Source organism: Palaemon carinicauda, chromosome 31 (assembly GCF_036898095.1).
Source record: "Palaemon carinicauda isolate YSFRI2023 chromosome 31, ASM3689809v2, whole genome shotgun sequence".
In the NCBI taxonomy this organism is placed as follows: Eukaryota; Metazoa; Arthropoda; class Malacostraca; order Decapoda; family Palaemonidae; genus Palaemon; species Palaemon carinicauda.
This window is the reverse complement of record NC_090755.1, coordinates 60,444,670-60,505,617: the sequence shown is the minus strand read 5'-3', so window position 1 is coordinate 60,505,617 and position 60,948 is coordinate 60,444,670. Positions and strand designations below refer to the sequence as shown.

At 43.6% G+C, this 60,948-nt stretch overlaps 1 protein-coding gene across 2 annotated transcripts; it reads right to left on the bottom strand.

The window, feature by feature from the left end:
- Positions 1-1,765: 1,765 nt before the first annotated feature.
- LOC137624425 (eukaryotic translation initiation factor 2 subunit 2-like) lies at positions 1,766-47,210 on the bottom strand. Of its 2 annotated transcripts, XM_068355172.1 has the most exons (9): positions 47,059-47,210; positions 30,415-30,559; positions 21,677-21,949; positions 4,934-4,963; positions 4,355-4,494; positions 3,500-3,629; positions 3,112-3,175; positions 2,804-2,942; positions 1,766-2,135 (listed from the first exon to the last, which is right to left on the bottom strand). In XM_068355172.1, the coding sequence occupies exons 1-9, from the start codon at positions 47,074-47,076 to the stop codon at positions 2,085-2,087; spliced, it is 990 nt and encodes a 329-aa protein (XP_068211273.1). In that variant the 5' UTR covers positions 47,077-47,210; the 3' UTR covers positions 1,766-2,084. The 2 variants fall into 2 exon arrangements, with proteins under 2 accessions (XP_068211273.1, XP_068211274.1); XM_068355173.1 differs by lacking the exon at positions 4,934-4,963.
- Positions 47,211-60,948: the final 13,738 nt, after the last annotated feature.

Genomic DNA, 60,948 nt, shown 5'->3' with positions numbered 1-60,948 from the left:
CCACCCCAAGGTGGCATGCATAGCTTCTCGGTACTCTTCCTTTACGAAGACACCGACTTGTTGCAATTAAGGAGTCTCTCCTTCCTGACTTGTCTGAGATGCACAATCCTTCCCCAGTCAACCATGGTGAAGCAGACTTCCAACAGCATGAACTGAACAGAGGGGGGGTAGCTGTCACGCACCCCATTGCAAGAATGGTGTTCTTGTCTTCATGGGTGGGCACCATCTTCTTTAGCTCGTGATGTGTGTCTCGGTATCTATGCGATGATCACGCTCTGTACAGTGCCTGCAGGAGGAACTAAGGCATCATTAGTCACGATGCTGCTCCTTGTGTAGGAGGGGCCTCAACTCCCATCCCATCGCTAGATCTGGTCTCTTGCTCATCCTCCACACATCAATACTTCCTACTGGGAGAGAGAGAAGTGAAGGGAGCACAAGTCTACTTCAAAGAGGAGAAAATCCTGCATGCGTAAGAGTAGTGACGTGTGCTCTTGTTGCCTTGGTATTCCGGTTAGTCTTTTTCTCAGGCGAGTGGGGGGGGGGGGGGTATTTAGTGGTGCAACTTTTGTTACCTGAAGGTGTGGGGGATTTGAGTCATCCTACATTGTGGTGGTCCAGCTACAGCGATACAGATCCTGGATTTCTTCCTTCTGGTCATGATGTCCTTGGGAAAACCCCATCAATATCAACCAAGAAGCTGAGGTTGTAACTGTTGTTCTCTCTATGCAGTGGCGAACGACGAAGTACAAATGTACTCGAAATAGTCTTCACGGGATAAACACCCTTATCCTTTCTGCCTTCTTAAGGAGTCCTGTACTGATATCCTTATTCCTGGAAGTGGGCTCTTCCCCTTGTGAAAATAAAAGCTCTGAGGTCCAGGTAACTTATTAGTAAGAAAGCCTTCAAGACTGTAGGATAACCAGACCAGCTCAGGGGACTAGGAGACACACCTGTGCTCTCCACCAGAGCTGATTAGGGAGAAATGCATTTGGATCCCGAGACTGGTGAAGAAGGTATGGGTTCAGCGGCCTCAGCTGCAGTCTCGGAAGGCAAACTATCTTTTTTACTTCTTTTCTCTCCTGCTGCAGCACTCCTACATTCTGGGTAAGTTGAAGAGAAGCAATTCTGTTGGTCTCTGCAAGGAGTGTAGGTCTACTGGGGGTCAAACTCGTGGTGCAACATTGGTCAGGGACAGGGCACTTCTGCATTTTGCGGGACTGCTCTAGAATGAAAATGAAAAGTAAGAACAGTAACAATGCAAAAATCAGCTTGGCTCGTGGAAAGTGACTCAACCGATAGACCTCAGCTTGAACTAGAATAGATATGAGCCATGCAGAATAATGATGTAATCTCCCCTTCTCCCTCACACTCCCTTACAGAATGCATTGTTTTTCTCCCTAGTCACAACAGGGTAGCTGGACTTTTTCCATTTAAAAGGACAAGGGCTTGAATTTGTATCGGGACAAATGAGGTACAAACCACTTGAAAATGGCGTCAATACCACGTCTGGTCTATGGGCCAGCGATTTTGTGCTAGGCAACAAAACATGCATATACGGCACAAAAATTTAGCTCACAAGCCAAACTATGCTCCTGAACCAATTTGCATTGATATGCTCTCGGCCAAAGATATTTGTAAACTAAGATATTTTGTACCTGGAAGGACATGAAAGGATATCAAGGTAACTGATTGGAATCCCAAAAGAGATCTCCTAACTTCAGCAAGTTCCCCTAAAACTCATACACATGCAAGTAAAGGTCTAACAGTGATTATAAGTAAGATTTTTTTATTATAATTTTAGTACATTTTAATGAAAAACTGCAATTTTTTGAAGCAACAACAGAATATTGTCATATATTTATTTGAAATATGAAAACTTCTAAAGCCCTATCAAAGATGTAATGAAACTGAATAAAAAGTTTACATAAACAGTAACAAAGGGACCTAAACGATGATGTGTTTTTGTTAAAGTTTATCAAACGCTTCCATCCATAATATTTCAACAATTTCTGCTAAAAACCACTTCCACGCACATAAAGATCTAGCAAAAAAATTTATATAATATACTAAAACTATACAAATTCCTAATTCTTGCTTGCTCTGATAGCTTGCCTCTGTTGTTTGTTGGCAACAGCCTGCAAAGAAAAAAAAAGGGATTAATAAAAATATACAGGAAAAAATATTCAATGATAATTGGTAAAGAATAAAAAATATATATGATGAATGAAATCCTTTATATAAATATTTGATCAAACTTACTAGATCACACGAATATCAATAGCACCAAACTAACTTTGGCTAACAAAATTAATCGATATAAAATGAAATAGCATTAACTAACAAAATTAACAATTAGTAATACTCCCAGCTAAGGACCTGTAATCCTCCTCCTTTAAACGTTAAAAGTAATACTATATTAAGTAATATACATGCAAAATATGAATATAACATCTCAAGTGGTTAATAATTAAAAAAAAAAAAGTAAAAAGTATATCATAGCAATTATTGCATACAAGAAATACCTAATTTAAATGCGAAAATTCCAGCCATCAGACAAATCACCGAATCAAAATTACTGCTAATGTGTGAATTACGCCCAACAATTGTCTCAAACTTATTTGTAAAAGTAGCAATCATTACACTGACCAGCTACACAGAAAATTAAGCGTTTCGTTCCCTGATCTAATGCTTCAAGAGAAAATTTAAATTAGTAAAACAAAAATATAATTGAACCAGACTAAAATTACACTACAGCATTGAACTAAATAATTAGGCAAAAACCTATAAAAAAAGTATACCATACCTGGAAACCAGACTTGATTGGGGCAACAGAACATCTCGAATTACACTGCTCGCACTGGAGGAAATAAAGACGAGCATCCTTTTGTAAAATAGTGTCAGGAGACCGGCATGTATGGCAGGTGACATACTCTTTAATGTATCTGAAAAGGAAATTGAACTTTTAAATGACATCAGAAGATACATATGCAATGAACCTGTATCCTGTCATTCCAGTAATATACTACATTTATTATAATGGGAATACAATATACGACAGATAAACACTGAATGCTTGAATACCAAACTTAAACTAATCATATAAAGACTAACCTTCTTAAAACATTTTCTATTTGTTTTTGCTGGAACCTGCCCTTGATAATTAACTGATTATTACCTGGAAAAAGAACAAAAGGATGTTTTTTATAAATCTTTAAATATTTCAACAAGAACAATACACTTCTTAATAGACTACAAGGATAAGGTGAAGGGAATTATCGATACTAGGGATAAAACCAAGGGCCATATAATTTTAGTATTGCTAATACTTCTTTACATACAAGCCTTTTAATTTCTGTTGAGGAAAGAAGCACAAGACAAACAATCCCGATAATCAAAATAAATCTCATGACATTTTAAATACTATACTGAGAAAATGTAAACAATACTAACAATCCCATTATTTAAAATATTTTATGACACGTCAAATCCCAGATCTTACCATCAATACTTCCAGAAGTACCCAATTCTGCCAAAAGAAACTGAAGTACGTGTTTAGGCAATCTGTGAAGAAGACGGCAAATTTCTGAAAAGTTGGCGAAGGCTGTCTTTTTGGAACCAATCCTTACAACCTGTAATAGGGAATAAAAGAACATGGGTAAAGTGCTATCCTTGTTTACTTATCATCTCTTAAAATTTGTCTGTAAAATATTGCCACACCATGGGTTTCCCTTTTATCTTTTTTTTTTTTAGTTAAAAAAAAGACATGAGTAATTAAGCCTTGATAACAGATATAACTAAAAAAAGCACTCAAGAGTGTATACCTCCCCATAGCAGCTTAATTTCTCGAAACCAGCTTGCCTTTCCCAGAATAATTTAGACCCTACACGTATTTGAAGTCTGAGTGACAACCGTGTGCGAACTTGGGGTTGAAGTTAGGGTTAATTCAGTCAAGCCAAAAACCCCCTTGATTTTTTACCAGGCTTTCAAAATTGAATAACATTCACATCTCAACATAACAATCCCTGAAAGTTTCACTACTCAAGTAAAATTGTAATGTGCGAACTTGGGGTTGAAGTTAGGGTTAATTCCGTCGAGCAAAAAACTCCCTTGACTTTTGACCAGAGACTTTCAAAAATGAATCACTTCCACCTCTCAACATAACAATCCCTGAAAGTTTCACTACTCAATGAGTAAAATTGTGGTCAGGAAGTTGTTCACAAACAAAAAGACAGGGACAGGGACGAAAACATAACCTCCCAACTTTGTTGGCGCAGATAAATATTCAAACAAATTAGCTATCAGCACTGCACAGTTTATGGAAATGAGATTAACTATTTTTTAAAAATTAACTCACCTGTGGGGGTTTCATGACGAACTTTTTCTTCTCACCGGTGGCCATTTCAGGATTCTTTTCACGTAGTTGGTTGAATGCTCGTTCTAGCAACTCATCATAAGTGTAATCTCTTTCTGTGCCCGTCCAGCCATCGCCTGATTCTGTAGATTATTAAACTAGTAAAGTTCACATAACTTTTGACAAATGTCATAGCCTACCACAATGCCATTTTTGTAAAATACTGACCATTCTACATAGAAGCTTAATAAACCTACTTTATGTGTAGGAATCCCGAATTTACATAATTTTTACGTGAAATATGAAACCCTCTTCCTAAATGATTAACTTTATCACTTAAAAAATTTGAATAGCTAGTTTTTATATTGTACGTCAGTGAATTGGATCTTTTACATATACTGTATGTACACACCTAAAAACAAACACTACCAGCATAACTTACAAATTACAGTACCAGAAATGGGTACAGTATAAAACATGGTTTATTTAGAAAATCAATAATCAATCTGACATATAATCTTTCATATTATAAAATGGCTGTAGGCATTTGTAAGTATAAATAAATTATTATTCATAACTCACCTCTGACTTCTTCACATACAACAGCCTCCTCTGAGAGCATGAATAAAACAAGTTTATGTATAAATTTTTTTTTTAATACAGCTTCTCAAAGGTGAAAATACACTTACAAGTTCCCCTCACCTAAAGCTAAATATATTTATTTAAAACCACAAGTAGTATCTGTTTTGTAAATCTATACAATTTTTAGTTTAATATGACAAATTCGAAGATAATTTGTATTTTTCCTAACCATACAAACCTTAGCTATTTACAAAGGGTATTACTTTTAGCGTAGCTGAAATGGCGAGCCATTAGAATTTAACGAGGGTGTATTACCCCCGCGCTAGTTAGCGGGGGGGTAGGGGAGTGGTAGCTAGCTACCCCTCCTCCCCCTCACACACAGGTGAATACTCACTTTCACTTAGAGGTAGGACTTGTCTTGGGGGACAGGGCTGGCGGGCAAATATGTGTAAATAGCTAAGGTTTGTATGGTTAGGAAAAATACAAATTATCTTCGAATTTGTCATTTGTTCCGTAACCGAAATACAAACCACGCTATTTACAAAGGGTGACTTATCCCTTAGGAAGGGTGGAAAGTCCCCAGCCATACTGGCTTTGGCTTTACCCGGGGACTCAGAATCCGAGTGAGTCGCACTCGAGAAAAGGAGTCCCTGCACCTCACAAGTTCCTTGCACCGCAAGGAACCATGTGGCCTACGTAAGCTTGTGTGTGAAGGAAGAAGTGTGACCCGTCTTAGGCAGTTGACCTGGAGTTCCAGAAGGAACTCTGGGTTAAGACGTTCCCAATACCACCTCGTCAGGGTATGGGGGACGCGACAGTATTGACTCAATACTCGGAACACAAGAAAGCATGGTTTACCTGCAGAGGTTCGAGGTCAGCTATGCAGAGACCAGGATGCTGCTTCCCCGTAGAGGGGATGATGAAGAAAGAAGTAAGGGCCAGACATACTTCTTTCGTTCATGCAGACTAAAACCTGATAACAATGCCCTCAACCTTCTGCTACCTGTCCAAAAAGGAGCCTGAGGTTAGACCAGCTGTTGTGTAGCCACCACAGAGCGATAGAAAACGTATCGAGACTCCTGTGGGTCACGCCCTGCAGGAAGCGGGCTGCGAAGGTCATCAGACGCTTCCAGACTCCAGCTTGTAGCACCTGCGTCACAGAGTAGTATTACTCGAAGGCGAGGGACGTTGCGATGTATCCAACATCGTGCTGTAGGGCGACGTGACGGGGGAGGGTCTGAAGACAGGTCGAGATGAATGTCCTTGAGTCCGGGCTGAAGAGGTATACTGGTGACTCTCCCCCCATGTCCTCCTTGTGTTCCCAAATCGGCTGCAACTGAGGCCAAACTGCAGCTGTTCCCAGCGCTAACCTCTCGATTCCTGTACTGGCAAGAAAGAGAAGGTCTTGGGACATCAGACACAGAATGGAGACTCAAAATCTTGAATGAATCGGACCGAAGGGTCGGGACCCTCAGATTCTGAGTCTAGCCAACAACTCAGGAGCGAGCCTGAATGTTGCCTTCCCCTCTTCCTTAGAAAGGGGGGGAGTAGTAAGAGACCAAGAAGATTGCTCACACACTGGCCGTGGCCAGAGTGAGCAGAAGACCCAGGGCGGAATACAATCCGAGGCCTGTCGTAAAAGGGTCTTGAGAAGATCTCTTAAAGGACTAAAAGTCCGAGCCATGCTCCAAGTTGGAGGTCTTCCTCCGACTAGGGCAGGGACGATCGTAGCTTCGCATGAGCGAGGATAGATCCAGCGGGCAGGAAAAAGTTATTCCTTTAAGCCTGAAGGTCAGGGAAAGGCTGAGCGACAGGCTTCATTGCCAAGAGCGGAAAGGAGTTTCCTCCCGCCGAAAGGCAATAAGACCGTTATTGCTGGAGAAGAGGCCTCACGGGAAGAAGTATATCTCCCACGGCACCAACCACCTTAGACTCTTCACTTTGCCTGGGAGACCCCTGTGGATGACTATCGCAGATGACGCGACCTCCGTACCGCGACTGTAGCGGGTTGTCTCTTCTAGAGGAGGAAGCGTAGTGTCTCCAGGCATGAAGCCGAAGCGACGCCCCGGTTCGGGAGAGATGTCGCAGTGTGGTTGCTTGAGTAGTCTGCGCCGTGGGAGAAGCTCTCCCGGGAGTTCCGTCAGGGGAAGCAGAGGGTCCAGAAACCGTTCTGCACATAGTCCCAGTGGAGCTCTCCCATTGAAAGGTTGACAGACAACCTGGTTTTGTTGAGACCCATTGTCCGCAGACAAAAAGGAGGGAAGACGCAGGCGTCGAAGTTGTCCCACCATCACCGGAATGCATCTTGCCAGTCTCGGGGTCTGAGACTGGGGGGAAAACTAGCGGAAGCTTGAGGTTCCAAGCTGTCGCGATCAGGTCCCCCAGACCAGCACTTGCTGGTTACCCAAGGTCAAAGACCCCTAGGTACACTCTCTCTATGAGGCTCTGCTCGGATAGTCTGAGAGAAACATTCCCCTGCCTGGAATGAGAGAGCCGATGGTGGAATTGAGAGAATCTCAATCATCCCGATATCTCTACTGCAAGATGTGAAGGTGTGAAAATGCGTCCCCTGCTGGTTAGCATGAAGTCGACACGCAACGGGGCGACTTGGCAGGAGCGGTAGGATCTGAAGAGGGGCCAGACTAAGGCCCTTAAGCCTGCCTGAATGATGGAGAGGTATCCTTCAGGTCTTGACCATAGGCCTGGACCGGAACATGCCCCCCCCCCTTTCCTTTGACGAGTCCGAGAACCGCATCAAGAATGTGGGGAAAGGACGAGAATATCCACTACCATCAAGAGGCTCCATAGGTCAACACCCATTGCAGGTTTAATAGTTCCGCTGGTCCCATAGGGCCAGGGAGTCCGGTTAAACATTGCCTGAAGCCACCGGAACTTGGATCGCCCCACATGGAACTTATCCTGAGGCGACCGTTCGGACTATAAACGGGTCAATGAGGAAAGAAGAACTAGGAAACGTTCCAAGGTAGGGCTGAAAACTCTGCTTGACTGAGAACAGGTACTGCGACTCTCCTCAGTCTTGCCACGGTGAACCGAAAGGAAGGCTCGGAGGATGTGGTAACAGAATCTGGCGTCCCCAGGTGGTCACCCATCCAAGTACCGACGTTGCTTAACCTCGCTGGACGGACGAGAAGCGGGGTTTCCAACGTGGTAAGGCGGTTGACTCAATATCATGGCCAGATACTCCAGATGTTGAGGCAGAGGAAGAGAAGGCTCCAAGCAAAATACCATGAGCCCACACTCATGGTCAGCATTCGGAAGCTTTTCCCGGCGCTGAATCAGGTCGAAACCCGAGCCTACCGGAGTTGACCAGCCCTCCAAACAGCAGAGGAGGCGGAAGTCTGCACCTGAGCGGCCAAGAGGAAGGCAGGGAGAGTTCTCTGGGGAAACAAACCTGCTATGCCACGGCGGGATAGCCACACTGCATCATAAGCAGGAATACTTGCAGTTTAGGCTGAATTCGACGAGCACCCTGGAAGATGGATGGAATGGAAACTGAAAGTACCCGTCCTTCCGATCCGGGGTTAAAGGAGTCCTGTCGCCTCGTTACCAGTCTGATCGATTCTGCTGGTCTACGCTGGCCGAAGTTTGTTCGACAAACTTGATCAGGGCTGAGAGGTCGACTATGGACGTCCCCTCTCAGATCCTTCCTTACAAGAAAGGATCGACTGAGGGGGCCGGGGGTGAAGCCGTCGATGATCCTAAGGAAGACCTTCGCCTAAGGTATGGATCATTCTGCCCAACCGGGCAACTCTGCTGATGCTATGGCATAGAGGTTCAGAGACACTGAATTCGCTGACAGAGACGGCAGGCGCGATATCCTTGGCTACTCACAGAGATTGTGCGGGAATGGGCATCGGGAAGCTGTCATTCGGATGAGTAACCTTAAGCATCCTCCCAGCGAAAAAACCTGCAATCCTAGAGTTCGTGAACTCCTTTTAGGACTATGCCCCCCCGGGGGAGTCTCCCGTGCCATCTGTTCCTGACAGGAGGAAACTGCAATTGGACACCTTGTCCCAGTTGTCGTAGCCGATAGCTTAGGCCGACGTGGTTGAAAGAAAAGGGAGCTGGAGCCCTGCAGAGTCTGGAAGAAAGCGCCTTGGAGGAGTGAAACCGGAAGTCGATTTACTCCGCACAGCAGATGTTTAAGTCTCTGTCCTTGGGCAAAGACAAAACTCTTCTCAAGGATGGAAGGGTGTCTGAGGTCGTTGACCTCCACAGATGAGACACCCGAAGGAAGCCTTCAGTCAGTGCGTCCAGATGGTACAACATCGAGCTTGTCCGCAAGTAGATACTTAACGACGAAAGGCCAAGGTGCCTGAGCTCGAGAGGAGGAAAGTACCCTTGATCTTCCTGTAGCTTCCTTGAACCAAACCTCGGGCCGTAACCGAGGAGGGAAAGAACCTGGTAAGCTCCCAGAGGAAGAGGTAAGCAGTCACCCCTTGTCCGATGGAGAAATCTTCAACGGAAAGCCCCCCCGCCAAAAATCCTTCCAGGGCGGGAGAAGGAGAGAGTACTCGTGCAGGAGAGGGGACCCTCGAGACCGACCTCTTGGGAACCAACTTCGCCCTGGGGGAAGTCACCACGAAGTCCACTCCTCTCTTTCTCTTCAGCGTAGGAGAGACAGCCGCTGGTTTGTTACCCTGGCCGGTGAGTGCTGGTTTCATAAACCTCATTAACGCCCGTGCCAGCGGATCAAACCATGTCTGCTGCTCCAAGGACACAGAGTCCGAAATCCTCGCTAAGGTGAAAGGGATCGGGCGATCCTTTGGAGAGGACACGACGGTTCCTGCCTGAAAAGAAGGTGGGAAAAATGCTGTACTGACCTGTCTTCGTCCTGCACTACCAACCTGTGCTTGGATGGAGGTGATCCCGAGTGCCGCCTAGGAGCACGCGTCCCTGCTGCTACCACCGGCTGTGGAATTCGCCGCGAACTATGGTCGCGCGAGGGCGAACGGTCGCGCAAAGGCGAATGGTCGCGCGGGCGCACAGGCGAGTGGTCGCGCGGGGCGCGCAGGCGAGCGGTCGTGAGGGCGCGCAGGCGAGCGGTCGCGAGGGCGCGCAGACGAGCGATCGCGCGGGCGCGCAGGCGAGCGATCGCGCGGGCGCGCAGGCGAGCGATCGCGCGGGCGCGCAGGCGAATGGGCGTGACGGCGAGGGATCGTGCTGCCGCGTAGGTGAAGAAGATCGCTGGCGGTAAGCGATGGCGAGCAGCATGTGTAGGTGAATGATCGCGTGATAGGGTGCGATGGTGATCAGCATCCGCAAGAGGGCGATCGTTCAGGGTTGTGCGATGAGGAGCAGCATGCGAAGCGGGCAATCGTTCAGGGTTGTGCGATGGCGAGCAGCATGCGCAGGTGAATGATCGCGTGAAAGGGTGCGATGGTGATCAGCATCCGCAAGAGGGCGATCGTTCAGGTTTGTGCGATGAGGAGCAGCATGCGAAGCGGGCAATCGTTCAGGGTTGTGCGATGGCGAGCAGCATGCGCAGGTGAATGATCGCGTGAAAGGGTGCGATGGTGATCAGCATCCGCAAGAGGGCGATCGTTCAGGGTTGTGCGATGAGGAGCAGCATGCGAAGCGGGCAATCGTTCAGGGTTGTGCGATGGCGAGCAGCATGCGCAGGTGAATGATCGCGTGAAAGGGTGCGATGGTGATCAGCATCCGCAAGAGGGCGATCGTTCAGGGTTGTGCGATGAGGAGCAGCATGCGAAGCGGGCAATCGTTCAGGGTTGTGCGATGGCGATCAGCATCCGCAGTTGAGGGTCGCGCGATGGCGATCAGCATCCGCAGTTGAGGGTCGCGCGATGGCGATCAGCATCCGCAGTTGAGGGTCGCGCGATGGCGATCAGCATCCGCAGTTGAGGGTCGCGCGATGGCGATCAGCATCCGCAGTTGAGGGTCGCGCGATGGCGATCAGCATCCGCAGTTGAGGGTCGCGCGATGGCGATCAGCATCCGCAGTTGAGGGTCGCGCGATGGCGATCAGCATCCGCAGTTGAGCTAGTAGCTGGCGAACCATGTTCCTTCAGAAGTGTTGGAGAACGTTGGCGTGCCAGCTGTAACACACGTGGGCGATCCGGAGATCGCTGGCGAGCTGATGATCGCTGACGAGCTGACGATCGCTGACGAGCTGATGATCGCTGACGAGCTGATGATCGCTGACGAGCTGATGATCGCTGACGAGCAGAAGGCTACGCGTGGAAGCCCGCGCAAAGAAGAAGAGTCCTTGACCCCGACCTGAACCTAAGTTCTAGATCGCGAGGGCGAACGTGGGCGCACAGGGCACGTAACAGGAACTGCAGGGAAGATCATCTTGAAAGCGCTGACGAACAGGAGAGCGCTGACGAACAGAAGGGCGCGCAGGGAAACCCTGACACGCAAGGGAAGAACCCCCGTGGGGGCAACCCTTTGCCCCGAAGGGATCGTTGTCCGCCGGGAGACTGATGTCCGTCGGAAGACCGCTGTCCGTCGGGAAGACCGTTGTCCGTCGGGAAGACCGTTGCCCGTCGGAAGACGAGATTAGACTGCTGTCCATCTGCACCAAGACGGAAGATCGAGAAAAAGAAGTTGTAGGCTGCAAACGGAGATTCAAAAAGGCGCCTCAAACACCCTTATAGGGAGATGAGAGGCCCTTACGACGAGGCGGACGGAGGGCCTTACGGCGAGGGAGGCCAACAGCAACAGCAACAGAAGAAACCTCCGAAGAGGAGTCTCTATGAGTGTACTCTCTCGCGAACGAAAGAGAAACACTTCGTGGAAGAGACTGGTCAGCCAGTGACCTAAAAGGGGCAATCCTCCGAAGAGGAGATCCTGCAGTTGCCCAGCCCCTTGAGCGAAACTGCAGGTGCGACCGCTCAGCACCAAGAGCATAGTCGCACGAAAAAAAGGCAAGAGAAGAACCCCCCAAAAGAGGAAAAGCTCAAGCCTGGACAGGAAAAAACTTCCCTCGGAAGGAAAGTTATCCGCCCAAGGAGGCAAGCCTCCTGACTGTTCTAAAATGAACTGGAGAGCTGTCCGTCGACACGGGAGTACTACCAGTAGAAGGAGACACGCCCCTGACGACAATACAAGGGGGAGGCAGCAACAGCCGAATCCCCAGGACTCAACCAGACAGCTCACACCGTTGCTATATTACAGAAACGAACTAGATCGGTAACTGTAAAAAATAAAACAAATAATATTAGTACACATTCATTCCCCCGGGAAGGCTCCGAAGAGGAATCCCGAGGAAAAGGAACAAGAATTACACAATAGGCACGTGCCCTCACAACCACTTACACTCGCGGAAGGAGAGCTGTAACCAAAACAGAATTATAACAATTATAATTATGTAACTATGTAATTATGTAATTTAAAAATGAATGAACACTAAAGAAAAAAACGAAAACCCCGAAAGGAATCGTTCTACAAGCTGAAAAATTAACAACTACAATTAGATTCATAAACTAATTGAGACAAAATGTACGGCGTAGCAACCCCACCCACACGGGAAGGAAGCTACAAGGGCGTAGTAAAACATAGTAAAAGGGTGAACGACCTCAAGAGAGAGAGAGAGAGAAAGACCGAAGTCAAACTCGATCGCAACCCATAAAATTAGGCCGTGGTGGCCTAACTGCCGAGGCCTCCACGTAGATATCGTACACTACACACACATCTGAAAAGGAAACTTACTTATTTCTATACTCAAATATATATACAAACATGAAAACATGTTTACATATATATTGAGTAAAAGAAAAGTAAGCGATTAAGTAAAGACAAAACAGACAATGGCTGCCAAGCGAGGACCAAGACAGAGACGTCTGTCACAGTCCGAGCCAAAAGTGAAAGTGAGTATTCACCTGTGTGTGAGGGGGAGGAGGGGTAGCTAGCTACCACTCCCCTACCCCCCCGCTAACTAGCGCGGGGGTAATACACCCTCGTTAAATTCTAATGGCTCGCCATTTCAGCTACGCTAAAAGTAATACCCTTTGTAAATAGCGTGGTTTGTATTTCGGTTACGGAACAACTACAACTTTAGGTATCATTATAAACGTCAGAAAGTGAATGAAGGTTGCAAAGTGTTGGGGGCAGTTAAGGGAGTAGTAAAAAATAGAGGGTTGGGCATGAATGTAAAGAGAGTTCTATATGAGAAAATGATTGTACCAATTGTGATGTATGGATCGGAGTTGTGGGGAATGAAAGTGATGGAGAGATAGAAATTGAATGTGTTTGAGATGAAGTGTCTAAGGAGTATGGCTGGTGTATCTCGAGTAGATAGGGTTAGGAACGAAATGGTGAGGGTGAGAACGGGTGTAAGAAATGAGTTAGCAGCTAGAGTGGATATGAATGTGTTGAGGTGGTTTGGCCATGTTGAGAGAATGGAAAATGGCTGTCTGCTAAAGAAGGTGATGAATGCAAGAGTTGATGGGAGAAGTACGAGAGGAAGGCCAAGGTTTGGGTGGATGGATGGTGTGAAGGAAGCTCTGGGTGATAGGAGGATAGATGTGAGAGAGGCAAGAGAGCGTGCTAGAAATAGGAATGAATGGCGAGCGATTGTGACGCAGTTACGCCCTGCTGCTTCCTCAGATGCCTTAGATGACCGCGGAGGTAGCAGCAGTAGGGGATTCAGCATTATGAAGCTTCATCTGTGGTGGATAATGTGGGAGGGTGGGCTGTGACACCCAAGCAGTACCAGCTGAACTCGGTTGAGTCCCTTGTTAGGTTGGGAGGAATGTAGAGAGTAGGTCCCCTTTTTGTTTTTGTTTTTTTGTTGATGTCGGCTACCCCCCAAAATTGGGGGAAGTGCCTTGGTATATGTATGTATGTATAAACCACTAAAAAACTTTAAGACTCCTACTTGTCCCAATTGTCCATCTATAAGCACAACCATAATTGCACCCCTAATATAACTGGCTAACAAATGTGTTCCGCTTATTGTAAAATCCAGAAATTTTAGATTATTTGTGTTTTCCCTAACTATGCAATCCTAAGTTCTTTAATTAGGAGGTTAATACAAGAGCAGCTAGAACTCGGCAGATAAAACTTATGACGAGGTGTCAGCAGTAGCAGATAATCACCGGCCAGGGGCGAAGAAGCCCCCTCTCATGCTGGTACACTGAACAGTCACTTTAATTGCATCTAGGACTATACAGTATAGGGTGGTGATAGCAAGACATTAAATGACTCAGGTTTGTATAGTTAGGAAAAACAAGATTACTTCATCTTAGACACCATGCGAACCAGGGTCAATACAACCGTCAGGTCCATGGAACAGGCAACCAAGGAGAAAATCAATTATGGCATACACAGTTTCATGGGTTTGCCTGAACATATCCATCCTCCCCCTCTTAACAAGGAAGGTAGAACGAACACTTCTATTTAAAAAGGATACAAAAGCAGCTAGCTAAAGGTGATGCTTACCTCTTATCTATGCATGTGTGTGTGTGTGTGTGTGTGTAAAAAAAAAAAAAAAAAAAAAAAAAAAAAAAAAAAAAAAAAAAAAAAAGAGGGGGGGGGAGGACTAGACTCTTGACCTTGAATTACATTGTACAGTGAGCCCTCGCTACTTCGCAGTTCGATCATCGCGGATTCACCAATTCGCGGATTTTTTTCATAACGCATGTATATACAAAAATCGCGGATTTTCCGGAAATTTCGAAAATACCGCGATGTGACCGATGGTGCGAGATTGGAGACAGTAAGGAAAATTGAATCATGATTGATTTTCAATATAAATGAAACTTTGAGGAGCAACAAAGATATCATTTGTTAGAGAGAGAGAGAGAGGTAAGGAATGGGAGGTAGTGAAAAGTAGCCCAGAGAGAGAGAGAGAGAGAGAGAGAGAGAGAGAGAGAGAGAGAGAGAGAGAGAGAGAGAGAAGAGAGTGTGTGTTGTTTTAAATGTAACAAACAAACAAATTTTATAGGTTATAACACATTGGTGCTTATGTAATATCAACTGTATACTGTAGACGGTTTGAATAAGTTAAGAAATGGTATAAACGATACTTTGTTAGTGTATTCGTACACTCTCAAGAGCGGCAGATAGACATCAGCTGATCTGATCACAGCCAAAAGTAAAACAAAAAGAAGTCAACAATACTCGATTTTTAAAACGCACCCGAAATTTAAAAACAGAAGTACATGCTTTCTTAATGTGCAATCAACTATTTAAAGAGTAGCAATTTTCTAGAATAAAGTGATGTTTCCCAAAAAATAGTGGTTTGCTGATGAAATTGGATGCCGTATTTTTAGCAATGATTGAAATGGATGTAAACTCGGCTTAACTTTTTCGTTTCGTATTTAATTGACACTAAGAAAACTAATTTTAGTTTCTTCATCTATATGTAAGTATTGTATAACACGAGAGAGAGAGAGAGAGAGAGAGAGAGAGAGAGAGAGAGAGAGAGAGAGAGAGAGAGAGAGAGAGAGAGAGAGAATCAGCTGTTGTATGGAATGCCGTGTTTTTGTTTCGTGAGAATTTCATCGCCACGACTATAACAACAACATACTGTACTGAACTTTACAGTATTATACAGATTACTGTAATATGATAAAGTAAAATATTTGTAATAACCTATTTTATATGAAATCGGGCTATTTTTTTTTTTTAAATTTACATTTACATACGTAAAACAACTCTCTCTCTCTCTCTCTCTCTTTCGTAAATTGTTTTCCTGCTTTGCTACGTATGTATGATTTTTTATAGATACGGTAAATAATATTTGTAATAACATATTTTCTAAAAGCTTTTAATGTAATATCATTATTTATCACTTTCATCATGCGCGTTAAATGCCTTCATTTGTTTACTGAGCGTACTTTATGACGCCGTCGTTTCAGGCAGCGTCACAAAGAAAAACATTTCATTTGGAAGTCCTAAGAAAAATTAAGTAAAACATTGGTAGGTAATAACAAAATCAACACACTGTACTGAATAATCAATATAATCGATGCAAAAACTAACCAATACACAGATGTGTAAATGCGTTTGTTTCTTCATTATGATCAGAGATAAACGTAAATAAAACATTGGTTGCCATTTTTTATCGTGCTTTTTGGCGTGTTTAGGAAACGCATGATATAAAATCGCCTTTAATATTTGTGCCTGTTTTAGTTTAGGGTACTGTAGTACATGCATTAAGTGTTCTGTACATTAAAGGGTAGTTTGTTAACAGTACTACGTACAAGGGAAGGTTTTAAAAGTCTGAATATACATGTTAAATGAATAGGTAAATATGGTGTCACTACTTCGCGGATTTTCACCTATCGCGGCCGGGTCTGGAACCTATCTACCGCGATAAACGAGGGTTCACTGTAACCGCTATCTTAGAAGTGATACTTTTGGTCCTGTAAAGGAGTTAGAGTCACATCACCACTTGCTGAGCAACAATCACAGGCCTGAGTGAAAACATGTCCAATGACCTGTGAGCGCATTCTTGCAAATAATGCATAATGATGGTGCTCTGACACTTACATGCTCCAGCATATAAAACTTGGGCCATCGAGAGTAACACCAACTCCTCTAATTTCATAGGCAATCACTTTAACTTATTCTGATCCTCCAGGGGGATCTAGGGTATAATGCTGTTAACAGTCTTCCATAGCCAAAAGGAGATTGTACTTTTGGTGACTTTTTTACTCTACAAGTGCTTACAAATAGGTCTGCAACCTGGGTTCTTTTAAGGTAAGACCCTTAGAACCCTTACAGGGCACAGAGGTAACCCTTTAGGATCATTGGTTACTTCATTGTGAAGATACTGTAAAGGATGAAAACCAGGAATCCAGGATAGACAGATTTTGAGTCAGCTACAAGTCAGGAACAAAAGATAGAAAGACCTACCTCCAGTGTTCAGAATGAGAGAATAATTATAAAAATTTGTAAGTTGCCTACCTGCTTTGTTGATACCAGGGTAAGCAGTAAATCAGTTTTTAGAGTAAGGTCCCTATTTGAGTTTTGCATCAATAGTTCATAAGGAGCTCTCTTCAAATACGGCAAGATCTTGGTTACATCTCAAGCTGGAGGTCAAATCTTACAGGGAGGACAGGTCTACTCTATACTCCTGACAAGTACAGATATTTCCCATGATGAGGAAATATCCACTCCTCTCAGTACCTGACTAAAAAACAAACAATACCCTATTATCATTAAAACGAAGAAAAGTCTTTCCCTTGTATGCTAAAACATCTGCCACTAGTGGAATAGAGGCTCCAAGAGAAGTATTCCTTCACCATCAAGCACAGAAGATGGTCCGCTTCACTTGATAAATGTCGCTGGTGGATTTCCTGAGGCATGTCTCCTGTTGTCTCGCTTGACAAACCTCTTTTCTTAGAAGAGCTGCTGGATACCCTACCCCTATGAAGTGATAGGAATTCCACAGTTGTGGAACGTCTATAGGTTGGGCTGACGGGGCAGGTTGTGCCGCTTAGAGGAACTCTCTAGGAAGCTCCACTAGTAGATGCTAAAGGTCTGGAACCATTCTGCTTGAGGCTATTTCGGAGCTTTAGTCAACTTTAGGTCCTTGGATGAAGAAACTTTGTTTTTCACCCTACAAAGAAGACAAAAGAGAGGAAAAGCATTGACATCGAGGTCTTCCTATGAATGCTAGTACAGTACACATACTCAAGTGCTGCTGCTGGGTCTGGCACTGGTGAGCAATAACACTGCCAGTTTTCTGTTGAGACTTGTAGTCAACAGGTCTATTGTTGGGAAACACCACAAGGTTGGGAGCTTCGTTGTTGCTTGGGGATGCAGATCATTCTGACCCAAGTATCAGAGCCTTTGTGTCTGCTATGGCATAGTGTATTTTCTCTCGCCAGAAATGAACCAGGGTGAGAAGACTACTGCATTGTGGACTGCCCATTTGAGCACCAATACCACTATTTGGCAGAGTCTGTGATATTGTACTGTCTTTTTCGTTGACATAAGCCACTATGGTTGTACTGTTGTTCATCAAAGCAACCGACTTAAAGATACTGGAAGCGTTGAAGTACTAGGTAAGCTGACTTCAACTGCAGGACATTGATGTGAAGAGACTGTCCTCTTGTGACCATTGCCCTGATGTCAGATAGCCCATTAGATCGGGACCATCCTCTCGTTTACACCTCTGTAAACGGAAGATCAGGATGGGAACACTAATGGAGAACCCCAAAACAAATTCTCCTCATCTAGTTGGTCGAGTTTGGTGTAGCGCTCGATTGGTACCAGGGTCCGGGGAGAGTTGTGGTTTACGACCACTATCTTTTATGCAACACTGTAAAGATAGTAGATGGAGAAGACCATGAAGAACTTGTTTCTCTACTGTCAAGTGATCGAGTTCCATTGTTGTGCTGCTAACTGGGACTGATGGAAGAAAGGCTGAGCTACCTTTTTGAATCAAGGTACCTGTCCTGGGAGGGATAAACATTTTCTGTTACCCTGTTATGTCCCCTGTCCAGGTACAGTATATCATTATTTGCTTTGAAAGCTTGGGTTTCTCCAAATTCATCACAATCCCAAGATCACAACTAAGTGAGAGAAGTCTGCCCCAAAGATGAAAAAGTTGGAACCGAGTCTGCCAGTATCAGCCACTCGTCTAGATGTCAAATCAAACGATTTCGTTGGCATGAGCCCATGCTAACACCAAAGTAAACAGTCGGGTGAACACCAGGATGCTATGGACAGCCACGAGCAAAGAACTTTAAACTGAAAGACTTTACTTTCCTGGATAAAGTGTGGATACAGCAGGTCTTCAACTTACAATCACAAAGTCAACTGAAAATGACAGATACGATGGAAGAAATACAGTAATAAAACAATATCATTTAATACAGTAAGCAAAACATTTGTTATAACCTGATATCTATTTCATATGAAACCAGACTATTTGTTGACTTTTGTAGCTGAAAATCATAGGAATGGAATTTAGGTTAGGCCTAACCTAGAACAAAATTTAACAAAATTGGACTTAACAGTTTCTTGGAACCCAATAAGTTTGTAAGTTGATAACCTGTACTTCTTTGAAGAATGATTTATCAGGATTGGAAGTATATATCTCTGGGATTATTGTTCTTCCTAAGAATGTCTACCCATGCTGAGATATCTATTATGAGTACCCAAACCCGATGCTTTCTCGACCAGAAACAGATGGCTGAAAAAGATTGGATACCCATCCTAGACTACTACTATAGTGCTCTTTAGGACTATAGTCTGCACCTCTGAATGCATACTGAGGTATTCCTTTGTTTCTCAGTAATAGAAGGACCACATCCTAAGAGCTGGAATAAGGAGATGGGGAGAGCTTGTAAATTGGAGGCAGTAACTGAACACTGAATGTACACCAGACACTGCTCTGCTCCCTGAAAGTGCCACCTAATCCACCTCTGTCAGGCATCCGCCATTGGTGGTGGCTGAATGGATGAATTGCTGGCCCGCACTTAAAGACTGCCTCTGCCTCTATGGTTGAGGTTGACCCCTCTGTTGATGAAAAAACCGACTAAAATCGGCAGGGTTCCGCAATGTCGATGGTGCGGCTCTGAAGTCGCTTCTATTCTACTCCGGTCTAGAAGTTGCACCCGAAATTTGTCTACAAGGGAGAGAGGACCGGAAGCAGTTGTTTGTGATCTCCTAAACACCGCCACTCAGTGGAAACATAAATCTTGGTTTGACTTCCCATAACACTTCTGACTAGTAAGCACTACCTGCTCCAAGAACAGCAGTCCTTTGAACTACATATTTTTCCAGTTCAGTACATCTTTCTGGTTTAATTGTCTCGCAAAATTGGAGGCAACCACGTCTCGCTTCTTCAGAATTCAGTTAGCCACCAGGTGGACATAAAAACCCACTGATTTTGCTCCTGACAGAGCGTTGGACTTGAACTGCCAAATCGAGTCCACAAAGTCTTCACTTGAGGATAAATATCCCATTCCCCCATACCAGTATTCTAGCCAGGATGTTACTTGAAGGGTTGATATTGCTGTGGCATCCAAAGCTGTAAACTTAAGGTGCTGAGCTATGAACCTTTCAGCCAACATCAACAAAGGTCAAGGTAGCAACCACCTGGTCATGAGGCAAGAGAGAGGGATGAGAGTCCCGTGTTACACAACAACGCTTGTGCCTCAAAAATGCTGGTGGCTGGCTCTTAGAAGGCTGGCCTACCCTTAGGGAGTCTTCACGAGATGAAACATGCATATCGGCCGTATCGAAAGCTTCCTTGGCTAGCTCAGACCAAGGGAATCAAGTCTTTGCCTCAAACACTGAGGAGCCACAGTGCAATTGGTCTATAGCCAACTTCCTGTCTAAAGGTCACTCATGAATGACAGACGCAAGGGGCAGTGACATTACCCAAGCAAGCAGGACAATGCCCTAGACTGACCATATTACATATGATCAGCACCCAAGCTAGGACCATGGAGGGCCAGGCAATAGCTGCTGATGACTCAGCAGATAAACCTACAGGCTCCCCAACCTTATCACAAGGCACTAAAGAGTCTGAGTGGGACTCTAACCTCTGACTGGAAAACACCAGGCATAGACGTTACCCATCAGGCCACAACAATTGGAGATCTGGGGGCTTCGCAAATCTTAACTTTCCTGATCAAAATCCAGACCGGTAAAAAGGAAGATTCAGACTGCTTCCTCAGGTGAGATGGTGTACAACTGAATGTGAGCAGGTGAAATGACGAGATATCAATTGCGAGTAGATTAGAGGGTAGTGTTTCTGTAGATGTGTGTGATAATGAACATCAGAGGTGAAAAGTGTGTGCAACTGCAAACAGGCGAGATGGTGCCCTCATAAGAGCAAGCAATAGCTAACAGATGAGATGGCGTTCTCGTAATGAGCGTGCCTCTATTTCGGGAAGGAGAACATGTTCCTACCTGATACAGTCTTCTTCATTGACTTGTAAGGAGTTGGACAATCCACGAAGTCTAACTCGAGGGCGGAATATTGACCAGCCACTCAAGTTCAGACCCAATGACAATGTCATAAGACGCTGAAGTTTTATTACCCTTCGAGGGAGTGATTATTTAGGCTAGCCTTTCTCTGGATAAACCCTGTAACCACAGGGAAATCCAAAGTAATAGCACAGCGTCGTCAACTGGAACAGGATTTGAAACTTTGAGACTCCTCCCGAAGGAGAGACTCGCATGTTTTGCTAAGGGAAACGTGAATTCCCCGAATTAAGACTTGTCCTAGAGTTAAAGAGAGAAACTTTTAACAACAAAGCTTGAAGAGAAGTTAATAGGTTGTTATTTGGCAGATGGAATCAAAATCTCTATTCAGTGTACCAGTCTGGGGGTGGGGCATCCATCCCACCTAGCGTTAGTTACTGGCCACTCTCAACACCTCGTAATAAGCATACGAGTTTCAACTGGACTTGAATCAACGTCTTAACAAAAGTTTGTACTCATGTAAGAACAAATACAGTTTAATGTTTCCTGCAATATGCAGTATAAAGGACTACTCACAAGACCCAAGTCACCCCAAGTACAAATTTTATTTGAAACTAATGAGAAATAATATGTCCTTTGCATATCCTGAATATGTAAAATTTTCAGTGAAAAAAAAAAATAATTCCTAGGTATAGCACACTAATTTTAAAAAACAAGCAAGACAAATGGATTCCTCAGGGTACTCTAGACGAAGAAAGTTAGGCCCTTTTGTATATAGGTGTAATTCTACTCTCATTTAATGTAAAGGGGACACACTAGGGAGGAGCTGCATTACATAAACAGATATCACAAAGGTCGGGCAAAAACTTACCCAATTCTCCATCTTTATCATCAATAGCATCCTCCTCTGCAATAAGTGTGTCAAGTTTCTTTTTCTTGGTCCTCTTTTTTTTCGCCTTGCTGAAGTCCATGTCTACATCGAAGTCCTCTACCTCTGCTACCACAGTGGTTGCAGGGTCAATGTTCTCTTCGTCTCCACCAGTGTAAGTTTCTTTACCGTCAGGCAGGGCATCATTTAATTCGTCTAAGTTGAAAGGTTTTGCCTTCTTTTTCTTGGGTTTTTTCTTGCCAAAGAGTTCAATATCTGGAAATCCATAGTACAATTAGAACATTTATTTCTGGATACAGCCAAGTGATACTTCACAGACAATAAAAGACCTAATACATGATAATAAAGACTACAGTAGAGTAAACTCTTAGGTTACAACAGTTTTGATTAACAACAGCTCCTATAATGGAATTATATCAATTCTTTGTTAGATTCATTCAAAATTCTATCATGTTCACCATGTGTTTTAAAATGACAAATTCGAAGATAATTTGTATTTTTCCTAACCATACAAACCTTAGCTATTTACAAAGGGTATTACTTTTAGCGTAGCTGAAATGGCGAGCCATTAGAATTTAACGAGGGTGTATTACCCCCGCGCTAGTTAGCGGGGGGGTAGGGGAGTGGTAGCTAGCTACCCCTCCTCCCCCTCACACACAGGTGAATACTCACTTTCACTTAGAGGTAGGACTTGTCTTGGGGGACAGGGCTGGCGGGCAAATATGTGTAAATAGCTAAGGTTTGTATGGTTAGGAAAAATACAAATTATCTTCGAATTTGTCATTTGTTCCGTAACCGAAATACAAACCACGCTATTTACAAAGGGTGACTTATCCCTTAGGAAGGGTGGAAAGTCCCCAGCCATACTGGCTTTGGCTTTACCCGGGGACTCAGAATCCGAGTGAGTCGCACTCGAGAAAAGGAGTCCCTGCACCTCACAAGTTCCTTGCACCGCAAGGAACCATGTGGCCTACGTAAGCTTGTGTGTGAAGGAAGAAGTGTGACCCGTCTTAGGCAGTTGACCTGGAGTTCCAGAAGGAACTCTGGGTTAAGACGTTCCCAATACCACCTCGTCAGGGTATGGGGGACGCGACAGTATTGACTCAATACTCGGAACACAAGGAAGCATGGTTTACCTGCAGAGGTTCGAGGTCAGCTATGCAGAGACCAGGATGCTGCTTCCCCGTAGAGGGGATGATGAAGAAAGAAGTAAGGGCCAGACATACTTCTTTCGTTCATGCAGACTAAAACCTGATAACAATGCCCTCAACCTTCTGCTACCTGTCCAAAAAGGAGCCTGAGGTTAGACCAGCTGTTGTGTAGCCACCACAGAGCGATAGAAAACGTATCGAGACTCCTGTGGGTCACGCCCTGCAGGAAGCGGGCTGCGAAGGTCATCAGACGCTTCCAGACTCCAGCTTGTAGCACCTGCGTCACAGAGTAGTATTACTCGAAGGCGAGGGACGTTGCGATGTATCCAACATCGTGCTGTAGGGCGACGTGACGGGGGAGGGTCTGAAGACAGGTCGAGATGAATGTCCTTGAGTCCGGCTGAAGAGGTATACTGGTGACTCTCCCCCCATGTCCTCCTTGTGTTCCCAAATCGGCTGCAACTGAGGCCAAACTGCAGCTGTTCCCAGCGCTAACCTCTCGATTCCTGTACTGGCAAGAAAGAGAAGGTCTTGGGACATCAGACACAGAATGGAGACTCAAAATCTTGAATGAATCGGACCGAAGGGTCGGGACCCTCAGATTCTGAGTCTAGCCAACAACTCAGGAGCGAGCCTGAATGTTGCCTTCCCCTCTTCCTTAGAAAGGGGGGGGAGTAGTAAGAGACCAAGAAGATTGCTCACACACTGGCCGTGGCCAGAGTGAGCAGAAGACCCAGGGCGGAATACAATCCGAGGCCTGTCGTAAAAGGGTCTTGAGAAGATCTCTTAAAGGACTAAAAGTCCGAGCCATGCTCCAAGTTGGAGGTCTTCCTCCGACTAGGGCAGGGACGATCGTAGCTTCGCATGAGCGAGGATAGATCCAGCGGGCAGGAAAAAGTTATTCCTTTAAGCCTGAAGGTCAGGGAAAGGCTGAGCGACAGGCTTCATTGCCAAGAGCGGAAAGGAGTTTCCTCCCGCCGAAAGGCAATAAGACCGTTATTGCTGGAGAAGAGGCCTCACGGGAAGAAGTATATCTCCCACGGCACCAACCACCTTAGACTCTTCACTTTGCCTGGGAGACCCCTGTGGATGACTATCGCAGATGACGCGACCTCCGTACCGCGACTGTAGCGGGTTGTCTCTTCTAGAGGAGGAAGCGTAGTGTCTCCAGGCATGAAGCCGAAGCGACGCCCCGGTTCGGGAGAGATGTCGCAGTGTGGTTGCTTGAGTAGTCTGCGCCGTGGGAGAAGCTCTCCCGGGAGTTCCGTCAGGGGAAGCAGAGGGTCCAGAAACCGTTCTGCACATAGTCCCAGTGGAGCTCTCCCATTGAAAGGTTGACAGACAACCTGGTTTTGTTGAGACCCATTGTCCGCAGACAAAAAGGAGGGAAGACGCAGGCGTCGAAGTTGTCCCACCATCACCGGAATGCATCTTGCCAGAGTCTCGGGGTCTGAGACTGGGGGGAAAACTAGCGGAAGCTTGAGGTTCCAAGCTGTCGCGATCAGGTCCCCCAGACCAGCACTTGCTGGTTACCCAAGGTCAAAGACCCCTAGGTACACTCTCTCTATGAGGCTCTGCTCGGATAGTCTGAGAGAAACATTCCCCTGCCTGGAATGAGAGAGCCGATGGTGGAATTGAGAGAATCTCAATCATCCCGATATCTCTACTGCAAGATGTGAAGGTGTGAAAATGCGTCCCCTGCTGGTTAGCATGAAGTCGACACGCAACGGGGCGACTTGGCAGGAGCGGTAGGATCTGAAGAGGGGCCAGACTAAGGCCCTTAAGCCTGCCTGAATGATGGAGAGGTATCCTTCAGGTCTTGACCATAGGCCTGGACCGGAACATGCCCCCCCCCCCCCTTTCCTTTGACGAGTCCGAGAACCGCATCAAGAATGTGGGGAAAGGACGAGAATATCCACTACCATCAAGAGGCTCCATAGGTCAACACCCATTGCAGGTTTAATAGTTCCGCTGGTCCCATAGGGCCAGAGAGTCCGGTTAAACATTGCCTGAAGCCACCGGAACTTGGATCGCCCCACATGGAACTTATCCTGAGGCGACCGTTCGGACTATAAACGGGTCAATGAGGAAAGAAGAACTAGGAAACGTTCCAAGGTAGGGCTGAAAACTCTGCTTGACTGAGAACAGGTACTGCGACTCTCCTCAGTCTTGCCACGGTGAACCGAAAGGAAGGCTCGGAGGATGTGGTAACAGAATCTGGCGTCCCCAGGTGGTCACCCATCCAAGTACCGACGTTGCTTAACCTCGCTGGACGGACGAGAAGCGGGGTTTCCAACGTGGTAAGGCGGTTGACTCAATATCATGGCCAGATACTCCAGATGTTGAGGCAGAGGAAGAGAAGGCTCCAAGCAAAATACCATGAGCCCACACTCATGGTCAGCATTCGGAAGCTTTTCCCGGCGCTGAATCAGGTCGAAACCCGAGCCTACCGGAGTTGACCAGCCCTCCAAACAGCAGAGGAGGCGGAAGTCTGCACCTGAGCGGCCAAGAGGAAGGCAGGGAGAGTTCTCTGGGGAAACAAACCTGCTATGCCACGGCGGGATAGCCACACTGCATCATAAGCAGGAATACTTGCAGTTTAGGCTGAATTCGACGAGCACCCTGGAAGATGGATGGAATGGAAACTGAAAGTACCCGTCCTTCCGATCCAGGGTTAAAGGAGTCCTGTCGCCTCGTTACCAGTCTGATCGATTCTGCTGGTCTACGCTGGCCGAAGTTTGTTCGACAAACTTGATCAGGGCTGAGAGGTCGACTATGGACGTCCCCTCTCAGATCCTTCCTTACAAGAAAGGATCGACTGAGGGGGCCGGGGGTGAAGCCGTCGATGATCCTAAGGAAGACCTTCGCCTAAGGTATGGATCATTCTGCCCAACCGGGCAACTCTGCTGATGCTATGGCATAGAGGTTCAGAGACACTGAATTCGCTGACAGAGACGGCAGGCGCGATATCCTTGGCTACTCACAGAGATTGTGCGGGAATGGGCATCGGGAAGCTGTCATTCGGATGAGTAACCTTAAGCATCCTCCCAGCGAAAAAACCTGCAATCCTAGAGTTCGTGAACTCCTTTTAGGACTATGCCCCCCCGGGGGAGTCTCCCGTGCCATCTGTTCCTGACAGGAGGAAACTGCAATTGGACACCTTGTCCCAGTTGTCGTAGCCGATAACTTAGGCCGACGTGGTTGAAAGAAAAGGGAGCTGGAGCCCTGCAGAGTCTGGAAGAAAGCGCCTTGGAGGAGTGAAACCGGAAGTCGATTTACTCCGCACAGCAGATGTTTAAGTCTCTGTCCTTGGGCAAAGACAAAACTCTTCTCAAGGATGGAAGGGTGTCTGAGGTCGTTGACCTCCACAGATGAGACACCCGAAGGAAGCCTTCAGTCAGTGCGTCCAGATGGTACAACATCGAGCTTGTCCGCAAGTAGATACTTAACGACGAAAGGCCAAGGTGCCTGAGCTCGAGAGGAGGAAAGTACCCTTGATCTTCCTGTAGCTTCCTTGAACCAAACCTCGGGCCGTAACCGAGGAGGGAAAGAACCTGGTAAGCTCCCAGAGGAAGAGGTAAGCAGTCACCCCTTGTCCGATGGAGAAATCTTCAACGGAAAGCCCCCCCGCCAAAAATCCTTCCAGGGCGGGAGAAGGAGAGAGTACTCGTGCAGGAGAGGGGACCCTCGAGACCGACCTCTTGGGAACCAACTTCGCCCTGGGGGAAGTCACCACGAAGTCCACTCCTCTCTTTCTCTTCAGCGTAGGAGAGACAGCCGCTGGTTTGTTACCCTGGCCGGTGAGTGCTGGTTTCATAAACCTCATTAACGCCCGTGCCAGCGGATCAAACCATGTCTGCTGCTCCAAGGACACAGAGTCCGAAATCCTCGCTAAGGTGAAAGGGATCGGGCGATCCTTTGGAGAGGACACGACGGTTCCTGCCTGAAAAGAAGGTGGGAAGAATGCTGTACTGACCTGTCTTCGTCCTGCACTACCAACCTGTGCTTGGATGGAGGTGATCCCGAGTGCCGCCTAGGAGCACGCGTCCCTGCTGCTACCACCGGCTGTGGAATTCGCCGCGAACTATGGTCGCGCGAGGGCGAACGGTCGCGCAAAGGCGAATGGTCGCGCGGGCGCACAGGCGAGTGGTCGCGCGGGCGCGCAGGCGAGCGGTCGTGAGGGCGCGCAGGCGAGCGGTCGCGAGGGCGCGCAGGCGAGCGATCGCGCGGGCGCGCAGGCGAGCGATCGCGCGGGCGCGCAGGCGAGCGATCGCGCAGGCGAGCGATCGCGCGGGCGCGCAGGCGAGCGATCGCGCGGGCGCGCAGGCGAATGGGCGTGACGGCGAGGGATCGTGCTGCCGCGTAGGTGAAGAAGATCGCTGGCGGTAAGCGATGGCGAGCAGCATGTGTAGGTGAATGATCGCGTGATAGAGTGCGATGGTGATCAGCATCCGCAAGAGAGCGATCGTTCAGGGTTGTGCGATGAGGAGCAGCATGCGAAGCGGGCAATCGTTCAGGGTTGTGCGATGGCGAGCAGCATGCGCAGGTGAATGATCGCGTGAAAGGGTGCGATGGTGATCAGCATCCGCAAGAGGGCGATCGTTCAGGGTTGTGCGATGAGGAGCAGCATGCGAAGCGGGCAATCGTTCAGGGTTGTGCGATGGCGAGCAGCATGCGCAGGTGAATGATCGCGTGAAAGGGTGCGATGGTGATCAGCATCCGCAAGAGGGCGATCGTTCAGGGTTGTGCGATGAGGAGCAGCATGCGAAGCGGGCAATCGTTCAGGGTTGTGCGATGGCGAGCAGCATGCGCAGGTGAATGATCGCGTGAAAGGGTGCGATGGTGATCAGCATCCGCAAGAGGGCGATCGTTCAGGGTTGTGCGATGAGGAGCAGCATGCGAAGCGGGCAATCGTTCAGGGTTGTGCGATGGCGATCAGCATCCGCAGTTGAGGGTCGCGCGATGGCGATCAGCATCCGCAGTTGAGGGTCGCGCGATGGCGATCAGCATCCGCAGTTGAGGGTCGCGCGATGGCGATCAGCATCCGCAGTTGAGGGTCGCGCGATGGCGATCAGCATCCGCAGTTGAGGGTCGCGCGATGGCGATCAGCATCCGCAGTTGAGGGTCGCGCGATGGCGATCAGCATCCGCAGTTGAGGGTCGCGCGATGGCGATCAGCATCTGCAGTTGAGGGTCGCGCGATGGCGATCAGCATCCGCAGTTGAGCTAGTAGCTGGCGAACCATGTTCCTTCAGAAGTGTTGGAGAACGTTGGCGTGCCAGCTGTAACACACGTGGGCGATCCGGAGATCGCTGGCGAGCTGATGATCGCTGACGAGCTGACGATCGCTGGCGAGCTGATGATCGCTGACGAGCTGACGATCGCTGGCGAGCTGATGATCGCTGACGAGCTGATGATCGCTGACGAGCTGATGATCGCTGACGAGCAGAAGGCTACGCGTGGAAGCCCGCGCAAAGAAGAAGAGTCCTTGACCCCGACCTGAACCTAAGTTCTAGATCGCGAGGGCGAACGTGGGCGCACAGGGCACGTAACAGGAACTGCAGGGAAGATCATCTTGAAAGCGCTGACGAACAGGAGAGCGCTGACGAACAGAAGGGCGCGCAGGGAAACCCTGACACGCAAGGGAAGAACCCCCGTGGGGGCAACCCTTTGCCCCGAAGGGATCGTTGTCCGCCGGGAGACTGATGTCCGTCGGAAGACCGCTGTCCGTCGGGAAGACCGTTGTCCGTCGGGAAGACCGTTGCCCGTCGGAAGACGAGATTAGACTGCTGTCCATCTGCACCAAGACGGAAGATCGAGAAAAAGAAGTTGTAGGCTGCAAACGGAGATTCAAAAAGGCGCCTCAAGCACCCTTATAGGGAGATGAGAGGCCCTTACGACGAGGCGGACGGAGGGCCTTACGGCGAGGGAGGCCAACAGCAACAGCAACAGAAGAAAACTCCGAAGAGGAGTCTCTATGAGTGTACTCTCTCGCGAACGAAAGAGAAACACTTCGTGGAAGAGACTGGTCAGCCAGTGACCTAAAAGGGGCAATCCTCCGAAGAGGAGATCCTGCAGTTGCCCAGCCCCTTGAGCGAAACTGCAGGTGCGACCGCTCAGCACCAAGAGCATAGTCGCACGAAAAAAAGGCAAGAGAAGAACCCCCCAAAAGAGGAAAAGCTCAAGCCTGGACAGGAAAAAACTTCCCTCGGAAGGAAAGTTATCCGCCCAAGGAGGCAAGCCTCCTGACTGTTCTAAAATGAACTGGAGAGCTGTCCGTCGACACGGGAGTACTACCAGTAGGAGACACGCCCCTGACGACAATACAAGGGGGAGGCAGCAACAGCCGAATCCCCAGGACTCAACCAGACAGCTCACACCGTTGCTATATTACAGAAACGAACTAGATCGGTAACTGTAAAAAATAAAACAAATAATATTAGTACACATTCATTCCCCCGGGAAGGCTCCGAAGAGGAATCCCGAGGAAAAGGAACAAGAATTACACAATAGGCACGTGCCCTCACAACCACTTACACTCGCGGAAGGAGAGCTGTAACCAAAACAGAATTATAACAATTATAATTATGTAACTATGTAATTATGTAATTTAAAAATGAATGAACACTAAAGAAAAAAACGAAAACCCCGAAAGGAATCGTTCTACAAGCTGAAAAATTAACAACTACAATTAGATTCATAAACTAATTGAGACAAAATGTACGGCGTAGCAACCCCACCCACACGGGAAGGAAGCTACAAGGGCGTAGTAAAACATAGTAAAAGGGTGAACGACCTCAAGAGAGAGAGAGAGAGAAAGACCGAAGTCAAACTCGATCGCAACCCATAAAATTAGGCCGTGGTGGCCTAACTGCCGAGGCCTCCACGTAGATATCGTACACTACACACACACATCTGAAAAGGAAACTTACTTATTTCTATACTCAAATATATATACAAACATGAAAACATGTTTACATATATATTGAGTAAAAGAAAAGTAAGCGATTAAGTAAAGACAAAACAGACAATGGCTGCCAAGCGAGGACCAAGACAGAGACGTCTGTCACAGTCCGAGCCAAAAGTGAAAGTGAGTATTCACCTGTGTGTGAGGGGGAGGAGGGGTAGCTAGCTACCACTCCCCTACCCCCCCGCTAACTAGCGCGGGGGTAATACACCCTCGTTAAATTCTAATGGCTCGCCATTTCAGCTACGCTAAAAGTAATACCCTTTGTAAATAGCGTGGTTTGTATTTCGGTTACGGAACAAATGTATTTCTTAGAATACCTATAGATGAGTGAATTAGGAACTTGCATACATTACACTATATAGGTGTTCTGACTTGTGTCAAACAAGAGTTACAATATTCATACGAAAAGATCTCCATAATAACAAGGAACTACTTCATTGTAAACTCAAATTAACAATGAAAAAAAGAAAAAATTAGGATAAAAATTAAAATTAGTCAAAACTCTTTGAGGCAAATAACAGAAACCAAGAATTAAATAGCTAAACATCACTTTCTAAAAAAAAATTACGTTACTACACTATAGTACATCAAGCTACTTACCATCCATCTCTGGGGTAGTTTCCTTTGGCTCCGGAACCTCGACATTTTCAGGTGTGGGAGCAGGTTCAACGGGGGTTCCACCACTATCCCCAAAGTTAAAGCCCGTTTTTTTCTTTTTCTTTTTCTTAAGGTTTGGATCGAAAATCTGGAAAGAAAGATAATAACATCAAATATTATGAAACTTGAATTATTGCCTTAATTTCCAAAAGCAATAAAAAAAATATTTGGGCTTGTAGAACTCCAACAAAACCTTTCATGAAGATACAGTAGGAGAGATTAACAAGAAGCAAGGCACATATACAATTATAACCCAATCAAAAAGGGCTCCTTGAACTACACAAACTAGAAAACTTCATACACATCAATGATAAGAGGAATCAGGTTGGGTTAATTTGATATGAGCACTATAATATGACACGATGTTTAACCTTGCATTCTGTATTGTTCACTGACATATCACATTGTCCATTGCATATACTATACTGCAGCCGTGTGCCTCAATAATGGAATACCCTCTGTTAGGCAAGGTTATGATTACAGTATACAGGTATTTAGTAATACTAAAGCAGAAATAGCACCACCTATGATTCAATGTTGCATCACCCATGATTCAATGTTGCATCACCCATGATTCAATGTTGCATCACCCACGATTCAATGTTGTATAACCCATGATTTAATACTGTACCACTCATGATTCAATGTTGTTATCACCCATGATTAAATACTGTACCGTATTACTCATGGTTCGATGTTGTATCACCAATGATTCAATACTGATTCACTCACAATTCAATGGTGTATCACCTACGATTCAATATTGCCTTACCCACAATTCAATGCTGTATCACCCATGATTCAATGTAGTATCACCCACGATACAATGTTGCATCACCCACGATACAATGTTGCATCACCCACGATACAATGTTGCATCACCCACAATACAATGTTGCATCACCCACAATTAAATATTGCATCACCCACGATTTAATATTGCATCACCCACGATTTAATATCCCATCACCCACGATTTAATATCCCATCACCCACGATTCAATATTGCATCACCTGTGACTACAGCTAGGCTGACACTTCAACGATTCTGTGGCACGCATTGGCACAACTCGAGTCGTGCCAGTGTGCAAACTAGCGTGAAGTGTGCGTAAACCCGTCGTGACTGCGTGCCAAGTCGGGACGAGATTTTTGAAAAGTTCAAAACTTTGGTCACGACAAAATTTTGCGACCGGGTCGTCAACTATGCGCAAACTGTTCGTGAACTCGTCGGGACGATGCGTGCCAGTGCGCACCATGCCACGACTGTCACGACCTGCCACGAATAGTTCACGAATTGGCGTGCGTCGCAGCGTGGCCATGCCTTCCCACTGACAAGGTCACGTGTACTTCATGCACTGATGGCACGAGCAGTTCATGACTACTGCGCGACAGTGGAGCTCGCGTCAGCGTGGGGGTATACAGTATATAAGGTTTCCTGGACACTGCTTGCTATTCTAGAGATCGCCAGCAAAGAGACAATTTATATCAGAGGTATCACCATGCCTAAAAAAAAGCAGACACAAGGAAGGGCAAAGCAGAAGGCCAGAGGCAGAGACCGCTGACAGAGATCATTCCCCTCAGTCATTCTTATCAAGTCTCGATGTTATCACGGAGACACAGCAGGATCAACTCGAAAGCCACCGACAGCCAATCCAAAATTGACCAGGGGTTGGGGAGGCCCCCTTTTTATATGGCGTGCCCAAGTTGGCACGACACCGTCCGAATTACACAAACTCGTCTTGCCAATGCGGGAAGTGCGTAAACTCGTCGTGCCAGTTCGTGTTAATGTGGACACTGGTGGGCATGCAATCAATTCTCAATTAGTATAATTGCCCATTATATCGGAACGATTCATAATTTTTCTATAGATTTACAATATGCAAATATGATTGTGGACTTGTTAACTGAAGACGATGATAATACTACTGCGATAAATTTTTTTTAGAATTCTAATGTAAATAAAAAATGCTAATTCTTCAGTCCAATAATCAGTCAATATATTAAAATTATATCATCAGTGCTGACTGTAACAAGTTTTCCAATACTGTACTCTATCAAATCAGAGAAAGCCGATCCCTATGCCAAAATTTTGTCATCCATCAGACTACTGATATTGTAGCCCCCTATCCCCTATGAGTAAGGAGGAGGACCCAACCCTTTAGATTAGGATGGAAGTCTGGTTAGGTTGCAAAATTCCTATTTTCACTAAGCCAATAATTCCAGTTTCTCACGACACATATGAGATGTGTATTTTTACAATTATCTTTTGGAATGATTTGCACATATTTGTCATTGGTGAATACTTTAATATGACAAATTCGTAGATAATTTGTATTTTTCATAACTATACAAACCTTAGCTATCTATTAGGGGGTTATACTTTTGGCGGAGCTGAAATGACGAGTCATTAAAATTTAGCGAGGGTTAACTACCCACACCGCTAGTTAGCGGGGGTGGGGGGGGAGGGGAGCTTGCTACCAATCCCGTTCACACACCTGTGATTTAGTCACTTTGCTTGGAGGTAGGACTTCAAGGGGGATAGGGATGGCAGGCAAGTTTGTCATTTGTTCCGTAACTGGAATACAAACAACGCTATTTATTAGGGGTGACTCACCCATTAGGAAGGGTGGACATCCCTGCCAATCTGGCTTTTGGCTTTGCCCAGGGGCTCCTTATCTGAGTATGTTAGAACTTAAAAATAAGGAGTCCCTGCTCTCGTTAAAACCTTGCTACACAAGGTCCGCGGCCTACGCAAGCTGTGTGTTGAGACGTGCAGAAGTGTGACTGTCTAAGTAAAGCTATTCAGAGTCTATGTAGGAAAACCCTGATGTAACCAAGACTTGCCCAATACCACCTCGCCAAGGTATGGGGACGCAACAATATTAGCTTAATACTAGGTACACAAGGGAGCATGGTTTACCTGCAGTGGTTTGAGGTCTCCTTATGCAGAAAACCCAGGATGCTGCTTTCCCCACAAGAGGGTAGGATGAAGAAAAGAATAAGAGCCAGTCAAATATTTTCATTCACGCAGACTAAAACCGGGTAACAGTGCCCTCAAACTTCTGCTACTTGTCCAATAAGGAGCTTGAGGTATACAACCAGCTGTTGTGCAGCCACCATCGGACCGATAAGAGATCGTATCGAGTTCCTTTGGGTCACATCTTGCAGGAGAAAGGCTGTGAAAGTCACCTGGAGCATTCACATCCTTTCTTGTAAAACCTGCATCACAGAGTAATCTGCTAAGAAGGACCAGGGGCATAGTTATGCCTCTGACACTGTGAGTCGTCATATGAGATAATGTTTTGGTGATCCTCCTCTAGTCTCTCCCAGTGCTGATGACAAGAGAAGGGACCCGGGTGGGCTGTTGCCGTTTTCTTTAGGTAAAGTCTCATACCTTACCCTGGGTACAGTAACGTATAATCTGGATCTTCCGTTACAGAGTGGAGACTTGTGTAGGATTCGTCACCTCTGGAGACTTATTCAGGGACAAAACTGAACATTGTCTTTCGCCCTTCTCAAAAATGGACAATGTCGAAAGAGACCATGAAGATCCTTGACTCGTATGATTGCTGTCAGTGTGTGTAGCAACATTGTGTTTTTAAATAAGAAAATTTGTTGCCTGGTGAAGTGGAACATAAGGAGGTCCCTTTAGGGATCGGAGAATTTGAACCATGTTCCCAGAGGAAGGTCTCAATTACGACTGGGGAAAGGCAAGTTGTAAGTCTGTATGAGTTAGGAAAAGTCTATCGATGAGAGGGAGTCCCTTTCTTTCAATTTGAAGGTGAAGGATCACGGTTGAGTGATCATCTTTACCTGTCGAAACTGAATAGGGGGTCTTTTCCTCTTGTATATACTGGAGGATTCCGCTATTGCTGGAATCGAGGTATCGAGTGGAGAGGCACACTTTCACATGACACCAATCACACAAGACATTATACTGCCTGGTAGACTGATGCTGAGGAATTCCTCAGATATCTAGACAACCTTTTCGCAAAGAGGTATTGGGTAGTCTCCAGGCGTAGTCATAGCAAAGCTATAGCTTGTGGTAGGTGTCAAAGTGAGTTGTCTGTGATGTGGAGAGGGTTCTCTTGGAGACTATCAGGAGCAGCAAAAGGTTTGGAAACCGTTCTGCAAATCCCATAGCGGAGCTAGAAGAGTCCTTGAGAGGTTGACCGATGTTCTAGCCTTCTTGAGTACCCTTTTCCAGATAAAACAGGGACGAGACGTAAACGTCATTGTTGTACCCGCCGTTGTTGTCAGAGAGCCTTGGGGTCTAGGATTAGGGAGCAACGGCAGCCTGAGATTCAGGAGCATTGCGAACAGATCCCTAGTTGGAGGACCTCGTTAAGTCGGGACTTTGTAGGCTATAAGGCGATCCAAAGTCCATTTGGCATACCTTATCTGAGATGCTGTGCACAGATTGTCGGCGTGAGTCTCTATGTGGTGTGTGTCGTCCATCACATCACTGAGTGGTCTGTTAGGAACCGATGAGGCTGCTGAAGGATCGGAAAGTTGGCCTTCATCTCTTAAGAGATTTAAGTGAAGGTACTTTCGGACTCTGTCCAGAGGGCTGAGGTCATGTGGTGCAGCACTATGGTCCCTCCTCTCTTCTTTTGATGTGTTCTAAGCACAACCTCAAGACCGAGGGGTGGGGAAGGATGAGAAGGTTATGACGCTCTGTAGATTCTCGACTGACACCCATCCCTTGAGGTTTATCCAAACTTCTGGTCCCATGGGGGTCAGAATGTTTGGGGGATTGAGGGTCTGATTCAAGTCCCTTTGGAATGGGAGTCGTTCTCGTTTCAAGAAGGTTTTGTGGAGATTGGTGTCTAGAATCATTCCCAGATACACCAGTCTTCTGGGAGGGAAGTAGGGAAGACTTCCGCAGGTTTACCCTGATCACTGGATCTTGGTAAAAAGACTTCAGAAGTTCCGGTGTTAATGCAAGGTTGCCACTGAGTCTGATAAGGTCAGTCAGTCGTCCTGAGACAGAGGAGACAGAGGCCAATCCTGTGAGACCAGGATGGGTGTAGTGGAAAGACCGAAGCACAGTGCCTTGAACTGGTGTTTCTTGTTTGTCTAGACTGAATCTTCCAACCTTCCTAGATGGATGGTTTAGACCTGGGAGTAAGTGTCCTTTAGGTCCAGTGTGCAAACAAAGACCTGAGGTCTTAGCCCTTGTTTGAAGTCCAACATGGTGTGGACATTGACCCAAAGGGACAGCTCCTTGCGGATCCTTTTGCATGGAAGATTGTCGATGCTGGAGTCTTGACTCGTGTCGTAAAGGATCAGGCTCAATACCCAGTGTAAGAATTCTTCTCTGAGAGAGAATTCCTTTAACTAACAGAAGGAAGGCAACGCTTAGCCTTACCATGCGCCCTGATGGGATTGATGCTATTCCTTAGAATAGACTTAATCTGGCGAATATTAGTCAATGGTTAACTGTTGGGTATCATGGTTACTGTGCAGTTGGAGAGTGCTCGCAAGCCGTTAATGAGGGTTGTCGAATGTTTGCCGATCACTTTAGTGTGATGGCGAACAGCCAGTAGCGAGAAGTATGTTGTTGTATACCGAGAAGTATGTTGTTGTATACCTTCTGATCTAGGAAACTAGTAAGTTCAAGTCCCGAACTGCTGGCGAATTGCCGATGACCAATGAATCGGTGGTCTGTGAGCCGATGGTGAGTTAGAGATCAGTAAGCTGATTATGGTCACCCCTGGTTGGTCAAAGATGAGCAAGCTGAAGATGGGCTGGTCAAAAATCAGCGAGCCGAGTTCAATGATCGAAGAAAGATGAGCTGCCCATCGGTGATCTAGTGATCACACACACAGCACAAACACTGAAAAGGAAACTTATCACATTTCTATACACATATATATACATAAACATTAAGAATGTTTTCATATATATACAAGTATAAGAAAAAGTAAGTTAAAAGACAAAAATTAATGGCAGTCCAGAATAGGTGAGGAGAGAGAGAGGAAACAACTGCTCTCGATCCGAGCCAAAAGTAAAATGACTAAATCACAGGTGTGTGAACAGGAGTGGTAGCAAGCTCCCCTTCCCCCCCACCCCCGCTAACTAGCGGTGTGGGTAGTTAACCTTCACTAAATTTTAATGGCTCGTCATTTCAGCGCCACCAAAAGTATAACCCCTAATAAATAGTGTGGTTTGTATTCCAGTGACAGAACAAATTCGTTTTTGGGGGTGTTTCCTGCACCTAAAAACTGTGTTTACCCTCTAAGATCCTCACACAAATCCTTTACATACAGGGTGGATAAACATAAAAACGAGTGGTCTGCACCAGCAACAATAGCCAAGAGATGTACTGTATAGAACACAAGATAATCAGTTAGATACTTTATGGTTAATGTATTTGACAATAGATTGAAATATGATACAATTTAATGAGTTGTACAAGCATAGGCCTACAGTACTTCACTAAGCTGACTTTGAATGCCATGGAACAGGCCAAAGGCTGCTATTATTATTATTATTATAGGTACTTGCGAAGCTACAACCCTAGTTGGAAAAGCAGCATGCTATAACCATTCTAGTTTCATACGTACAGTAGTATGATACTTTGATTACTAGAGGAACTGGAATTCGCTATAAAAAATGGACGAGTGCTAGCTAGTTTGGCATTTCTCTCTACAAGGCTAACAGGGGCTGGGGCATGACAACTTACATATGTCGATTAAAATGATATTTTAACTATAAAATAAATTTTTGAATATACTTACCCGGTGAATATATAATAGCTGCTACTCAGCGGCTCGACAGAAAACACACTCAAAAACTCGCGAGCGATCGCTATGAAGGTTGCGGGTGTGCCCACCAGCGCCACTATCGGCCAGATACCACTCTTGCATGTAAACAAACCCTTCAATTCTTCTCGTCCCGCTGCGTCTCTATTGGGGAGGAAGGGAGGGCCTTTAATTTATATATTCACCGGGTAAGTATATTCAAAAATTTATTTTATAATTAAAATATCATTTTTAAATATTTAACTTAGCCGGTGAATATATAATAGCTGATTCACACCCAAGGCGGTGGGTAGAGACCAGAGTTAATTAAGTTTACAGCGTATAAGCTAAGAGTTTTTGACAGTTATCAATATAACAAAACCAAAATATATAGGTACCTGGTAAGGAAGTTGACTTAGACGATTACTCTGCCTTATAAGTCTGTCTTCCTCACGAAGCCCAGCGATCCTCTTAGGATGCTTGAAAGACTCCCAGGAGCTGAAGTATTAAGGGCTGCAACCCATACAACAGGACCTCATCAAACCCCTAATCTGGGCGCTCTCAAGAAATGACTTTGACCACCCGCCAAATCAACCAGGATGAGAAAGGCTTCTTAGCCTTCCGTACAACCCAAAAAAAAAACAATATTAAAAACATTTCAAGAGACAGATTAAAAAGGATATTGGAATTAGGGTAATGTAGTGGTAGAACCCTCACCCACTACTGCACTCGCTGCAACGAATGGACCCAGTGTGTAGCAGTCCTCGTAAAGAGTCTGGACATCTTTTAAGTAAAATGATGCGAACACTGACTTGCTTCTCCAAAAAGTCGCGTCCATAATACTTTGCAGAGATTTATTTTGCTTGAAGGCCACGGAGGTTGCTATATCTCTAACTTCGTGCGTCTTAACCTTAAGCAAACATCGGTCTTTCTCATTCAAGTGAGAATGAGCTTCTCGTATTAAAAAAAATCTGATAAAATATGACAAAGCATTCTTTGACATAGGCAATGAAGGTTTCTTAACTGAGCACCATAATGCCTCAGATTTACCTCGTAATGACTTAGTACGAGCTAAATAGAACTTAAGAGCTCTAACAGGACATAATACTCTTTCCAGTTCGTTGCCTACGATCTCTGATAAGCAAGGAATATCAAAAGATTTAGGCCAAGGACGAGAAGGCAGTTCATTTTTGGCCAGGAAACCAAGTTGAAGTGAACAAGTGGCTTTTTTTCTGTAGAAAAGCCGATGTTCTTACTGAAGGCATGAAGTTCACTGACCCTTTTAGCCGAAGCCAAGCACACTAGGAAAAGTGTCTTGAGGGTGAGATCCTTCAGGGAGGCTGAATATAATGGCTCAAACCTGTCTGACATGAGGAACCTTAGGACCACGTCTAAGTTCCATCCAGGAGTTGCCAAACGACGTTCCTTAGAGGTCTCGAAAGACTTAAGGAGATCTTGGAGATCTTTATTGTTGGAAAGATCTAAGCCTCTATGTCGAAAGACCGAAGCCAACATGCTCCTGTAGCCCTTAATCGTGGGAGCTGAAAGGGAGCGAACCTTTCTCAGATGTAAAAGAAAATCTGCGATTTGGGCTACAGAGGTACTGGACGAGGACACAGATGCTGACTTGCACCAGTCTCGAAAGACTTCCCACTTCGACTGGTATACTCTAATGGTAGAAGCTCTCCTAGCTCTTGCAATCGCACTGGCTGCCTCCTTCGAAAAGCCTCGAGCTCTTGAGAGTCTTTCGATAGTCTGAAGGAAGTCAGACGAAGAGCGGGGAGGCTTTGATGGACATTCTTTACGTGGGGCTGACGTAACAGATCTACCCTTAGAGGAAGACTTCTTGGAAAGTCTACCAGCCATTGAAGTACCTCGGTGAACCACTCTCTCGCGGGCCAGAGGGTAGCAACCAACGTCAACCTTGTCCCTTCGTGAGAGGCGAACTTCTGCAGTACCTTGTTGACTATCTTGAATGGTGGGAATGCATATAAGTCCAGAAAAGACCAATCCAGTAGAAACGCGTCTATGTAGATTGCTTCTGTATCTAGGACTGGAGAGCAATAGATTGGTAACCTTTTGGTCAACGAGGAGGCAAAGAGGTCTATGGTGGGTTGACCCCAAGTAGCCCAAAGACTCTTGCCCACGTCCTTGTGGAGGGTCCATTCCGTGGGTATCACCTGACCCCTCCGACTGAGACAGTCTGCCAAGACGTTCAAGTCCCCCTGGATGAATCTCGTCAACAGGGAGATGCCTCGAATTCTTGACCATAAGAGAAGGTCCCTTGCGATCTCGAGCAGCGTGAAGGAGTGTGTGCCTCCTTGCTTGGAGATGTACGCCAAAGCTGTGGTGTTGTCTGAGTTGACCTCTACCACTTAGTTTCGAAGAAGCTTTCGAATATCATCAAGGCCAAGGGGACTGCTAATAGCTCCTTGACGTTGATGTGCATGCTCTTCTGACTTGAGGTCCACAGACCCGAGCATTCCCAACCGTCCAGGGTCGCAACCCCAACCCAAATCCGACGCGTCGGAGAACGCGTGGTTTGGGTTCTTGACTGCTAGGGATAGTCCCTCTCTCAGACTGATATTGCTGTCCCACCATTTAGGGCATGCCTTCACTGGTTCGGAGACTGGGCATGATACCGTCTCTAACGTCTTGTCCTAGTTCTAGTGAGAGGCTAGATGGAACCGGAGAGGCAGAAGGTGTAGTCTCCCTAGTGAGACAAACTGCTCCAGGGATGAGAGTCCCTACGAGACTGTTCCAACTCCTGACTGAACAAACGTTATCTTTTCAGCATTAGTTGGACTTCGAGCAGGGCTTGTTCTAATCGGTGGCAGACGGAAAAGCCCGAAAAAAAAAACTGGACTGCGAATCTCCATCCCCAAATATAGAATAATCTGGGATGGGATCAGTAGGGACTTTTAGGTTGACCAAAAGTCCCAACTCCCTGGCCAGACTCAACGTCCAATGTAGATCCTGCAGACAGCGAAGACTGGACGATGCTCTGAGAAGCCAGTCGTCCAAGTACAGGGAGGCTCGGATCCCCGATAGATGGAGGGATTTTGCCACATTCCTCATGAGCCTTGTAAACACGAGAGGAGCAGGACTGAGGCCAAAGCACAGGGCTCAAAACTGGTACCCCACATTCCTGTAAACAAACCTCAGAAACGATTGGGAATCCGGGTGTATAGGAATGTGGAAGTATGCCTCCTGAAGGTCGAGAGAGACCATCCAGCCGCCTTCCATTAATGCTGTCAAGACAGCCTGGTAGACTTCATCGTGAAGTTTGTCTTGACAATGAACACATTGAGCGCACTTGCCTCTTACGTACTCCTGCAGTGAACATGGCTGCCAGATCATTGGAGCCATCCCTGAGGAACTTGTTCCTGCAGAGAACGTGGCTGTCAGATCATTGGAGCCATCCCTGAAAGCCTTGTTTATGCATGACATAATTGTACAGCAAAACTTCAAACGCTCGAAAAAAGACTCCTAACAGGAGATGGTCTAGCTCTGAAGTCGACCATAAAATCTAGGAGCGTCTCATGGCCAGGCGCCAGGGAGAGTCTATGAGTGTCATATCAGACACTCGCTCTATAAGCCAGCTTAAAAGTAGGGAAAGCAAAGGCTGTCTCCCCCAAACTCCTCCTGGTGATAAACCAGTCGCCTAGCAAACGTAAAGCTCTCTTAGAAGAGCTAGAGAGCACTAGCTTATAAAAACAACGGCTTCGAAGTAGCTAGGCTTAGTGTAAACTCTGACGTTTAGGCGAACGAGGAGCAGCAGTTACAAAAAGATCCGGACAAAGATCCTTAAAAATCAGTATGATTTATTTAAAGCCCATAGAGAGCTAAGCAGCTTTAGGCTCCTCTCCGTCTGACAGAGTCCTCAAGGGAATATCAGTAGCAGGGGGAACAGCAACTTCCTCATCTGAAGGAATCTTGTCCGACAATAGCAGAGTCTCAAGCAAGGGAGAGACCTGCCGTGGTGGCAATGCTTGACAAGCAGAGTCCACACGCACTGGTGCATTAGTAGCGGACCAGGACGCAACGTCATGTAACTGCTTAACAGTCTGTGAACTGTCAACAACAACAGGTGCGGGAGGACGCTGGGCGTCCACTCGAGACTGTTTTGACTGCCTAGTCTGAGCAGTCAAAACAACTCTAGACTGCGGTAGTTGACGCTCAGCGTCAAAACAAGTCAACTCCGCTGGTTGGCGAACGTCCTGAACGTCAACAGGAGCATTAGGAAGCAGCCTAACGTCCAAATGCGGCTGAAAGCCAACACGTGACTGCATCGAGTGAGGCTCTACATATCGTGACTGACGTGACTTAGCTACCCCAACGTCAACAGGACGCACAAAGGTTCGTTTGGGCGGCTGAAGGCCAGGATCTCGATGAGATAAACGGCTAGGATCAACGTGAACCTTATCGGCAGAATAGTCTTCCATAAGAGGGGCAAGCTTATTCTGCATGTCTTGCCGTACAACTCATTTAGGAACAACGGGAATGGTTGCAGTAAGAGACGAGGGTAACGTCTGTGACTGCAAAACCTTGCCTACAAAAAGACTCTCGGAGCCTGTGTTACGTTTTGTTAAGGCGGCGAGCAGTCTTCCGATGACTGCATAGTGTCAGAGCTGTCCTAATAGTTAAAACCAGGACGCTGGACCTGTCCTGAAAGGACTGACTTTTGCTTAAAGGGCCTCGAAACCTTGTTCCACGGTTTCTTATGCGAAAAGCCTTCGGATGACGAGGAGAAAATTGTCTCTCTCGTCTAATGGTAGGGGCGATCTTGGTGAGATACGCCCGATACCATAGAGGGAACGTCTGTTCGCTGATCAAGGCCTCTCGAACCCATAAGTCGTACGACATTACTTCTCCCCTGGGCTTGGGAGCTTGCAAGAGGTCCCGGACTAGGCGAACGACAGGCACGAACAGACGAACCCTCGGTCGCAACACTGATAACACTTTGCGCAATATCAGTTTATCACTACGATTTTCTGTTTTGCACTTATTTCACTGAAATCGAATTTTTTAACAATTCACATTAGGTATGAATAAAACTGATTTCTACCTGAAGCACGCAATTCTACCCTCATCAAAAGGTTATAATTGCGAAATTAGTCGTATAATGTAAGCACATTAAAACAAGCAAAAAAACAGTAAACATATTTTAAGATAAAAAGATCAGAGGCTGGGAAGGAGACTAAACACTAGTTCATTCAAAACTACGTTTTCAATCTCTCACCGTACAGTGCCTTGGGACGAGAATAAAAACTAATATTTGACCAAAGGAAAAAACTGAAAGGTTTTTCAATTAAAAAGTTCCTTTAAAATAGTATTTAAAATATTTAAGCTTTGAAAGAAAAATGAACAAAACGTCAGAATCGATTTACTCTTTCTGCAAAGTGAAACCGTGATACTCTCTCTCTATCGTAACGATAGAGCGCAAACTGCGTAGCATAAATAAACTAAACGTTAGTTCATCTTTGAAACAGTACGAAGACTATTCAAAGAAAAAAACTTTCATAAAATACTTGCTAAAAAAATTTCATTTAATAAGTTTTAAATCATTAGCTCTGTAAAAGTTATTTACGATTGAAAAGGGATCAACGTTGTTTAACTTCGGTTTCCAAGTTAGGACCGCCTACTCTCAGGAAAGGTCGCATATAAACAAATCATTAAAATTTATTTTGATGTTTATTATAAATGGAAAGCTAATCGAAGAGGCCTAATAAAGGCGGTTGAGATTTAAAATATATAGAGGAAAATCTATAATTAATTTATAACGTGATAAGATAATTGCTAAAAGCCTAAAACACACTTCCGTCTAAGGGAAGGGGCGGCCATTTAAAAGTCAAAGAAAGTCCATACTCTCTTGTCATCAAAAATTAAATCTATCCAAAAACGAGTTCAAGATTTAAGTTGAAGATAAAACACCTGCACTGCGAAAGCTCAAACCAAAATGAAGTACTTCACCAAATATGTTGAGAAAACTCCAGGTTCTACAGCGAGTAATGCTACGTCTTGTCGTCAAGGTCGACAGAGAAGAATTGAAGGGTTTGTTTACATGCAAGAGTGGTATCTGGCCGATAGTGGCGCTGGTGGGCACACCCGCAACCTTCATAGCGATCGCTCGCGAGTTTTTGAGTGTGTTTTCTGTCGAGCCGCTGAGTAGCAGCTATTATATATTCACCGGCTAAGTTAAATATTTAAAAAAGAGAAGTCCATTTCTCACTCTATCTCCATTGTTTACATTTTCATTCGCTTTTGTCAGCTCTACTGGTTTTTTTTTGTATGATGTAATCATTACCTGGATTTTATAACCAATTACAAGCTTCCAAATATTTATGCACAAAATTCCTGAATAAAGTTTTACAACAGCAATTTTTTCCACCCTCCCCTTCAGTTTCGGCTTCAGCACCATCACAAAGATGCCTCCATGAGGTAAGTTTACAGTAATCTATTTCTTAATCGAGTGTAATTTAACTTGTTGGCAATTGATTATGATGAAAAAGCTCACTGTTCAGTGTATAGTCCTTCTTACTAAAGTGAAAGTTAAAAAATATCGGCGAAATAATAATCCATGGAGCTTTCAACATGCATCACTTGCCAGAACACAGGAGCAGTGATGTAACGTTAATTTTGTGAGTGCAGCAAGCCATGGCAAAGCAAAAACCATTATAAAGTTTAAAAAAATATATTCCAGAAATAATGACCCACGACGTTTGTAAGTGCAGCTCTATTTACCACTTACCAGAACATGGGAGCATTGATGTAATGTTGGTTTTGAAAGCGTAGCGAGTCACGGCGGAGCAAAAACCCTTAGAAGGATGAGAAGTGAATCATAAACAGTTATGATAATATACTTTAATTTTCAGCTGCTTATATGAACCCTATATTTTTTTTAAACTGGGTATTTTGTTCAATTTGCATTTCTGACCATTATCATTGTTGCAAATCACTTAATTTTGGCATTTCCCAACCAAAATAACCCATTTTCCACTGGGGTTCCTCATTATTGTCCTTATATAAGGAGCTCCAAAAACTCAAATGGGTAATTGGCCCAATAACCAGGGTAGAAATGCTTAAAACACAAGATAGCGAGTAGGAAAAATAATGGTTCATGTATTTGGCTAAAAATTAATTGAATATACCTATACCCACTGCTAGATCATTTTGAACTCCAAAACCAATACTCAGCAGTTAAGAATGACTTGGATAACTACTTTCGAAAAAATTACCTTTTTTTTCGCCTTTTGTTTTGGTTGCCAATGACGCAAGGAAACCCTGAGAAAAGTTCATAAAATTCCCAACAGGTGATTCTCCTGTTCAAACTTTGAATTTACATTTTCTGGATTATCAGCATTGGTAGACATTTGTCATCTCCAATCCGAACTGTTTTACTGCTATACGACCTTCCCTTGGGCAATCTCCTAATTTGACCCAGAGTGGTATCACACAATGCTTCTTTGTTTATATGAGTAGTTAATGTTTCTGTACAGCATATAAAACTATCTATAGCCCTGTAGATAGTACTTTCGGTGCACTTCATATTGTGCAATGGCTGCATTACTTGTCTTTACATCTTTCCTTCGGCCCACAGGTGCAAATCCTTTATATCCTTCTACTGAACTCCATTCCTGCTTCCTTTCTTCCTCTTTCCTCTAATTTCATTAATGCTTCCTGTACAACTTCTTCAAATTTTTATTTCTTAGCGCTTCTGATTTGTTTTCTCATCAGTAGCACCTGAGCTTTGTATTGCTCCAATGGCCAGGACAGAGCTACATATCCCAATTTCATAAGTCTAATCCAACTAGGGTTGTAGATTAGCAAGTAATAATAATAATACTAATAATAAGCAGGGTTACTGTCTTTGAGTAATGTGTATAATGTTGGGTTACCAATTATTTATCCATGAATACTAGCCCACTCGGCTAACGCACGTAGCACAACATATACCATTTACCAGAGCAGAGGAGCAATAAAATAATGTTGAATTGAAAGTGTAGCAAGCCACGGCAGAGGAAAGACCCGTAAGTGAATAATTAGTATTAGTTCATCAACCAACATATTCGTAGATACAATAAAATATGGGTGACGAAGACAGGAAGGATTCTTGTTTTCTAATCAAACAGCAGGTCTGGTAACTCGATGAGCTACACACATACTCATTTTGTATCAATCGGGGTGCAGGTATGATAGCATACACATATATGTATGATGATGGCTGAGCAAGAGTACGGCAGTGTAAGGGGGGTTCCAGGGGGTGTTAGGCCCCCTGTTAGGTAAGTAGGTAAGGACATGGCCTGTAGGTTAGGTTTGGGGGAAGTTTAGGTTAGTTGTTGTCCATTTTTTATGCACGCTGGAGGACCAGGCCGCTGATATACAAAGGGTCCCATCAATCTATATCTATGGAGCATAAGTAAAAGTTTCATTAGTGTCAAAGACGGTGGGATCATGGGGAGCATTAGGTTTCGGCTATTGGAGCCTTTGTATATCAGCAGCCAGTTCCTCATGCATTGATTAAAAATGAACCAAAACTTCACCCCCTAACATAACCTACATACCTAATGGTGGGGAGCCTAATACCCCTTGCAGCCCCCTTACACTGCCGTATTCAAAGTTAGCCATAGTAATACATACAGGTGGCCGCTATCGTACATACACCTCCAGCTTTTCAAGGCCACACTCATGGTAGATGTATGTTAGCACAGCCTGTGTAGTACATTTGGATAAAACCTCTTTAAATCTGATAGTGTAAGGAAGTATGTGCCAAAATAGCAAATATATTTGTTTTATTTTGATTGCTGTGGCTCATGAGTTAAAGAGTTATAAGAAATTAAGAGCATTTTGCACAAAACTACAGTAACACCCTCTAACTTGACCTAAATAGCAGTCCTTTCTTCACCCGAGTTTGCTCTAGCGATCATCTCCCACCAAACTAACTCACATTACAACGATAGGGGTGTATGTACGATAGCAGCCAGCTGTACGTATTATAATGTCTAACTTAGAATACTGCAGTGTAAGGGGATGTAGCTAGTTCCCCCCGTTAGGCAAGTAGGTAAGGACACACCTTGAAGATTAGGTTAGGGGTCGCTAGTCCCTCCGTTAAGTAAGTAGGTAAGGACACAGCTTGAAGGTTAGGAAAGGGGTCGCTAGTCGGGTAAGGACACAGCTTGTAGGTTAGGTTAGTTTACGTCCATTTTTAAAACCCGTGAGGAACTGGCCGCAGGTATACAATGGCTCCCAACAATATATCTTTAATCTCTCTCTCTCTCTCTCTCTCTCTCTCTCTCTCTCTCTATATATATATATATATATATGTAAATACACCCTTCAGGGAAGAAATTGCAGTTTCCGAAACTCGCATGGAACAATTGGTAAGCATAAGCTTGTGCAAACGAAATTCTTATTAATCATAATCAAGAGATGATAGTGTGAGAGTTTTATAAATAGTATTAAATGATAGGCCTAAATAGATATTGCCTAACAAGGTTAGTAATACCAAGTTAGGCTTAGAATGACCTTAACTAAGGCACGTCCTACATACTTGGACAATATGTCTTACTTGCATTTTAATCTATGACCAAAAACTATTGGAGAAATGGTTGTAGTAAACGCATATTTACACATTTCCATCGACACAGGATAGACGATTAAATAAAGGTAAAGTAGGCTTAATAAAGAAAAAAAAATCACCGGGTTATGTTACTAGGTGTCAATGAGGACGGGGGAAACGACATGCCATCCATCTGGGTTCAACTTAATTTGGCGCTCCCTTTACACAACGTCCTAATTTACACACCAAATGAAACTCGAACATTCACATGATTGAACTTACAAATTCCTCTTCCGCCATTGTGGGATCCAGTGTGAATTTCAATAAAAGAAATCCTTGAGATTTCGTCAGCCACCACAACTATAAACAATAAAAGACGGGAAACTATAGACGAAATGCTTGCTGCATAATTCTTCTCTCCGTCGTACTGAGGATAAAAGTTGTCGTACGTGAATAAGAGTGTCCCCTGTGCTATAGTTATTGTTGTTAGTAATCATAAGTATAATTGTTAAAAGATGTTGAGAATAATTAATTAATAATTTTTGTATAATACTAACGATATCAAATTTGCCAAAAATACGTTTAAATTGTATATTATCGACATTATTGTACATCGTGCGTAACAAGCTTGGACGAATAACAGATATTAGGGAAACAATTATGAGGAATGGGATCGGTCTTGAATCTACTTAAATTGTATAATGTTGTATTTCTATTTGCTACAAAATAGAAATACCTATCATTAATTAGCTAAAAAAATAATTGCGATAACCCATAAATTAAATGTCTTCAAACTATCATGTGAGCACCGCAAAACGATGTCTGTTTTCTGAGAGGTCCAATAGATATAAACATAAGAGCATCGTGACAACCAACAAGCTATAAACTTTCCAAAACTCTTCCCACATGGCTCCAAATACTTGGAATATTGTTAAATTCCACCCGATATATATATTAAAGGGTAGGACAATAGACCACTCACATATATATATATATATATATATATATATATATATATATATATATATATATATATATACGCACGACTTTAACCCTTCCCATCCCCTCATATTATTATTATTATTATTATTATTATTATTATTATTATTATTATTATTATTATTATCATTATTATTATTATTATTTGCTAAGCTACAACCCTAGCTGAAAAATCAAGAGGCCATACGCCCAGGGCCTCCAAAAAGGAAAAAAAAAAGCTCAGTGAGAAAAAGAAATACGGAAAATAAAATATTTAAAGAAGGGTTACATTACTTTAAATAACTTACCAGGGTAAGACTATCCCCCTCTTCCTACCGCCCCGAAAGACGGGGAGAGACCGAGTAGTTTAAACATCTGGCAATGCCGCTCGGCGTGACCGAATATATATATATATATATATATATATATATATATATATATATATATATATATATATATATATATATATATATATATATACACGTACACTATATATAATTTTACATTAAATATTCATATTTCAAATGTCAAGGCACAAATTAGTCATTACTTCTAATTCAATTTACTTTATTGATATCTTACTTAAAGGAACTAGATCTAACTATTGATCTTTCCCTGACCGGGATTCGAACACATGCCTAGTTAGGCCAGATTGTGTGAACGTCAATTAACTCAGCATTGGCTGTGGAATCAGCAGAGTTCGCTGGTTCTGGACTCTATGGATAATGCTTGGATAGATTTTTTTTTTCTTTTTACCATAATATCCATAATATTCCTCTAAACATTACAAAAACAATGGTTCTAAGGTGATGTCCAAGATTTTCCCTACATTATTTATTTAAGCACTGACAGACAAATTACTGTAAAGTGACACACGTAGGTCATAAACTCTACTACATATCGGGACCAGGTTGTTGTCAGTATTATATGGATGTCACCCAGGTTTCTTAAGTTGTTTTTCTTTCCTACCTTCATAACTCATTTTTAATTTAATTTCATTTCAGTGGTTTAATTGTCATCTATTCCCTAACACTAGTAAGGACGTGGTTTAAAGTTTCAGCGGTGTCATCAACGTCATATATGAAAAGTAAAATTGTGTATCATCTGCAAATAGTTTTTACTTCCCTTCATATTTCTATAGTATTTTTTAGACCTATAGAGTAGATACGAAATAAGAATAGGCCTAGTAAACTTCCGTTTCAACAGTTAAGTTGATATTTCATTAAATCATCATATTTTTCAACAATCTTACATTTTTTTTAACCATCAAAATAGGTGTCAGACGAACAGACTCATGTAGCAAGGGCTACACTTAGAACCAAAAAACCTTTCCTTTCCCTGTCTGTCTTTTCCTTTCTCTAACTTATTCTAATTCTATCTAATATTGCATGAGGGTTTGCCCCTCTCTTTTATTCTTCTCCTGTACTTCTCTTTCTCCCTCTTGTCTTATTCTTTCCCATCCCGAGTACCTGACTTTGGGCTATAAACTGGATTGTATCCAGGGGTACTTATCCTTTCCCCATATTCCCCACTTCCCTATCCTTATCCGTATCCGTATGGTTTCCTTCTTCTTAAGGCCGGGAGCACACTAGCGACTCTGTGGCGCCACAAAGCCACAGCATCGTGTGGCGGGGATGTGGTCTCCCATAGGTTTCCATTGTTTTCAAAGCCACGCCACGCCTGCCGCGGGGATGAGCGACAGAGAGCCACAGTCGCTTACCATAGTCGCTAGTTTGCGCGGCAAAACTTGAAAACAATGGAAACCTATGGGAGACCACATCCCCGCCACACGATGTTGTGGCTTTGTGGCGCCACAGAGTCGCTAGTGTGCTCCAGGCCTAATGGCTCATATGATGAATGAGTGTTAACAATTCGTACACTAAAGTTTCTGTCAAATAAGTAATCTTTTGGAAGCTCAAAAGTTTGATCTTCAATATCGATGGACCGTACATCATTAAATAGCAGTTCATGAACAACCGTGAATATATATATATATATATATATATATATATATATATATATATATATATATATATATATATATATATATATATATATATATAGAAACAGCACTATGGTCGAGTAATATCAAAATACTATATTTCTTCTTACACATCTTTTTTTATCAGAGCATTCACAACGAAGTATATAAATGTCCCCGTAGAATTTAATTGTCTGTCTGCTGACTGGTTGTCTAGCAATGTTTCAATTCTTTCTTACCTTTTACCCCCAAGCTTTGTTGAACTTTCAAGTACATTTTGCTATATATTTTTTTTTAAATTGCTCTAACAGCCTTAATTTTTGTCATAGAGAGGTCAGGTTGGTCTCATTCTTTTGGAAAATGCCTGAAGTTTCTCATAAAGTTATCAAAAATATACAAAAACATGTAAATAACAGTGTTTTTCAAGGACGTACCAGTACGTCCATGGGGGGTGAAAGGGTTAATGACTAACTATAGTCAATTTCTTTTAGCGATGCATATTTGCACCAACTCGCAGCGGTGCCCTTTTAGCTCGGAAAAGTTTCCTGATCGCTGATTGGTTAGAATTATCTTGTCCAACCAATCAGCGAGCAGGAAACTTTTCCGAGCTAAAAGGGCACCGCTGCGAGTCGGTGCAAATCTGCATTGCTAAAAGAAATGGACTATAGTTAATCTAATATGTACCGAGTACAACAACAATCTGATTTGGAGTATCTGTAAAAGACGCAATTATAATTTCCATTTTGTTTTTAAAGAAATCTAGAAATTAATTAGTCAGTTCTTATTCGCTATACCCATCCAGGAGACTTTTTTTTTTTTTCTTTTTTATCAAATTCTCCATTACAACATTCAGGAGACGATTAAACTTATTCATGGCTTCTGCTGTTTCCTGAATTTTCTTCTAATAGTATTATTTTTCCACTCTTTAATAAATTATATTGGCACTTTACGGCTTTGTATTCCATCCATACACTTTTAGTTTTTTTTTTTTTTACGTCTTCAGAGGTCGTAGGTTGGCCAAGGCTCCAGCCACCCGTTGAGATACTACCGCTAGAGAGTTATGGGGTCCTTTGACTGGCCAGACAGTACTACATTGGATCCTTCTTTCTGGTTACGGTTCATTTTCCCTTTGCCTACACATATAGTAGTCTGGCCTAGTCTTTACAGATTCTCCTCTGTCCTCATACATCTGACAGCACTGAGATTACCAGACAATCCTTCTTTCACCCAAGGGGTTAACTGCTGCATCGCAATTGTTCAGTGGCCAATTTCCTCTTGGTAAGGGTAGAAAAGACTCTTTAGCTATGGTAAGCAGCTCTTCTAGGAGAAGGACACTCCAAAATCAAACCATTGTTCTCTAGTCTTGGGTACTACCATAGCCTCTGTACCATGGTCTTCCACTGTCTTGGGTTAGAGTTCTCTTGCTTGAGGGTACACTCGGGCACACTGTTCTATCTAGTTTCTTTTCCTCTTTTTTTGTTGAAGTATTTATAGTTTATAAAGTAAATATTTATTTTGGTGATGTTACTGTTCATAAAATATTTTATTTTTCCTTTTTCCTTGCCTCACTGGGCTATTTCCCCTGTTGGGGCTCCTGGGCTTATAGCATCCTGCTTTTCTGACTAGGGTTAGAAAATAATAATAATAATAATAATAATAATAATAATAATAATTACCCACTTTTTTGTGGTTCCCCATCGGACGAAGAAGACATCCTCAACAGTTATAGTCTCTTCCATCAATGGGTAAATGCTAGCCTATTTATTTTACTTCACCTTATTATGTGCAGTTATAAGGCAATCAACACATACAGAGCCTAATAATCGTTGGTTGTCATGACCACAGGGAATATTGATAATACCATATATCTTTGTAAGTTCAGTAAATATACAAGGCGAGAAGTTTGATTTATTCTTAAAGCTCACTTTCTTTAGCATTGCGTGTTTCTGTAAAGGTATTCTAAAGGCTATAAGCTTGTGCAAAGGAGAACTAGTATACAGTACATCTCTTCCATATTAACATCTGACACAATACTATTCATTCCAACACTTGAAACTATGTCCAACGTATGCTAAGTCAAAGCTATTGGACAAGCAACGTTATTAACCAATTGATATGATTCCAATAGCTTACTGAAAGTTGAAGCATCACGAATTGATGTGCCATCCATCCAAAGATTGAAATCTCCACAGATAACTGCATATGAAATCCACAAAGACCACCAGTTATGAAGGTCAGGGCAGTCAATGCCACATTGCTTTTAGGGTCAAGCATGGGGCCAGAGACGTAGCAGCGTCATTTCTAGGCCCTAGCCGGGACCTCAGACATTGTAATGTTCCTCGCATGACTGTCTTTTTCTTAGTGAAAGAATGTAATTAGGTTCAATTTGAATGGCCAACACGGCTTTTAAAATAAATATGTGGCTTTGTGGCGCCACAGAGTCGCTAGTGTGCTCCCGGCCTAATGGTTCATATGATGAATGAGAGTTAAAAATTCGTACACTAAAGTTTCTGTCAAATAAGTAATCTTTTGGATGCTCTAAAGTTTGATCTTCAATATCGATGGACCGTAAATCATTAAATAGCAGTTCATGAACTTCATCTATAGTAAATTGGCCTTAGTTACTTTCCTTGTAGACGATGATCAGGGTTTCGTAAATAATTTTTTTTCTGGGGAAGGGTTTCGGCCGTGGATTATTCGCTGTGTTGGTGCAAGGCCCCGTGGTTTCGGTGGGCCATCATACATCTATGGAGTGCCTTGGTAGTGCGTCAGATGTAGGCTAGTCTTCTCTGTGAGATTTACACATCTCAATATTTATGTTTCAACAGAAAAGGAATACAATTCGACCATCATAGAGACCCTTTTTTTGGTACAGCCTAGGAACATTAATGTTGTGTTACCTTTAAATTAAAACTCTTTGATGTGGACTTGACAGGTTCTTCCTTGCCTAAACCAGATAGGTCTGCCCCTCACTGTCATATGGAAAATGCAACAAGTTTGGTTGATGCATTTGACAATAAGCTGAGCAATATGAAACTCGACCTTCCTCATTCCTGTTTTCTTGAGGGTACACTACACTCAATGCAGCGAGAAAGCCGATAGGGGAAGGCATCTGGTTTTAAATAGATTCCCCCACTGATACCATGTCTACAACCCCTCCCCCTTACTCTCTCTCTCTCTCTCTCTCTCTCTCTCTCTCTCTCTCTCTCTCTCTCTCTCTCTCTCTCTCTCTATCTATCTTTGTCCGTCTCTATTTCTATATAAATTAGTGTATTTCCGAAATTCTCTCTCTCTCTACCTTTGCCTTATACCCAGGAAGTACCTGTTTAAAGGTTTAAAGGCCACCCATGAATGACAGAGGCAAGGGACAGTGACATTGCCCTAGAAAGCAAGACAATGCCCTAGAGACTGACCATAAACCATATGATTAGCGCCCAAGCCCCCTCTCCACCCAAGCTAGGACCAGGGAGAGCCAGGTAATGGATGCTGATGACTCAGCAGGTAGACATATAGGCTCCCCCAAACCCCCAATCCTTAGCTCAAAAGGATGGCGAGGTTGCAGTGATCGAAGGAACAAACGAGTTTGAGCGGGACTGGAACCTCTGTCTGGCGATCACCAGGCAGAGACGTTACCAATAAGGACACACCAACCCTAAAATTGAAGATAACTGTCTTAGCTTGACTATGAAGATGGCCATATGACGGGATTTAGGAAAACCTATAAACTGGTGGTTTGTCCCAGTATTCATTGTCGAAAATAAAGCATAAGATCATTGGTAAGAAAAATATTAGTTCATATGTTTAGATAGAAATTAAAGCATCACACATTTACCACTTTTATATCAATAACGTATGTATATTCATTAAGAAGGAACTTTCCGTCATTCCGTGCGTCTTTAGTAAATGTCGTAGTTAAACTGTAGCGATAAAATGATTTACACACACAAACCCATATATATATATATATATATATATATATATATATATATATATATATATATATATATATATATATATATATATATATATATATATATATATATATATACTGTATATACACACATATGTATATATATATATATATATATATATATATATATATATATATATATATATATATATATATATATACATATGTGTGTGTATATACAGTATATATATATATATATATATATATATATATATATATATATATATATATATATATATATATATACACACACATACATAAACAATATAACTAAAATAGTGAACAATTAGAAAAAGATTTTTTCGAAATTAATTATATTCAAACTCGTTAAGTATTGAATGCCTAAATGGTAAATTGATCAATAAAATAAGTAGATAGGAATAGATTCAGCTTCTTGGCTTCTGATTCGTGTCTATTATTATTATTATTATTATTATTATTATTATTATTATTATTATTATTATTATTATTATTATTTATAGCTGAGCTACAACTCTAGCTGAAATAGCAGGATGTTATAAGCCTAAGGGCTCCAACAGGGAAAAATAGCCCAATGAGGATAGAAAACTAAGATTTAAGATTTATAAGCAAGAATTTATCATAATAAGACATTTTCCTTCCATAGCATCCCTACTAAGACATTCCTATGCCTACCCTGAATTCATATGTTAAAAGTTAAAAGTTTACATCATTATATAAATAGTACAGTTGGTTACATGAATTCCTGGCACACCTCGCTCTGCGGCATTGCACCCTGTCACACCCTTACAGCGCTGTGAGTGACCAAACAGATAGTATAGGGAGAGACGACAGAATGGTGGGCGGGACTACACACAGGAACTCGCTACGCAGTAAGAGTGTGGCAAACTGAGGTGTACCAAGAATTTTTGCGTCCAACTGTACATTGTCACTGGAATGTTCGACATCATGAACTATTATCTGGTCTTACCTAGTCCTAGTATGGAAGGTCCTTTAAATATACTTATTTGAAAGACCTTGCTAGCATGGATGAACAGGGGCCTGTATGATATGTATATTTGTTTGGTCTGTAAGAGATTGTGGAACAGCGCAATGACTTATTCCTTGTCACTACCGCTCATAAGCAACGTTTACACCTTTTCGATATCTAAAGTCTAAAGGGATTTGCAACTATAAATGCCTTTATCTAGTCTAGGTTTGTAGAAAACAATAGAGAAAAGGGAGAAAGTAGAAAAAGGTGGGGTTAATGATGAAGGAAAATATAGATATGTTCTCTTGCTTCAGGGTACACTGAGGCACATTATCTTTTTCCGTATTTCCTGTCCTCACTGGGCCAATGGGCTATTCTCCCCGTTGGAGCCTTTGGTCTTTTAGTATTCTGCTTTTCTAACTAGGGTTGTGTCTTAGCTAGTAACAACAGCAACAACAACAACAGCAACAACAACAACAACAATAATAATAATAATAATAATAATAATAATGGAAAAGTTATGATTTATGGAAAAATAAGCACACAGAGACTACAGATTATTATATTAATCTGTGAGGTGGGGTCAGGGATTGGGTCTTTCATATAAAAAGAATAAGAAGTTTTGGAAAGAAGTGAAGAGAGTAAGGAAGGCTGGTTCAAGAATTGAAGAGACAGTGAAAGATGGAAATGGAAGGTTGTTAAAAGGACAGGAGGCAAGGAAAAGGTGGGCGGAGTATTTTGAAAGTTTACTGAATGTTGAGGATAATAGGGAGGCAGATATAATTGCTGTTGCAGGTGTTGAGGTGCCAGTGATGGGAGATGAGAATGAGAGAGAGATTACAAGAGAGGATGTGAGGAGAGCACTAGATGAAACGAGAGTGGGAAAAGCATCTGGTATGGATGGTGTGAGAGCTGAGATGTTGAAGGAAGGGGGTGTGACTGTACTTGAATGGTTGGTGAGATTGTTTAATGTTGGTTCTGTGTTATCAATGGTATCAGTAGATTGGGTTTGTGCATGTATTGTACCACAAGGGTAAGGGAGATGTGCATGAGTGTTGTAATTCAAGGGGTATTAGTTTGTTGAGTGTAGTTGGAAAAGTGAATAGTGGAGTACTGATTAATAGGATTAAGGATAAAACAGAGAATGCAATCTAAGAAGTACAGGGTGGTTTTAGAAGAGGTACGGGTTATATGAATCAGATTTTTACAGTTAGGCAGATATGCGAGAAATATTTTAGCAAAAGGTAAGGATGTGTATGTTGCGTTTATGGATCTGGAGAAAGCGTATGATAGAGTTGATAGGGAAGCAATGTGGAATGTCATGAGGTCATATGGAGTTGGTGGAAGGTTGTTGCAAGCAGTGAAACGTTTCTACAAAGGTAGTAAAGCATGTGTTAGGATAGGAAATGAAGTGAGCGATTGGTTTCCGGTGAGAGTGGGACTGAGACAGGGATGTGTGATTTCAATGTAGTTGTTTAACTTGTATGTTGATGGAGTAGTGAGAGAGGTGAATGCTCGAGTGCTTGGACGAGGATTGAAACTGGTGGACGAGAATGATCATGAATGGGAGGTAAGTCAGTAGTTGTTTGCGGATGATACTGTACTGGTTGCAGACGCGGAAGAGAAGCTTGGCCGATTAGTGACAGAATTTGGAAGGGTGTGTGAGAGAAGGAAGTTGAGAGTTAATCTGCGTAAGAGTAAGGTTATGAGATGTACGAGAAGGGAAGGTGGTGCGAGGTTGAATGTCATGTTGAATGGAGAGTTACTTGAGGAGGTGGATCAGTTTAAGTAAATAGGGGTCTGTTGTTGCAGCAAATGGTGGAGTGGAAGCAGATGTACGTCAGAGAGTGAATGAAGGATGCAAAATGTTGGGGGCAGTTAAGGGAGTAGTAAAAAATAGAGGGTTGGGCATGAATGGAAAGAGAGTTCTGTATGAGAAAGTGATTGTACCAACTGTGATGTATGGATCGGAGTTGTGGGGAATGAAAGTGACGGAGAGACAGAAATTGAATGTGTTTGAGAAGAAGTGTCTAAGGAGTACGGCTGGTGTATCTCGAGTAGATAGGGTTAGGAACGAAGTAGTGAGGATGTGAACGGGTGTAAGAAATGAGTTAGCAGCTAGAGTGGATATGAAAGTGTTGAGGTGGTTTGGCCATGTTGAGAGAATGGAAAATGGCTGTCTGCTAAAGGAGGTGATAAATGCAAGAGTTGATGGGAGAAGTACAAGAGGAAGGCCAAGGTTTGGGTTGATGGATGGAGTGAAGGAAGCTCTGGGTGATAGGAGGATAGATGTGAGAGAGGCAAGAGAGCGTGCTAGAAATAGGAATGAATGGCAAGCGATTGTGACGCAGTTCCGGTAGGCCCTGTTGCTTCCTCCGGTGCTTTGGATGACCACGGAGGTAGCAGCAGTAGGGAATTCAGCATTATGAAGCTTCATCTTAGGTGGATAATGTGGGAGGGTGGGCTGTGCCACCCTAGCAGTACCAGCCGAACTCGGTTGAGTCCCTTGTCAGGCTGGGAGGAACGTAGAGAGGAGACGTTCCCATTTTTGTTTCATTTGTTTGATGTCGGCTACCCCCCAAAATTGGGGGAAGTGCCTTGGTATATGTATGTACATATATAAGGCTAGAGGTTTCTTGATGGGTATATATTGCTTGACTGCCCAGAAAAGAGAGGGGATCTCATTCTCAAACTTAGCAGATCAGGGACCGAAATAGGAACTGAAGAAGAGATGCTGATCTTAGAGAATAGAGAAATACGAAAAAGAAGAGATTCTACTCATAGATCGGTTCCAACCATCCCGGGGGGGGGGGGGAGAATATCTCCTCCAGACCCTTCCCTGAAAGCTGAGGGTGTGCGTGTTTCTTGGAGGAAAAAGGCGTGTTTTAATGGCCGCTCATACATGGCAGAATCCAGGGACCGTGGTAATGCCCTAGGGACTGACCATGTATACATATGGTCAGCGCCCAAGTCCCTCTCTCCCCCCAAGCTAGGACCAGGGAGGGCCAAGCAATGGCTGCTGGGAAAAAAAAAATTACTATTTAAGTCAACTAAAAATAAAATAGGCGAAACTCTGGTTTTCCCTTGACTACCAATAACTGCCAATTTGAGTAATTTGCACGTTTAAAAAAAATGTGAGCGTTCTATTTTCGCACTCTATGATTTCACTCTTCTCGATATTTTCGACGTGAGTTCTTCAGGGTAAGATAGACCTCTCTCTCTCTCTCTCTCTCTCTCTCTCTCTCTCTCTCTCTCTCTCTCTCTCTCTGACTTAGGTATAAGGGTACCTTTGATGTCTCCGCTGCCGATCCTTTTTGATGTCAGCTTAATTATATCTCAATAAATCCTTCGAAATGATATTTGATCGTCAAATCTGAATGAGGGACCAGACGAAAATGATCACCCCCTCTTCCTCACGCTTGAGTTGGCTCGGGAAAATGAGAGAAAAGTAACCGGGGAGAGACTCGTCGAAAATAAACAAGTCATTTGCTTAATGGCACATCTGCATATAAGAAGAGTCTACACTCAATTTATTCCACTTATCAATTCGTGTCGCATATCACTTTGATCTTTCTTGGATGATAATTTGTAGGCAAATTGATGGAAACGCATTCGACTTTTTTTTTTTTTTTTACCAATCACGTCTACGCTGGAAGATGACGGACCAAGCTCTTTCGAATCTCATCTTGCATTTTAAAATGGAGTTGTTAATCTCATTGACTCTCTCCAACTAGGGTCTCAGTCCATCATAGTCGAGTAATCCAGATATACACAGTTCATTGTTTGGGTCAAAAGAGGCAAGATGTGGTTTTCATGGTTGCATCTTTGCACTGGAAGCAAACTTGGGTTGATGTGTTAGTGGGGCGAGAATACTAATCTCTTACACACACACACACACACACACACACACACACACACACACACATATATATATATATATATATATATATATATATATATATATATATATATATATATATAGTGTACGCAACCCGTCAAAACACGACTAAATATCTGTGTTTCCGAGTGTACCTCTCGGAGTAGCTCCTCTCATCAGGGTATGACTACCTCTCCCCCCAACGCAGGGAATGGGGCGAGACCGAGTAGTCATAAGTTTGAGATTGCATGATAGGGAAGAAATAAGAAATATATATATATATAGCCAGACACGTAGCTCTCTATCATATTGAGGAGATTACCATACATCTTGAAGGAAATGGAGATAGAATAATTCAGTCTTATGATATCTCAGTAAAGGCATACCCAAATCGTCCCCTGTTTTCCTTGATCCAAGTTTAGTGTCCATTTTCATCTGGGCGATCTGGTGCCTGGTTGCTAGGATGGAACGCGGTCCCAGGTATTGAGCGCCAGATTATTATTATCATTATTACTATCCAAGCTACAACCCTAGTTGGAAAAGCAAGATGCTATAAGCCCAGGGGCTCCAATAGGGAAAAATACCCCAGTGAGGAAAGGAAATAAGGAATTAAATAAATGATGAGAACAAATTAACAATAAATCATTCTAAAAAAAGTAACATCAAAACAGATATGTCATATATAAACTATTAACAACGTCAAAAACAAATATATCATATATAAACTATAAAAAGACTAATGCTAGCCTGGGCAACATAAAAACATTTGCTCCAACTTTGAACTTTTGAAGTTCTACTGATTCAACTACCCGATTAGGAAGATCATTCCACAACTTGGTAACAGCTGGAATAAAACTTCTAGAGTACTGCGTAATATTGAACCTCATGATGGAGAAGGTCTGGCTATTAGAATTAACTGCCTGCCTAGTATTACGAACAGGATAGAATTGTCCAGGGAGATCTGAATGTAAAGGATGGTCAGAGTTATGAAAAATCTCATGCAACATGCATAATGAACTAATTGAACGACGGTGCTAGAGATTAATGTCTAGATCAGGAATAAGAAATTTAATAGACCGTAAGTTTCTGTCCAACAAATTAAGATGAGAATCAGCAGCTGAACACCAGACAGGAGAACAATACTCAAAACAAGGTAAAATGAAAGAATTAAAACACTTCTTCAGAACAGATTGATCACCCCAAATCTTAAAAGACTTTCTCAATAAGCCAATTTTTTGACCAATTGAAGAAGACACAGACCTAATGTGTTTCTTAAAAGTAAATTTGCTGTCGAGAATCACACCTAAAATTTTAAAAGAGTCATACAAATATAAAGAAACATTATCAATACTGAGATCCGGATGTTGAGGAGCCACCGTCCTTGACCTACTTACAATTATACTTTGAGTTTTGTTAGGATTCAACTTCATACCCCATAATTTGCACCATGCACTAATTTTAACTAAATCTCTATTAAGGTTAAGGGATTCACCAACCCCAGATCTACATTCAGGGGATGGAATTGATGCAAAGAGAGTAGCATCATCTGCATTTGCAACAAGCTTGTTTTCTAGGCCAAACCACATGTCATGTGTATATAGTACGAAAAGTAATGGGCCAAGAACACTACCCTGTGAAACACCGGATATCACATTCCTATACTCACTATGGTGCTCATAAACAACAACTCTTTGAGATCTATTACTTAAAAAATCAATAATAATGCTAAGAAACGACCCACCCGCTCCCAACAGTTTGAGTTTGAAAATAAGGGCCTCATGATTAACACGGTCAAAGGCACCACTAAAATCAAGGCCAATCATAGGAACTTCCTGACCACAAAAGGGATTTCTGTACAGCATTGGAGATTGTAAGAAGGGCATTACATGCTCCAAGGCCTTTACGAAAACCAAATTGCAAACTAGGGTATAGATGATTACTTTCAGCAAACCTAGACGTTTTGCCAGATGACGCTCAAAAACTTTAGATAATATGGGAGTTATGGAAATTGGGCGGTAATCAGTGGGACTTGAGATACCACAAACACATTTACATAGAGGAATAACATTACCAATTCTCCAACAAGTGCTAAAAGCTCCTCTTCTTGCTAACTTGCGAAAAATAGCAGATAACTCTGGAGCTAAGAAATCTGCTGTCTTTATAAAAAAACAATGGAAAAATACCATTTGGGTCTACACCTCCATAAGCATTAAGGTCCATCAACAGAGCTTTAATTTCACGAGATCGAAAAGCTAAACTAGTTAGTTTAGCCTCAGGAAAACATGAATGAGGATGTTCAAGTTTTTCATTACTCTGTTTACTGTAAAAAACATCAGCCAAAAGGGTTGCCTTTTCCTTTGGGCAGTGAGTGACTGAGCCATCTGGTTTAAGTAAAGGAGGAACTGTTGCATCTACAC

What these genes read in the sequence shown, in the direction of transcription:
- LOC137624425 (XM_068355172.1), bottom strand. An exon ending in TGATAAAGATGGAGAATTGG is followed by an intron (nt 4,964 to 21,676) that starts GTAAGTTTTTGC and finishes TCATGCTCTCAG; the next exon opens with AGGAGGCTGTTGTATGTGAA. An exon ending in CAATCAAGTCTGGTTTCCAG is followed by an intron (nt 2,136 to 2,803) that starts GTATGGTATACT and finishes TTTTCTTTGCAG; the next exon opens with GCTGTTGCCAACAAACAACA.